At 39.1% G+C, this 60,948-nt stretch overlaps 3 protein-coding genes and 1 long non-coding RNA gene across 5 annotated transcripts; 2 read left to right on the top strand and 2 right to left on the bottom strand.

The window, feature by feature from the left end:
* The first annotated feature begins 4,867 nt into the window (after positions 1-4,867).
* On the top strand, positions 4,868-13,285 carry capn7 (calpain 7). Its single transcript, XM_027003022.3, has 21 exons — positions 4,868-5,220; positions 5,579-5,687; positions 6,398-6,555; positions 6,962-7,029; positions 7,140-7,337; positions 7,450-7,536; positions 7,711-7,837; positions 7,937-8,022; positions 8,324-8,417; positions 8,550-8,696; positions 8,803-8,909; positions 9,044-9,164; positions 9,351-9,495; positions 9,591-9,690; positions 9,888-10,023; positions 10,115-10,190; positions 10,417-10,562; positions 10,969-11,031; positions 11,114-11,244; positions 11,639-11,731; positions 12,371-13,285. Exons 1-21 carry the CDS (start codon positions 5,119-5,121, stop codon positions 12,513-12,515), a joined length of 2,439 nt encoding a protein of 812 aa, XP_026858823.2. The 5' UTR covers positions 4,868-5,118; the 3' UTR covers positions 12,516-13,285.
* Positions 13,286-13,922: 637 nt separating this feature from the next.
* sh3bp5b (SH3-domain binding protein 5b (BTK-associated)) lies at positions 13,923-27,835 on the bottom strand. The gene is made up of 9 exons (XM_035531109.2): positions 27,173-27,835; positions 26,620-26,682; positions 24,974-25,102; positions 19,228-19,392; positions 19,007-19,137; positions 18,265-18,307; positions 17,935-18,154; positions 15,947-16,273; positions 13,923-15,616 (listed from the first exon to the last, which is right to left on the bottom strand). Exons 1-9 carry the CDS (start codon positions 27,251-27,253, stop codon positions 15,459-15,461), a joined length of 1,317 nt encoding a protein of 438 aa, XP_035387002.1. The 5' UTR covers positions 27,254-27,835; the 3' UTR covers positions 13,923-15,458.
* Positions 27,836-30,582: 2,747 nt separating this feature from the next.
* Positions 30,583-34,368, bottom strand: mettl6 (methyltransferase 6, methylcytidine). The gene is made up of 5 exons (XM_027002567.3): positions 33,742-34,368; positions 33,528-33,662; positions 32,146-32,316; positions 31,681-31,822; positions 30,583-31,594 (listed from the first exon to the last, which is right to left on the bottom strand). Exons 1-5 carry the CDS (start codon positions 34,009-34,011, stop codon positions 31,440-31,442), a joined length of 873 nt encoding a protein of 290 aa, XP_026858368.1. The 5' UTR covers positions 34,012-34,368; the 3' UTR covers positions 30,583-31,439.
* Positions 34,369-35,557: 1,189 nt separating this feature from the next.
* LOC113573053 (uncharacterized) lies at positions 35,558-39,843 on the top strand. Of its 2 annotated transcripts, none has more exons than XR_003410176.3 (4): positions 35,558-35,648; positions 36,358-36,421; positions 38,412-38,480; positions 38,920-39,843. It is a non-coding gene; the product is annotated as an uncharacterized LOC113573053 (long non-coding RNA). The 2 variants fall into 2 exon arrangements; XR_014116945.1 differs by having other exon boundaries at positions 38,909-39,843.
* The last annotated feature ends 21,105 nt before the right edge of the window (positions 39,844-60,948 follow it).

Raw genomic sequence — 60,948 nt, 5'->3', positions numbered from 1 at the left:
TTCATGTTTTTTATTCGCTGTAATTCATATGGGCCCAGTTTGATCACTTTGTAGCACTGACTTTATATGAGGTTATAATATATGTCTGCCACGAAAGCTATAAAAACAAAAACAACAAAAGAACACTATTTTTCCAAAATTTCTGAAGTTAATGAACAACTATGCATATAGTTGTTCAATATAATTATACAATAAAGTTACTTGGGGTAGGTAATGTTGGTTAAAGAGGATGAGGTATTTCTAACATTTGTGTCTGCAACAACAGCGTATGCATGGTCACTTATAGCACTTGTCAATTATTAGAATATTTATTGCATAACATTTTAGTGGCAAAAATATACTTGTTGAATGTGTATAGTTCTAACTTAAATAATTTTGAAATTCTGTAAATAATTCCAAAATTTTGTTTTGAGTATTCACATAAAATATACTGAGCAAGCTTTATAGTTCATATATAGTTGGCAGCAATTTTAAAATAATGTGTTCGTTTGCTTCTTTACTGTTTCCCTCATAGGCCTAAATCTCTCACATGATTAATTATGATAAATGGGGTTAGATTATACATGTTTTGTACCTATTTTATAAATCCAACATCTCAAAGCTGCATTCTGCCAATAAATGCACATTTGGAGCTAAAACATGAACAGATTTGTGAAGACTATTCTTTATGATTAACCAGTTGTGCTCTTACTATTCACTGTATAGTTGCATGCTTGCAACTCACTGAATGTATAGGCAGTGGGTTGTTCAGAACAAATATTTACACATACCAAGAAGGAATGCTCTAGCAAATTGTAGCCAATAAAAGACTAATTTCCACTGCAGAGTCTGATATCTGGAATTGATCTAACTTGAACAAACTCAACTTTCTTTCCTCACTTATAAATACATGAGTAAACATGCATGCGCAGACACTTCAGACATCTGTAGTTGAAAATGTCTAACCTTGGAATGAGCATTATATGCAGGTCAGTGTGTGGAACTATTTTACAGTGGCCTCTCAAACTTAAAATGGCAGTAAGAGTTCTACTTTTTGGACTACTTTTTCATCCTCTTTGGACTAGTTCTTTCCATCCTGTGTTATGTAATACAGTATAGTTACTATTTTACACAACATTAATTATTCTTTGCACTCATACAACTGAATATGTCCTCAATTTTGTCATTGAAAGGTCTATTATTGCAGTCCTCATCATGTATAAGCTTACCCTAAGGCCTTCTTCAAATAAATAAATGCGTCTTGTGTATTAACTGCTTAAACTTCTCATGGAATAGAATTGACAGCTGAGTGAACATCACGGAGTGTGCCATCTATTTAGAGCATATATACAGCCCCATGAGACTCCACTATACTAAATGGTGCCACACTAAGCTTTTTCTCAAGTATAGAAAAGCACTTATTACTGCTTGAACATCTTATCTTTCAACCTTAAGAGAAAATACCAAAAATAATCCTAGATTTCTTTTTAGTACAATTGCACATCTAACTAGGAATAAAACTGACACCAATGTTCAAATTACAACATCACACAGTAATAATAAGTTCATGAATTTCTTTAATGAGAAAATTAAGCACATTAGAGATAACATTAAGAGTGTTAACATGACATTGGGTAGATACTTAGAGATCATAATAACCAAGCCAAAAATGACTCTAGAATCCTTTACACCTATCCATGAGCCAGAACTTACATCTCTGATCTCGCACTCAAAACCTCCACTTGCTTACTAGATTCACTGCCCACACACTTTCTTAAGGAAATACTACCTGAAGTAACCAAACTTTTACTAAATTTAATTAACACCTCCTTGAACCTTAGCTATGTTCCTAAATCATTTGCAGTAATCAGACTACTTATCAAAAAATCTAACCTCGACCCATGTCAGCTGGCAAACTACAGGCCTATCTCAAACCTTCCATTTATTTCCAAGATGTTAGAAAAAGCTGTAGCTCAACAGCTAAGCTCATATCTGAATCAGAACCAGATATATGAAGTCTTTCAGTCAGGATTTAGGCCTAATCATAGTATGGCAACAGCACTAATTAAAGTAGTTAATGACCGGTTGTTGGCTTATGATCAGGGTTATGTCTCTTTGCTTATATTGCTTGATCTGAGTGCAGCATTTGACACTATAGATCACAACATTTTACCAGATAAACTCGATTGATGGGATTAGGGGAATAGTCCTTTCCTGGTTTAAATCTTATCTAGCTATGGTGTCCCACAACGATCTGTTCATGGGCCTTTGCTTTTTTCTTTATATATGCTACCTCTAGATGACATTATACATAAAAACTGTGCTAGTTTACACTGCTACGCTGATGATACTCAGCTATATGTCTCAGCCAAACCAGACAACATAGTATCTTAGTATTATTCAGGTATGCATAAAGGACATCAGACACTGAATGTTGAGGAACGTTCTCTCACCTAATCCTGACAAAACAGAGGTGCTTCTATTATGCCCACAGACACCTAGGTCCTCACTCTCTAATTACTCAATGATCTACAATGGTCTCCCAATCACATCTTCTCTAACATTTAAAGATCTTGGAGTTATTATGGATCCCAATCTCCTGTTTGAAGCTCATGTAAATAATATTTCTAGGGAGGCCTTTCTCCACTTTAGGAACATGCTCTCCTCTCATGATGCAGAAAAGCTAGTTCAAGCATTTGTTACTTCAAGATTGGACTACTCTAATGCCTCACTATCTGACTGTATCATTAAGTGCCTAAACTAGCTCCAGCTAGTTCAAAATGCAGCAGCCAGAGTTCTTACTAGAACTAAAAATTTGATCACATCACTCCTATCTGAGCTACTTTACACTGGCTCCAAGTAAAATGTAGTATTGATTATAAAATAATTCCAATGACCTGCAAAGCACTGAAGGGTCTTGCCCCACAGTACCTTAGAGAACCTCTAGTGCATAACAATCCACCATGTCTGCTTAGATCAAAAGGTGCATGCTCTTTAGTAGTACCAAGAATAAGAAAATCAAGTACCAAGAATACTGCAGCGGGCAGAGCCTTTTCCTATAAAGCTCCCACACTATGGAATAACCTTCCTGTAAATGTTCGAGACTCAGACACAGTCTCAATATTTAAGGATAGGCTGAAAACATCTGTACAGTCAGGCATTTTATTAACTACTTTTATTAACTACTAAAAGTGTAGATCTGGGGGTCCATGGGCATTGAGAGTTATGGTAAACCTGGATATTATGATGCTGTTACTTCACCTCTCTGTTGTCACTCAAGTTTGTTGACTGAGAGCAGCGGAGTGCGATGTTTCAGGGTGCCCTCATGCTTGTGTTTCCTTCTAGCTCTATTCTTTTAGCTGTGCTGCCATAGCTAGATCTGCCGGAGTCCATCTTTGCACATTATAATTCCCTAACTTACACACCCTCATACCTGGACATGCCTAATAATTTAGTCTCTCTTTCTGCTAAGATACATCTACCCCTGATGTCATTATGTTACTGAGCCTCAACCCATTTCAGCTGCCATGGCTCCTCGCACCACCCCCTGATGTCTCCTGCTGTAGCCCACCACACCTCCACCCTAGCCAACTAGTTCTCTGTTGCGTTTAATGGACATTCTCTTGCAGGATGGGTTTCATACACATGCACACCATCAGGACAAGACTAGGACCTCTAGGACCTCTAGTCAGCTACATGCCATAAATTTAAATGTAGAAAATTAGATTAGACATTAATTGCTTATTTTTTCATTTTATTATTTTTTTCTTAAAATTGTTACTATTGTGGTGACTGTTATTGGCCAGAGAGGGATGCCCCCCCTTTGAGTCTTGGTTCCTCTCAAGGTTTCTTCCTTATGCTCTATGGAGTTTTTCCTTGCCACTGTTGCCCTTGGCTTGCCCACTGGGGGCTTGGACTTGGACATTTGTAAAGCTGCTTTGTAAAAAGCGCTATATAAATGCATTTTGATTTTTGATTTTGATAAATATTTACCCAAACGTCACTGAGTGTGGCATCTATTCAGAGCATACGTACAGCCCCATAATACTCAACTATGGGTGGGATATCTTGGAGAGTCTGGGGTGCCACAGCTTTGGGGCATATTTCATCACCAGCATCATAAATAAGATCACGAAATTTGGCAGTCTATTTGATCATAATATATTGGATCATAATCCTAATCTAGTGTGGCCCAAGGACATTTGACATAAAGGTTTGGAGCTCATTACTTTTCTGCAAGGCAACCAGACATTTCAGTTTTAGATGAAATTTAGTTGAAATATTTGATCTTTGATCCAAAACCACCTGTTAACGACATGAGGAGTTTTGTCAAATAGAATGAGTTTTTCCTACGAGAACTAGTCAAAATAGTCTATAGTTGGTTTAACTGAAAAGGGGACCTGTATGTAAAGTAGCCCAGTTGTAGTTCAGAGGCATTACCACCTGTTCCATCCAAAGAATAGTTAATTGAGGAATGGTTTCCTGAGCTATAGGGCCATCTACTGTCTATTACCCAGACAAAACAGAACCAACGAAAGCGACATATTATTTTAGTAAATCAAATAACCATCGATGTGACGAGGCAAGGTTACTCACTTTATGCTTTCATTCAAACCTTCTGTTTTAGTTCAGTATAATTACAATAAATTCACGTTTTTCAGAACATATTACATCTTGGTACCATCAGCGTCCTGAAATTATAATTGATGGTAGAACTACGACGTTTCTTCATCAGCTCTGCAAGAAAAGTGCTTCTGAAATTTCCCTTTCTATAGTATGGATTTCCAAACATTATGCAGTGTTGGTGACATAGAGAGTATAGAAGCCCAGTGTAAGTTCTTTGGCCGATATCTCTGATGACAACTCCGAGAAACGCCCACCTAACCGGAAGTGGAAATGTTTGTAGGCTTGAAGTAGGTAGCCTAGTTTGTTTTATTCCAGCCTGGTACGGTGTTTTTAACGGTGTAGATTTTCGAGATCTTTTCATCACTTAACATTTAATAAAGTGGAATCTTACGCCAACAGGCTTGTATTCAGTGTCTGGATTTGCTAGAATGGAAAACTTAGAGAGCTAGAAACTGGAAAGTTGCTTAGCTAGCTAGCCTGCCATAGAGGGCATTTGTGTTCGGAAATAGCAAAATGGATTGTAGCGCGCTGGAGCTTGATGCTGTCAAATTTGCCAAATCAGCGGTGTCTCACGATCAGAAAGGAAAATATAATGAAGCGATTTTCTTCTACAAGGTAAGTTCTGAAACTGTGTTTGATTAAACAACAGATTACGTAATTGGGTAGTTTGCAAGGCTAGGCGTTTGGTTGAGAATTCTGACACTTAAGCTAACGTAGCTAGCGATAGCTGTCTCGAATTAGGTTCCTCAACCAATCAGTCAACCAGCCATGTTGAACCCTGTCACATGTAACGGGGATGTGATTACGATTGTTGCCATTGGATTGGCATTTCATTGTTAGAAGTTTACAACAGACAACAACAGCAAATCATCTTTAAAAACATCTTTATAAATATCTGGTTATATACCACTATCAAAAGTCCAAACTTGAAATGGTCTTTATTTAGTAATAATTTTTTTTTTTTCCACGGTAGGAAGCAGCCCAGGCCCTGATCTATGCTGACATGGCAGGCTCCAAACTGGAGAACATTCAAGGAAAAGTAAACGAGTACCTGGAACGTGTACAAACTCTTCTCAACGCTGGTCAGTTCTCTGAAATATTGTAATGTAGTAACATTAGTTAGAAGGGTTTGCTGTGTCTGTCACTGTCATGACTGGTTTCACCTTCTTGGGAGGAAACTTTCCATGGCTCATGCTCCAGTAATGCATATGTCATCTATACTTGGTTTTGGTGTGGGTGCGACTTATGCGAGTGCGTGGAACTATCATCATGTTTTTAGACAAACCTTTTTGCAAGTTGTAGTATTGTTGTCTGGTTGTGTTGCTGTTGTGAAGAACACTTGACCTTCTCCCTGTTTCCTTTTGTTATATTTTTGTTATATGATAGCCCAGCCACAAAATAAACAACCATGACTCATTTTTATTAGGCAATAAACAGTGATCTTCATTTTGTAATTAGGCTAACCAAGAAGTGCTGCATACATCTCTTTTTAATGTGTGAATATGTGTACAGTGTAGAATGGATTGTTAATTATATTGCACTCTATGTGCGGTTGATGGCTTTATCTGGTGTAATAGGATAGTTACTTTACAGCTCAAAATTGTGTAGTTTTATCTACTCAGTGACTGATATTAACTGATATTAATTGGACATTAAAAAAGAGCCATAAAAACAAATAAGAAAAAAGGGAATTTAAGTGTTTTTTTCCCCCCTTACTATTTCAATATCTGATGTCCTCATTTGATCCTGCAATTCCATCAAAAATACTGAAACACTGATCTCCCTTTATCAGTTCAGGCCCAAAGCAGTGACCCACTGAAGAGCAAGCACCAGCTGGACCTTGAGCGGGCATACTTTTTGGTGACCCAGGCCTTTGAGGAGGATGAGCAGGGCAACAGTGATGAGGCCATTGAGCTTTACACTGAGGCTGTGGAGTTGTGCATACAAGCTGTGAGTCATTGTGTTCGAGGAAAAGTTCTGTAAAGGAGATGTAATGGAGATGCCTCTAGTATGAGGGTGAATTCATACCTTTTTTTGTTAAAAGTTCTACAATGTTAAAAAAAAACAAAAAACCAGGAACACCAGCACTGTTTATTTCTTTTGTTTGGCATGATGGATCTTAGGCTTAAAATAAACCTTAGCCTGGTACATGAAAATGGCTGCCCTGGGACTTGTGGCTGTGGACTCCTGAGCGTTGTGGCAGTGGAAACAGTATTTTATACAAGTTAGACACACCCAAAGGCTTTGTGTGTTAGGTCTCATTTGTGATTGAAATGGTTACTGAGTGCTTGCCTGCTGCTAAACAGATCTGTTGTCCTGGTGAACTTTGCACTCTCCTTGCCCCTCTGTCCCACAGTCCAATGAGACCTTAGATCAAGCACTGCAGGGCAAACTGAAGCAGCTGGCCCGCCAGGCACTAGACAGGTGTGTGCTCACAAAAATGCTGATATGCTGTACCTCGGTCTTGTGTTGGCTTGCTGTTCATATCTTACTGCTACCATGTTTTCATTCTTCTCCTTGTTTGTGTATTTTAGGGCAGAGGGGCTGAAAGACTCTCTTTCTAAACCCATAGCTCTGGACAAGCCCACTGTCAAAGCCACTGCTCCTGTGAGGCAGTACCTGCCCCTGGGTCCAGACTTCTCCCTCCAAGACAGGCCCCAGCCAGTGCGGGCAGTGCAGTCCAGTGAGCCGCAGGGCCAACGTTACACGGTCGAGGAGATAGAGGTGCTCAGGTGTGGTCGGCTGGCTCCTGATTTTTATATGCCCAAATGTCGTCTTTTTTTGTTTTTTGTTTTTTTTTGGACATGGCTTCTCATATCCACTCTTCTGCTTTGTGTATTGAAGGAAGACTTCCAAGATCAATAAGATTGAATATGTACCATTCATGAATGTTGACCTGAGGGAACGCTTTGCCTTCCCTGTTCCATTTTCGTGAGTTCTTTTTATTTTCTTCTTTTTAATTTTCAGAGAAGCAGTGACATGGTCTGATTTAAACTTACCTATCAGAACTATTATATTAATTTGATCTACTAAATCTACTTATTTATTGACAAAGAACTGTTTGAAAAGCTGTAGTCAAAAGGGCTATCATTTGTTGATCCGAAGGGACAAGTTTGGGAAATTGGCGCTGTCCCCTAAACAGACAGCTGTCTTCTCTCGCTGGGTCCGTCCAGATGACATCTGCAACAACCCCACCATGATTTTCACTGTGTCCAGCTTCAGCATCAAACAGGTGCCATGGTTTTCTGCTCTCCACAACATTGATGCTCTTTAGAAGTTTTGAAATAAACTGTAAATGGCTGAATAGTAATGTTATTTGTTAAAATTGCAGACGGTAGTGTCAGACTGCTCTTTTGTCGCCTCTTTGGCCATCAGCGCAGCATATGAGAGACGCTTCAACAAGAAATTAATCACCAGGTAGAGCCCCACTGCCAGTCACCTGGACTTCTTTTGCCTCATCACAGTTGAATGTCTTTGCTGTAGAGACTGCTATTCAGTGCCATGTGTCTTGGAATCAGTTCCTGTCCTCTTGTGTGCAGAACAGCACACCTGTGCCACTTTAGTCACTTAGAAAAAGACAACAAGTAATTTGTATGTGTGTGTGTTCTATGTTTGTGTTCATTTCTGCATGTGTGTGTTTTTTGTTTTTTTGTTTTTTTTTGTTTCTGTATTTGTGTGTGTGCTTGTTTGCACGTGTGCACGTGTGTATGTTCTACAGTATCATTTACCCACAGAATAGGAGGGGTGAGCCGGAGTATAATCCCTGTGGGAAATACATGGTGAAACTCCACGTTAATGGGGTGCCTAGGAAGGTACAGGCACTCAGCTCCATTGACAAGACCGTTTTACTCTTGAGAGTGTTGCAAATGATCTCTCATTGACCAGTTGTAGTGACCACTTACTCACCAGTGATTAAAAGTGTGTTGTAAATGTTGTTTCTTTAGGTGATCATTGATGATTTCCTCCCAGTGGACCGGAATGGTGAGCTGCTCTGCTCCTACTCAAGTAACCGAAATGAGCTGTGGGTTTCCCTCATAGAGAAGGCCTATATGAAAGTGATGGGTGGATATGATTTCCCTGGCTCCAACTCTGTATGTATGGACCAAGGAGCCTTTGTTTAAGTAAGATTATGGATTAAGGATTGTGAAGGAAGGCTTCGGCCTTGTGTCCATAAGTGTGAATTGTTTTCTTTTGTAGAATATTGATCTGCATGCACTGACTGGTTGGATCCCAGAACGCATTGCCATGCACTCGGACAATCAGTCCTTCAGCAAAGATGACACCTTCCGCATGCTTTTCCAAAGGTGAGCTCACAACCATGTAGAGAGTTACCAATACACTCCCCAGCACTGTATTGCACTACTCTTATCAGAGGCTGCCTTTTTTGATCTGGCCAAGGTTTTGAGATTCAGTGCCCATGTGGGCCCCACTCTCACAGGTTTCACAGAGGCGATGTCCTCATCACCGCGGCGACAGGTGTCATGACTGAGGAGGAAGGGGAAAGGTGGGGCTTGGTGCCCACACATGCCTATGCTGTGCTGGACATCAGGGAATATAAGGTGAGAGGTCATGTTTCCTCCCACTACGCTTTGACAAAATACTTTTCTATTCGGTCTTTCTTTGTTTAAGGGGTTGTGTTTCCTTGGGTGGAGTATTCCTCTGTTTAAATGTATTCCATGTTTTATCCAGAGGAGTCTGATTTCTCTTTTTGCTCTTAAGCATAATTTTATTGTCATGGGCTCCAGGGTAAGCGCTTCCTGCAGCTGAAGAACCCTTGGAGCCATCTTAGGTGGAAGGGCCGTTACAGTGAGCGCGACGAAAAGAACTGGAGCCCAGACCTACTGAAGTACCTCAAGTTTGACCCCAAAACTGCACAGAAGTTTGACAATGGTAAGTGAATGCTGTGTAGTGCTTATCACCAAGTGAAATGGGAAGACCAGATTCCAAAATCAAGAGTCCTGAACTGACCTTGGCCTGTGTTTAAGGTGTGTTCTGGATCATCTGGGAGGACTTGTGCCAGTACTATGATGTCATCTACCTGAGCTGGAATCCTGGACTGTTTAAAGAATCCTCCTGCATACACAGGTCAGCCTCATTAAGTGTCATATTATTACAGGTGAATCATCCTATATCAGGGTGTGTTTGTGGGCTTTTAGACAAACCTTATATCAGAATCAAATTATGGGACAAAGAATAGTTCCTCTGAGGTCAATAAATTGAAGTTGGGTTGAAGTTGCTGGGATGAAGGCTAAATTAACGTGTGGTTTAATGTGTGTTTGTAGTAGCTGGGATGTGAAACAGGGCCCAGTAAAGGATGCCTACAGCTTGGCCAATAACCCTCAGTACAAGCTGGAGTTGCAGTGTCCACAAGGGGGTGCTGCATTGTGGGTGCTGCTAACAAGACACATCACAGACAAGGTACATTCAATGATGAGTTCTACCTTTTGTGTATTGTATGCTGAGTATTTTATTTTAATGTTAACTGCATATTGTTCTATTCACTTTCAAGGATGACTTTGCTCAAAACCGGAAATTTATCACTTTAGTTGTTTACAAGACTGATGGAAAGAAGGTTTATTATCCAGGTAGATATCATAAAATAAATCAAGAAATAGAAGTGTATTAAGTGTATTTATTTTGTGTAAAAGACAAAAAAAAAAAGAGAAAGAAACCTAAGAGAGATGTTTAGTTTTTTGTTTGTTTTTCTTCTTAATTCCAGCTGTTGAGTAGTTTAGGTAGACGGGTTCTTTTGAGAGTGTGTGAGCTCTGGTGGTCCTTCCTTCATTTTCCACTGTGCCTTTGTCCTCGTAGCTGATCCTCCCCCGTATATTGATGGTATAAGGATCAACAGTCCACACTACCTGACGAAGATCAAGCTGACCAATGCAGGAATGCACACTTTCACACTGGTGGTATCTCAGTATGAAAAGCAAAAAACCATCAATTACACACTAAGGGTAACTCCCTCTGTCTCTCGGGCTTTTTCTTTCTGTGTTTCTGTCTCCATCTGTCTTTCTCTTTATGCAACTCTGTCTTTGTTTTTTTGAATAGGTTTATGTGCATGTAGGGATGTTATAAACCATTACATTCAGGTGCTATGTAAAAGAGAGGAGAGAGAACAGTGATGACCTAGAGCTAATTTATATTGGACTCCATAAACATGGTTTCTTTTGCATATAGGTCTATAGCCTGGTACACTCATGCCTCTTGTTTCATGTTTCCTCTGCACTCATGTCTCATTTTGACATGTTCATTTATCTAATGCCTTGAAGGCTCTTTGAGGTCATTTGAGCTAATAAGACCTCAGCTAACAAGCAATATGAACATTTGAGTTTCCAATTAATTTACTGTGTTCCCTCTCAGGTCTATTCGGCGTGCAAGTTTAATTTCTCCAAAATTCCGACACCATTTATCCATACCAAAAGGGTAAGCTTATGTTCTGTTTGAAACAGAATTTGCGAGTGCACTACACTGCTTGTTTTAATGATTCTTTTGTCTGTCTATGTAGTTAAATGGCCAGTGGAAGGGAATCAGTGCTGGAGGGTGTGGGAACTATAAGGACTCTTACAAGCACAACCCCATTTACCAGTTTAACCTGGACAAATCAGGACCTCTGCTGATTGAGCTTCGGGGCTCCAGGTAAGCCTGGCCACCATGTCTTAACCACATACTACTTGGGCATACGTGTGTGTACATTTTGTATACGTTACTATTCTGATGAAGATAAATTATTTGAATGGCCTCATTATATAGGTCATTGTATGATTGTGGGTTTGATCAGAGGCTCTATATCATGAGTCATGTCTTCACAGAAGACCTCATTGTTGATGTCAGAAAAGCAGTTAGCATTCTTAACAAACAAATACACACACACACACACACACACACACACACACACACACACACACACACACACACGCGCGCGCACATGCTCTCACTCACTCACTCCTACAGTGTTTGGGAGCGTAATCTCTGTAATGTGGCGTGGGTTGCCAGCATACGACAGTAAATGTTGTTGGCTTTCCCTGGGCAGGCAGTACAGTGTTGGCTTCGAGATTCTGACTGTCTCCACTGTAGGGGATCCAGGCCCCTCAGGGTTGCAGAAGAAAGGCAGTGGAGATTACAGGTAAAGTACTGCATTTCCCAGTATGGACACAGGAGGGCATGTAGAAGGCTGATTCAGTATTAACATCTTGCTTGTGGTAGGCCAGGACAGAGAATAAGTCTAATATTTACTGCTTAAAAAAGTCATTATGTTCATCAAATTTGCACCGTGTATTTGTTAGCTCAGTTGTACAGGTAAAATAAGTGGCAACCAAACTTAGTAAGCATGTTTTTATATAAAACAGCAGCACAAAGTAAGCACAGAATACCTAGGTCTCACGTGGGTATAATAACCAATTTGTGTTTTTTTACATTGTCACTTCATTTAATTGTTACTCCTTGAGTGTTGTCCTAATCTATTTGCATGACCACGGTACTGTTAATATTTCATGTTAGTGAATAAAAACAAACTTAACATTATGATTTTATTCAGGGTTGTTGTTTGTTTGTTTGTTTGTTTGTTTGTTTGTTTGTTTGTTTATGACTACTGCCTTAGCTAGCACCTTGGCAGTGCAAAGGTTGGACATCATTATCAGGACTCTAGTTAAATGGAATAAATTTCGGTGTGGGGGCTAAACAAACACATAGCCATTGAAAACAACTGATAAGAGTCCTAATACCAACTTGCATAGCTCTTCCTGTCCTCACCCTCTCTTGTCAGGTGTGGGTTCTGCTACATGGAGGTGGACCACATCCCTGCAGGCATCTATAACATCATCCCCACCACCTTCCTGCCCAACCAGGAAGGGCCCTTCTTCCTGGACTTCAGCAGTGCCACCCCTCTCCGGGTGTCACAGCTCCAATGAAGGCTGCCCCAGCAGGAGAGCGAGGAGAGAGAAGCGTTGCCTCATGCCTTCGCAGTGGGAACTCACTTCCTCTCTGCTCTGGACATGCCTACTCTCCCTCCGCCTCCGTCTCTATGACTGCTTCCTGTTGCCATAGTGGGTGGGCTGACCAGACTGTGGTTGCCGTTTGATTGCTCTGGCATGGTACAGTGCATGGAGCAAGTGTGTACATTCAGTAAGGATCAAGCATTGTTCCAAAGTCACACAGAACCACAGCAGTGGTGTTGGTGCATGACTGTTTATTCCTAGAAAGATGTTCTTTACTCAGGAGACTGCAATAAACAACTGGACTTTAACAGAGCTGTATATTACAAGAAGACATGGATGCCGCTGTACAATGGTACATAAATTCCTGTGTAACTCTTCTAAGGACTTTACTTTTTGGTGAGTTAAGTATAGATGACTTTGAGAACTATATGCTGACAATGTAATTATAGCACTCTCATCTAGAATGCATATTATAGTGCTATGAAGGCACTAGTTCACAGATTACATTTTTGTTTCTTGAAATCTAGAGATTTTTCTATTTTTATTAGGTGATCCTTTTCCTTGTGTCTTGCAAGGTGATGCCAAAGCCAAATTAATTTTGGTTTTGAAGTAAGGAGTTTAAATACATAGTACACCTCAGTTAATTGCCTTTTTATGTTTTTGTTTTTTTTCCACTCAGATGTATTTATTTTCAGTGCAATTAAAAGAATGAGGAAGAATCATTAAATTAGATTTTTGGACAACCCATATATGGAACTCTGTTTCTCAGAGCAGGTTATATATGCTCCAAAACCACCAAACAAACTCCAGTTTTGGAAGAATCACATTAGATTACAACAGCAGCCTGCAGCCTCCTCTTTAAAATGTCCATGTGATCCAGAAGTCTTAAGTTAAATACCCATTTTTATGATTCTCTTGCCTTAAGTTCTGAACAACGACACTATTTTAATGAACTAGTTTGGTGACGGAACTACAGTATTATAATTATCTATAATAAAAACTATTGTCACTATGAGAACCAAACACTACCCATTGGAATGACTGATCATCTTGTACCTTAAATACTTGAAAACACCTTGAAAAAGATGCATAGCTATTGGTCCATACAAGTACAGGATCTTGTGTGATGGATAGAAAGCACTGAATATTATTAAATAAACATTGAGTATGAAGAGTTATTACACTAAATAGGTTATATAGAATACCCTTTTGCCTGTGCCCTGGCAAGAGTTGTTTATCACTTTCATGGTCTTATCAGCAACATTTTGTAGCATGGCAGTTTTTCAGTCCAGAATATAGACCACTCTAAAGAGTTAGGAAACCCTCAGTTTTGGCCTTAACTAGAACTGGCTGATAGAAGAAAAGTGTGGAACAAAGATGTTGCAACAAGCAGGAAGTATTTATTTAAGTCCTGAAACAATGACAAGCAGAAAGTCAAGAAAAAATAAGACACATTGAAATGGTTTGTCTTCCCCCACTACATACACAGCACAACAAAAACACAAATACAAAGGGGGAAATCAATACAAAGTTTTACATAGACTGTACAGCCTAGTCTACTGAGTGGAACTGAAGTATTGTCTGGTGCCTCTATATCTAGTAGCTGCTACTGTAATGTTTGATCACTCTTTGTGCATTTTACTTTAAAAAATAGTCATATCCTAACATGTTAATTCCCTATTCTATACTACATAAGACAAGTCATAATAGTCAAAACTGTCTAATGTGACTGTTGCTTACTTTTGCTGCTGGACAGATAAGGCTGAGCTAGGTTACCCAGCTCCAAGAAGAATCATGCTTTGGGAAATGTGCCCTAGCTAAAGGGGTAATGGGGGTTGAGGCACAGTTCTTTCGCAAACGATTCACAACCTCTAGCTGATCTCAGCATAGCACAATTACAGTTAACAGACAGCATTAAACTAGGCTACATAATGTGATACACCATTATGATCCATTCTCCAAACATTCCTGTAAAGAGAGCTGGAAGGCACAAGGCATCTTCATCTATTGCTCCTTTTTCCTACGAAAAGTTACCAAAAATGTTGACAGTCCATTTTTCCAGAGACAAACGGCATCATGCATACTGTCCTGGTGTATTGTAAAGCCCATGATTAGCCCATGTGGTGTGGCAGGGAAGGGATGGAGGAAGGTCATGTATGACGAGGTGAAAGCAGTTACTGCATGTCTGTAGATGAGGTCCAACTCAGCTTGCTCTTTTCACCTGGCTATTGAAGTTGTAGTGCTTTTTGAATCCTCTTGAATATGGAAGTGTTGTTCTGAGACGGCTTCATTGTGTTGACTCATGGCGGCGAGGTCTCTGCAGTGCTACAGGCCCAAGCCAAAGCACAGTCTGCATTTATTTTACTGAAGGATTAATGGTCTGCTATTTACAGTACCATGACTTTGCTACATTGAAAATGAAAAACAGTGGGGAAAGTCTGTTAATGTCACGTGAATTTACCAGCCATCACTTCATTTTTTCCTCAGCTCTTTAACTCTTTCCATCAGGTATTTTTGCAAAAGATTCTCATTTAAACAAAACAAAAACACCTCCCCCAAACATTCATATCACTGCTCTGTCTAATATATAATCTTTAAATTTGCAAAGGCCTTTCATATCTCTTGGCTACTTGCAGAGGTCAGTATTACTCTATAGAAACAGGGATGATCTCAGCAAGTTTTCAGCAGGCCATTCCAAAGAATCCCTTTCTCTTAAAAGTCAGTATGATCTAGCGCGATTGCTTTCCCTGAACCACCAGAGCATGCTAAAGAGCCTTGGCAAAATTAACAGTGCAGAATTCATGGATGAGGGAGAGATGGGCAGCTGCCAATGCCAGCATGTCATAGCATGTGGGTGGAAAGACTGTGGGGTTGGGGTAACGGCTCCCCATTAAGCAAGCATGTGCTGGGAGGACTTTAGGCCATACTGAAGGCCTTGTGTCTGAGGTCTTTGGTGTTGTCCATCTGTCCGCGTTTTAGGGTCAGGAGACGGAAACGACTCTTCATGCTACTGATGCTACTGTTGTTATTGAGAGCGTTGTTGATCTCAGCCTCAGCACCCTCTGCTCGGTCACCTAGTCTCGCAAGTGCACACACAAACATGCATGTTAAATGTGTTCCAATTTGAGGCATTTAATGAGTTTCAGAGAAGGGCATAAAATCTAAAATGTGTGTTCTCTGTACAAAGTGTAAAGCCTTCAGCTCCAGTTCTGCTTAATCTGGTATTGTGCACCTGACGGTGTCAATTAGTTTTTTTCCATAAACAGTCCTTCCTCAGACACAGGTGCAAGCAGGACAGGAAACCAGGACAAATGACCAAATCCATTTTCAAAATACTGGACAGTATGGTGCACAAGAGTTGACACACACATACCCCCACTCACGCTTTGTTGAGTGCATCTCACCTCTCTCCAGGTCGCACTCTGGTGAGGAGGCTCCACTGCACTCACTCCGGGGTCCCAGAATGGGTGAAATCAGGGCGAAGTCCGAGAGGGATCCTGTGCTGAGCAGCTCCAGACTGCAGGGCCGCACCGTGCGGGGAGGGGAGCACGATGGTGGTGAGGGAACGGAGGAGGAAGAGGAGGAATAGGAGGAGGAGGAAGAAGAAGAAAAGGGGCAAAGCAGCTCCAGTGGGCTGCTGCCTACAGAGCCATGACTGCAGGTAGACTGGGTCTCAGAGTCCACCTCCGACATGGCGCTGCAGTTCTCATCTTCAAACAACTCCGACCCCACTGCAGCGAGACAGACCATAGCAGAGGGAGAACTTAACCTGCACTTTGTCTGGCACGAACAAAACAGGCACAAGCTTCTATTAAGTCTTTTCTAGTAGATAACTGACATTGTTGCCACATATATAGCAATGTCATTATACCATAAGGAAGTTGTTATTGAGCAACACAAACAGTGCAGTGCTCCTAAAAGCAGGCCCTTTGACTGCCCTCAGACTGCATGCCAAAGGCACTAATCAGCCTTTTCTTGCTGACACTGGTGAAGACCCTTCACTACCCCCACCATCCTTACTGTACACAAATGAACAGCCTCCTAATTAAAGCAAAACCAGTTACAAAATCTCCCATTACTTCTTAGCAATGAAAGGAACAATGCAAACTTGTCCAAACAAACTACTGAAAATCTAAAAAAATCAGCACCCATATGTTGATGTTCACAGATGTTCTAGTGCAACTAAAAATTAAAAAAAAGTCTCTTTGTTGCCATGGTGACCGGCATTCCCATAAACATCTCATTAAAGCAGAGCAGCAGTCCAGCCAAGGGTAACAGCACTTCAGCCACAACTTTGGTACTGGAGACGGATGTCCTCACTGGGTTATCCCCTGGGTTCTGTTCAGAGCCCAGGACTTGTCTGTCTCTCATCCACCAGCTCATATATACATTTTTAGAAGTATAACTTCATATAGAAGTTTTGCTGCATCCGGGCCAGCATCATTGATCCTAAAGGAAAATGTCAGTCCATCTGTCTGTGAGCTAAATCTCAAGAGAATGTGGGTCCTGCAACAAGAAAACTAATCATTCTTAGGTAGAATGAATTGTGTGCTTAAAGAAGAACAAAAGTTAAGGTTTTGGAATGGCCAAGTCAAAGTCCTGACCTTAATTCATGGAAGGACATGACATTAATGGGAGGAAACCAACCAATATAAGAGTTTAAACTATTTTGTATAGAGGAATGGGCTAAAATTCCTTCAAGACAATGTGCACTACTAATCAGCATGCCACATACTGGGACCATCACACCAGATAATGAAAACAAAGGTTCACATTTTTCCACACAAATATGTAATATTGGATCATTCTCCAAAATAAATAAGTCTAATATTTGTCTCATCTGTTCAAGCTGCTTCTCTATTTACATCTTGGTCTTGTGTGACAATCTGATTAAGTTTTAGGTAAAATTTATGCAGAAATATAGAAACATCTAATGGGTTCACAAACTTAAGCACCACTGTATTAGCAATAGCCACAAGTGAATGAGCACATACAGTATTATGGAGGTATTCAAACTATAGTCCTTGAAACCCAACTACTACAGATTGTTCAGCATCCATTTATGTAGGAGTCAGGTATGCAAAGTGGCCAATCAAAACTACTAAATTAGTTACAAGTTATTACCAATTCTGGTGATAAATTTAGTTAACATCCAGACTTGAGTATGACTTGAAAATAACTGCATCATTATATCCCCATAGCATCAATACTTGTCACTACTATCCAACACCACATCACTTCAGCTTATGATTTAAAAACAAGCAATCCAACCTACTAATTTTTGTTTCATGCATATTTAACCACAGGTTTATTGATGAGGGGAAAAAAGAAAACTATGACCTACTGTAAAGCTAATTTGAGGTTACACCTTCAGCTATTAGAGTATACTCACAGGAGATGCCATCTGATTCCATTTTGAAACTTGTGAGGTCATCTCCACCGAGGCAGTCACCCTCTGCCCCGACTCCCCTCTCCCTTGGCCCCATGGCCGAGGAGCGCCGTCGCTCATGGATCTCATCTGAGATCATCTCCAAATTTTTCAGAGCCGTCTTATACTCCCCTTTAGCTTGCGTCAGCTTGGTCTGCAGCTCATCCACATTCTTTTTTAGTTGCTGGGGGGGGGGGGGGCGCAAATGTAGATCAATCCAGTAAACACCACATATGTAGGTGTAGCAGGAGGTACCACTGAATGTGGGTTATTCCTTAATATTTACAAAGTTACCTCAAGCTGCAAGTAGTATTTTGCCTTCAGTTCAAAATAGGGCCTGAGAAAAAAAAAGTGAGAGAGAGGGGTGAGAGAAAGAAGTAACCATCAATAGAACCATACATTATTACCATAGCATCCACTTGCTGTTCCCTGCCAGGTTTGATGAGCGTTGGGGAGTAGGACTGCCCTCCTATCTCCCTGCCCTGCAGTGCCAGGCTGTAGCTGAAACAGACTGGTTCTGCACATGGCTGCTCCTTTTGTCCACACGGTTATGTTGTGGGTGAGGAGAGACTACATGCCATGCTCTGTCAGCAGACAGCTTGCATGTCATTCATGTGAGTCCAGGAAAATAGACTCCAAGCAGAAACCTTATGGTTATGATAAATGTAAGGCTGTTATTAGCAACCTTTAACCATCTCCCAAACACACACAAATGCATGTTTTGAATTACTACCTCAATTATTTATCTCTATACACCATGTGGTTCAGTAGAAAACAAAAAAAAAAACAAAAAAAAAGAAAAAGAATGATGACATCTCGCATGATGGAGGGCTGATTTCACAGTGCTAAATTTATGTACACAGACAATATTGTGCCGTCTGGATTTTGAGGTGAGGGCTGAAATCAAAGCCACAGCTCCAGGGTGGGAACCAAATAGCAGCTCACAGCACGAAAGCACGGTCAGCATCAAAGCCTCTGCTGGCTCACTGCTCTGGGAACTTTAAATATTTAAGCATGCCATGTGGACAACGCTCACTTGGACTTGCTGATGGTGCGCTTGAGCTTCTTCTCCAGCTGCTTCATGCGGTTCATGGCGGTGTTGTACCTGGCCGCAGTCTTCTTGTGTAGCAACTCGCTGCATGTCTTCGTATGCTCTGCCTCCATCACCTTCAAAATGCAGGGCACGTTTTACAATCAGTGAACCTCACCACCGCAATCCCCGAACTCCAACCAAAGGGGGAGGTCCACTTCACTCACCCTCTGGGTGGCGTGGTTGAGCATCTCCTGCCAGGCAGAGTCGAACTGACGCTTGTCCTCCTCCAGTAGCCTCTGTTCAGCCAGGGCGATGGTCTCCTTTGCAGCACGGAGCACCTCTGTGGCCCTCTGGAAGTCTTGTGTGGCCCTCTGTGCCTCCAGCTGAGCCTGGGGAGTAGGTAGAGTGCAGCTCCATCAGCTAGAAGTCAGCAGTGGTATGATGCCAGGAGATACTGCCAGACTCCCTCACAATCACTAACCTCTACCTGATTGGAGGAGTGAGGTATTCCTGCTGTGGGACCAGCTGGCTAGCCCACATTTCAGCCAGATTTCATTTAACCCAGGCAGAAACTGCCCCAACATAATTGGACAATTAATTTTTTTAAGCAAATCACCTGCAGAAAATTCTTACAGACCAAATAAGCATTATATTATATAAATGGCAGTGCAGTGATTTTGAAATACTCTTCCTTATGGAGCATGAAATTAGATTTTCTCTCCACTGCTATCAGCTTCTGGTATATCAACTTGAGCACTGTCCTGCTTCCCTTTCTTTTTGGATAAGTTCTATACATAAGTTTATATCCCTTTTTACATTTCTGAAAAACAGTTCAAACATTCATGTTTCTAAAGAATCATTAAGCTAGTAGGCTTCTTTAAACTTAAGATGATGGAGCAGGTTTTATCCCCGAGACCAGTTTGGATCAAAATAGAACAAAACACTGACAAGTTAAGTTCAGCTGGTCAAATCTTATCCATAGTGCCTATGCAAATCTCCTGTTAACAGCTCAGGTAGCTATGGTAGATATGCTCAGGTAGAACTGGTAGATATACTATAGATATAGTGAAGATTTGTATGTCATTAAATACAAAAAATACAGTAGGGTAGACCATTTACTCTCTTGTTCCTCATACAAAACCACTTCTCCAACATAACTCATAACTCACTTCTTCAATATACCCTAGATACCAATATGAATGGAGCACTGCAAAACTAAATGTGGACATGCTTTAACCAAACGAAGCTGGTAGTCTACAGTGCTAAAGACAACTTAGGCAGTGCCTGTGGGTTGGGATCATTTCACTATGCAATCAACAAAACTGCTTGAATAAATAAGACCTAATATAGACCTATTGTTTTGTGAGACCATGCATATACTGGATTTACTTTGAGATGTGGCGTAAATGGCCTTAGGGGGTTCCTCACTGACTAAAATATCAATTTCAAGGAATTCAAAAGACACCAATATTTCAGACCATTTATACATGGAACAAATTCAGAGCCTCAATTTTGCATTGTAGCTGACTGTATCTAGAATGGAAAAATTAACACATTTCCCTGAGGAATTATTTCTCAGATAAATATGAATATGCTATTTTCCAATCACTTTTCCTTCATCAGTCCTTTAGCCATTCTGACATCACATTTCTTGCACTTTCCCTCTGCCTCTGTTCATCTTCATCTCTGACCTGCTCTTGGTAGTTTTAGTTCACAGTTCAAAGTAGATGCTGTGATCGTACATTTCCGCAGATAGGTGACTGTGCTACATTTCATAGATGAATAGAATAAAATAATAGAAGAATTTTTTTAAAAATGTAATCAACTAGCAATACTTTTTAAAAATAATTTGAAGTACACTGATGCACTAAGGGCAGACGGCCATAAACACTACATCCATTTGTCTAGTGTACAGCCTGACTACACGCCATAATCAGTTTTTTTTTCCATGTTTCATGCTGGTTCAAGACAAATACACAAAAAAGGAAGAATCAGAGTTGCATTAAAGATTCACTGTGCTCATTAGCACTCATCAAAACAGGAATATTTGAGTTCTACTCTTTGAAAATAAGGAGGCAGTGTTTCATTATGATCAGAGATTATCTGAAAGAACTCAATTAATTGAGTACCAAATATTCAGACAATAGCTCTAATAAATTATTCCAACTCCATGCAAAGCAACCATATTTGAGGCCTTTTGCAGTAAAGCACATCTCTGAGGGTATGGAACAGCAATTTGACATCTGCTATTGGCCCAGCTCCAAGTGAAAGCTACATGACTTAAGATAGTGCATCATTAACTTTATTGGGCCTAGTGTGCCTGTTTTAAGGGAGTGAGAGATGAGGGAACTTTTTTATTAGATGACAGCACGCTGAATCGGTACATTCTGCTCTTTAGCGTGATTGGTACCGATTTGAGGTTTCATTACACACCGACAAAACAAGGGTGTTGCTACATTTGGCCTACGATTTCTCAAAAAAGCTGCTCACAATGAGATATCCTTCAGGATGCCTGGGACACAGCATGACCCAGTTGAAACAGTGGTTTGTGTTTCTCTATTGGCCCATATTCCAAGCACATGTTCCTCAACCTTCTCCCACATGAGGTAATTCACACTATCTGCTTTATCCCAAAGTTCACTTCTCAGAAGATTTTTTTCACCTCTCACATTCCAGCACCGCTGGGGCATTGTCTGATTGTGGACCATATTTGCTAATAGCACAAACCACACAAACTAATTAAAATAAAAACAGATCTCCAGTCATCGGGTTTTGACAGATGAATAATTTACAACATGTGAAGCTGTCCTCATCAAAACAAGGGCAATATTGGGCTACAACTGGCAAAAATGCAGTATAAGGGCCACTGAAGCTTGAAGGTTTAAGGGACAGATGAGATACAGACATAAGGGTAGATTTATTTTCATACTAGACTTGTTTGCCTTTAATGTGAACTGTTTGAGCATAGATCAAACGTAATTTGGACTTGCATTACAATCATATGGCATATTGTTTGGCACAAAGAAACGGAGCAAGGCAGAACAAAAATGCTGCATCTGCAATGCTTGGGTCTGCCGACAAAAGCTCCTTTTAGCTGGAATTAAGGTTTGAATTCCAGCGTTGTTATTTTATCATTCATTAGAAAAGGGGGATATGAGATCTAAAATCAGCTTGGTTCGAGCCCTACCAAGTCACTATTAAACATGATGAGGCTGCCTGGCCACAGAAGCACTTGCATAACGGCATCCAACAGAGCAAAAGAGCTGCCCAACTTCCCCAAGAGAAAGATGGAGGCTTTCAACAGACTGCCATCACCTTGGCTGTCTCCTTCACAGTAGCTTTGCCCTGTACAGCTCAGCCAGCCAACATTCATCTCATGAACACTGTACACACACTGAAGATTTATTGCGATCAGAGACTTTCCATATGGCTTTTACACACAGTTCAATAATATAGCACTATAGAAAATTATTATAAGGTCCTTGGGCATCCAACAAAGGGAACAGACCCATATAATAGGTTAGAAAGATGAGACAGGGAGTGAGATGCTCAAGATTTAATTATTCTGAAAATGCCGTTGCAAATTAATCTGAAAAATTAATACATTTATTAACCTCAGTGCCAAAATAAGCTTAGCAATCTTCTGCATCCTGCACTGTTGAAAGGACCATGAACAATCAATTGTGTGACTTTTACAGTAAACAATCTTGGGTGAATATCATTGTGAGGATGATGCTATAAAAAAGGTACATTACCACAGTATTCATTATACTGTTCTGGACAGCCCTGTATTGGTGTAATGAAAAAGTTGAACTGAAAAACATCCATCACCATCATTATGGACTGATTACATGCTGTGATATAATCCTTACAGGCCTGGCTAATGAACAAGCAGCACTAAACCATATTGACTAATGCACAAGTAGAGCTATAACCATATATACCTGAACACCTTTCTGTGGGAGGTCATAGAGATGGGCCAAAAAGAATACTGATGGGGAGAGCTTTTCAGAGCTTCTCCCACTGAGCCTCACGGGTCCCATCTGACACTGATCACTTGCAACATCCAAACTAAGCATCACAACCACCTCCATGATTGTGAATGACATTCTTTCCCTTAGGCTGCTCACACAAGCATTGGTGTTTAGTATTTCCCATGCAGTAAGTCAAAACTGAAGAAAAGTGAAACAGTGCCAATTCTGAAGCAGAAGTACAACCAATCTCAGTTATAATGAGTTCAAATAAGGAAGAACCTATAACTGTTCAGAGAAAAAAGGAAAGCTCAAGGAATAAAGCTGTACCAAAAGGTGTGCAGTCAACTGTTCCTCCCAATCCTCTCAATCTAGGGAGGAATGGTACAGAGAAAATGCAAGAAAGAAATACACTGCAAGAAGAGGGGGAAAGAGAGAGAACACTGTAAATGAAAGAAAGCAAGAGAATAACATAACCAGAAAGAGTCAGGAAGATATTACAGTATGGCTATAACAGATGTCATCTTGACTTCTCTCATTTTTTTTTTTAAAACCAACACCAGAATCAATTCATAAGGTCTAAACCCAATGGAGACCACCCTGCCAGAGCTATGAGTAATGTGTTTGGGTTTTCCACACGATTAAGGAGATTGGCCTCTGTCCAATCGCCTTACAAAGGCACCACCGCAATATCTGTACATCCTCCTGGTTTCCAATCAGCACATTCTCTATTGGACATAAGAACACTTCAATCACATCAGGTTACTATTAGGAGCTCTGCCCAAGCTATTGACACCAAGGGCTGGTTTTCCAGACATGGATAAAAATCTAGTCATGGACTAAATTGCAGTGTCAATGGTCTGTCAGTGATGATAACTGCAGAATTAAAAACAAAAGCCAAAATCAAAACAAACAAAATTCAGTGTTCTAAAGATCATTACTGTAATTAACTTGAAATGTGAAGCTCCAAACCAATGCCCTTCCAGAAACAGAAGAATTCTGATTTTCATTCTGTTATATATTGCATGCCTGGTAAACAGACTTTTTTCAGCTCAACAAAACATCTTTCCCCCCAATTCAAGGCAACTACATCATTAAACGTAAACCAAAGCAGTACAAGTAAAATAACTTGTCCAACAAGCTGGTGCTTGAGATTCCTAATAGCAGAACAGGTACACAACTGGTTAGTAAGTTCTCTTAAGACAGTACTACTTCTTCTCGTCTTCTTCTCTAATGAATGCCCAGATGGCACAGAACATGCCCATACGTTCTGTATATACAAATACTTTGATATATACAAATGTACCCAAGCATATCCTTCATTATACCAGATCCAAGCTACACTGGTTCCTACACCACTCTGTACTGAAAGAGAAATGGGCACATTACCTTGAATACAAAGTTTAGTCTACTATCTTTTTATAATGAAGTACCTTATTAATTTAATTGATTGTTCTTCTTTACAAATGCTGTTGGTTGCCCCTGATAAGCATGTTTACCTCTCTGTGCACTTTGCTCCTCTTTGCTGCTGAGGAAAAGCCCAAAAGAGTTGATGCTTTCTCAGTGAAATAGTTGGACCGGCAAAAAAGAAAAGCGTCCTTCAAGCATCCACGGAGACCATGGATTTAAACTACATTGGCCTGCATACATATTTTTTCAGTTAAAAGTTTGCTAAATACTACCAAACTGCACATTTTAAAAAGCCTGTGGCATTACAAACCTTTATTTGTAGAAATCAGCAGTGAAAGAGAAATTGCAGGTTTACTTTCCCCAATACAACCAGAAAACACATACATCGAAGAATCTTCTGTCCTGACCCAATATAAAATGTGAGTGAATGTACCTGTCAGCAAGTTAACAATGGTAGGAGACGACATGTGATAGAATGAAAACTGTTCAACAACTGAACTCATGTAACATGCAAGAAGGATCATGTTCTGGTCAGAGAACGTCCATTACTGCTGTGAGTCAAGCTGTAGTGGGGCTGAGGGGGCCTTACCTGTCGGGCCACCCGCCGTGCCTCCCAGTATGGTTTGGACTCTTCCACCGCCTTACCAATCTTTTTCACCAGGTCATCCAGTTTCACGGTGGCCTCAACCAGCACTGAGCGGAACCTCTGCCTCGCATCCTGAGAGTCACAGCACCACCCATTACACATGTACCTTATACAACCGCATATTAAAAATCAAGTTTGCTTGGAACAGTAAAACAGGACTTAAGATGCAGCCATTCAATTCATTCAAACCGCAGTTCTAAAATGAACACATGATGAAATGTAGTGAGTCAAACCTACATGTGCATTTCCCATTTAGATTAGTAATCTGACCTCACCTTTAAACAGCTCACTAAAAAAATGGCAAATGTTCTTCTGAGAATTGTACAAGGAGAAAAAAAAGGATAATTTTCACTATAAACAAACAGTGGGCCATTCATTTTGTTAACATCTAATGATTTTAAAAGTCCATCACTTTAAACCAAAATTCTTTACACTTATGACAGTGTCCAGACAAAGTTCTGAATGACAACAGTGGAGATGACTCCGTCTCATAGGTGAAGCCAGTACTGTGATCACATTCACCATCATCAGGACCATTCTTTTTAGTTATAGTAATGACATACCAAGAAAGATGTCTACATGCAGCCTGACCAGAGCAAGCAAAGCTGCAAACACAGGCAGGTTATGGCACGCATCATACAGGCAACAGCCAAGACCTAGTCTGGTGGACTGAGGCAGACAAGTGCCAGCACAACCAACTACATACAGCACTGTTTCTTTAGTTCTTTTCTCCCCAGCGTGCCCAGTGGGGACATTTGCACTGATTTACAGTCATGGCTGATACTGAGTTTTACCTACAGCTCTGCAGGGCTGAAACAGGTTTAAAGCAATTACTTTAGTTGGCATCAAATGGCAGTGGACTTTGACTGGGTACAGGACCGCTAATATTTTGATCTTAGTCTGCAGGCAGATTAAAAAATTAACCCAAGCAGCTTTATAGCTGGATATTAAATATTCAATGCATTTGGTGAAAAGTAAGATCCAAGTTGGGATTTTATTTTTAATAAGATGATCTTAAACACTGAGGGACTCTATACTTGACCTGGTAACAATGCCACAATTGTAGACCAATGAAAACTGGCATGACCAGTCACAGACCGAGATCTGAGGCAGTTAGTTATGAATGCCTGTGTGCCAAGTCAAACTGCACTGACAGAGTGCTGTGAGCACTTGAAGAGGATGTGAGACCTATGGTGGACTATTTCAGTCTGGCAGATCTGCACAAGGATGTGAAAACCACATGTAGAGAATCGCCTGATTTTATACCCCTGAACAAGGGAAATTCATCACATGGACTATACAATGGATCAAACTCGGCTCCCCACCATTACAGTTATTTATTTATTTTAGTTGTTTTTTTTTCTCCTCCCTGTAAGGTCTGGGCAAGGTACAGAAACTAAACATGCAGATTACTGTAGTCAAAGATTTATGGCAGCTCAATGTGGATGAACCGATTAGTGTCTTGAGAAGCATAAACTAAGAAACAAAATGGTTATAAAGACTGACTTCAAGAAAACAATATATAAAATGTATAAACACACCCGTCACTGTAAAAGTGTTTACCGGTGCATTAGAATATGTGAACATACCTCCAGCTCTGTCTCACATCTGTTGATATCATCTGTGGACTGATTCAATTTCTCAAGCTCCCCCTATTATCAAAGAATATAGAATTTATAGTAAGAACCAATAAATACACAGACAGACAACCGCTTTTAACATTCACTTAAAATGAATGGCCATTTCTGAGCGGGTATACATACTTGGAACAGGCCGGTAAAGCCTTCATAAAAATGACTGGAGTGCCTCTAGCTTTCAGGTTCAAGTGTTATAACCGTCAGTTCAGGTAGCATAGACTACAGTCACTGTTCTTTCATGAAACAAATAGCAGCCGCTTGCGAGCAAATAGTGGAATTTACAAAATTCTCATATCAGACATCGCGATTGCAATTTCCCAGCACATGTCCTCGATTTTTCTAGGGTCTTACAAATCAGTCAAACCTAATTAATTTCATATATTGCTTTTGTAGGCCCCCGCCCCATAATTTCTTTCTTTCTTTTTAAAAATAAAGATTCATAAACAAAAATAAGGAACAATATAGTTTAAAATAAAACGAAAGGACACCCAGTAGCTTGGCTTACCTGAATCCTTGGGTCAACCTCTTCCTCTTCGCCTGATTCGTATTCCTCGTCTGACCTATTTTCCTTATCTGTATTATCCATAGTGAGTAAACAATTTCCTGAGCCCCTTTGATGCGCGTAGTACCAAACAATGGGCTCTCCTGTGCCCTAAACAACAGATTGAGTCACGACAAATTGTTTACCTTATTCGCCTACGTCTTGTAATCTTTTCAGTCTGAATGATGAGACGAAGTCACGAACACAAAAACACTCCACGCGTTCTTCTTGTAACAATGCGGAACAATCTATACAAATATATTTAACTGAGCTCTGCATAATGCGTACGCTTTCTCGAAGAGCCGTGGCCGAACTGCGACTGCACTGTAGAACATGGCACCCGCCCCCTTCTCATGTCACACAAGGCTGGTTTACCCAGTAGTAAAATAAGCCACATGCACCAGACCTAGTCCTAATCTAAAATGTATTTTATGTGGAGAATCACCATCGGCGCTGTAATTTAGCTCTGTAAATGCCAACGGTTGACCGAGTTACACTGCGCTTTCATATTAATTAAATTATAAAAACAGTGTCTTTCAGAATAATAATTAAAAAAAAAAAAACTAGGAAAAAAAAGATCTTGGAAAAATCTTTAGTTGAGCTCTAAGCGATTTATTTCTAAGCGACCACACTGAGTGCTCAAATTGTGAAATTAGGCTGTATTTATCATAATTAATTAATGACGCAAAGCCCCCATTTCGCAACCACTTCTAGCATCTGTTGAAAGAAGGAAAACATGAAGGACACTTACTAATGACAGAACTGTTATACAACAGTCCACGCTCTTTTCAGAAATGACAGGAAACCATGTTTCCCTGACACACCTAAAATGCTGGCTTTTTCCATAAACTGTGGAAGACTACTTTGTATGGAAGTATAGGTGCAGTAATTCTCTTTAAACAATATAAATGCATTTTAATCATGCATCTGTATTGCATTCCATATCTAAATCATTTAATAATAATGTTCAATTTATATAGCGCCTCTCGTACTCAAGGTCGCTTTAAAACAATACATGGAAGAAGATAAAAAGCACAACTGTTTACCGAAGGAAGGTGATCAAAAATATGGAGAAAAAGGTTTATGTTTTATGAATTTATGTTTTAAATTCAGCTTTAAAAGAGAAAAGTGAAGAGCAGAGAAGGAGAGATTGTGGTAGTGTGTTCTGTAGTTTTGGGGCCATAACACTGAAAGATCCGCCCCCCGCAGAGACCGATATGAATTTAGGGATGGAGAGAAGATAAACATCAGAGGACCTAAGTGTACAGTCGTAGCCAAAAGTTGAGACTGACACAAATTTTGGTTTTCAAAAACTTTACTGCCTCAGTTTTGTCAGATGTTTATATGGTATAGTGAAGTACAGTTACAAGCATTTCATAGGTTTAAAAACAACAAAACTTTTTATTGACAAAAAAACCATCCAGTTTAAGCAAAGACTTAATATTTACAGTGTTGACCCTTCTTTTTAAAGACTTGTACAATTCACCTTGGCATGCTGGATATCAGCTTCTGTGCAAAATCTTGACTGATGGCAACTCAGTCCTTGGAGTTGTTCAGTTCTGTGTTGTTTGTCCACCCTCTTTTTGAGGATTGACCACAGGCTCTCGCTGGGATTGAGATCTTTGGCCATGGACCCAAAATTTCACAAATTTTGTTCACCGAGCCACTTGGTTATCACTTTAGCCTTGTGACATGGTGATCTGTCATGCTGGAAAAAGCATTGTTCATCACCAAATTGCTCCTGGATCATTGGGAGAAGTTGCTCTTGGGGGATGTTTTGAGTGTTCTTAGGCAAAATTTTGAGCAAACCCACTCCCTTGGATTAGATGCAACCCCACACATGAATGGTCACAGGACCCATGGTAGCGCTCACCTTTTCTTCTCCAATCATTTGTCCAGATGTCCCAAACAGTCTGAAGGTGTCTTCATCAGAGAAAGTAACTTTACCCAGTCCTCTGTAGTCAAATTCCTACACTTCCTGCAAAATATCAGTCTGTTCTAGATGTCTTGATGTTTTTCTTGGAGAGAGGTGGCTTCTTTGCTGCCCTTCTTGACACCAACCCATCCTCCAAAAGTAATCGCCTCACTGTGCGCTCACATCTGCCTACTGCCATTCATGAGCAAGCTCTGCACTGGTGGTGACACGATCCTATAGCTGCATCCTCTTTAGGAGACGGTCCTGGTGCTTTCTTGACTTTCTTTGATACGCTGAAGCCTTCTTAACTGCAACTGAACCCCTCTCCTTCTTGATGACCGATAAATGGTTGATCAGCTATCTTGTCCTCGTTAACACTTTTTCCTGAGCTAACGAGATGATCACTGAAATGATGTTAGCAGGTCATTTTGTGACAGGGTTGAAATGCAGTGTGCAGTGGCTGGAATGCAGTAATTTTTGTGATTGTTAATTTTCATGGCAAGGAATGACTTTGCATTTGATTGCAATTCATCTGATCACTCTTCACAATCTAGAGTTAATGCAAAGGCCACCATAAAAACTGAAGCAGCAAACTTTGTGCTAGTCTCAAAATTTTTGGCCACAACTGTAAAGGCAGGACAGTAAGTTCAGCTAAATAAGGGGGTGCAAGACCATGCAAAGATTTGTATGTGAACAGAAGATTAAACTGAATGTATTGTGGGACAGGTAGCCACTGTAACTCATGCAGAATTGGAGTGATGTGGGCTGATTTTCTAGCATAAGAGAATTCTTGCAGGTGAATATGTACAGTGCAATCTTTCACTAACTGGAGGGTGACTAATGTGTTTTCCTGTGGTGTACTGTAATTTTCAGATAGCACTCTGGCAGATAGTGCTTATAAGAATTATATAAAACCAACAATGAAGTGAAATCTGATAGGTCTGGCTGAACTTTAAAATCTTTCAAGCTAAAAATGCTCACACTGCGCATTTCACATCATTTCATTATGTGGCTGGTTGTAAGATAGGCTCTGAGAATTCAAGGACACATAACGAGGTTTGTAGAACACCTGAGATAACATAGTAGACTCAAAGAGCATGTGTAAGTTTAGGAAAATTTAGGCAGTTGGCAAAGCACCACATTACAGGTGGTGAACAGAGCAGATAGGAAGTATGCTTTAGAATGTGGCTCTGTTCTCAGGATAAAATCAGAAACCAGGGGTATCTGCATATCTCACTGTATTACTTCAACTCCAGAGTGCAGGGACCCACAAGATATCCAATCCAAATCCAGAAGGGCCAAATCAACAAGGAATGTGTCACCCTCCAGTTACTGATGGACTTCACTCTACATACTCAAAAATGTCCATACATTTCAAGTATTAACGTTTCAGTATTATTTACAGTATTCAATGCACTCATTTCACTGGTTTCATGAAACAAACTATAGCTAGCCAAGACAAATTTGATCACACTTTAAACACTTCTGTTACACAATTTTTTACAGGGTGAATACAGATAATTATGTTAACCTCAGATTACTTTTGCTGTGCCCAGAGTAGCATTTAAATCATCTTAAAAAAACAATAAAAGACAATCACGATGGGAACAACTATTTAAGGGAATTTCCTCACTTAAGATCTCAAACAGGACCTAGCATCTTAATGTAATGGCATTTACATTTAGAAAAGCACAAGATGTTCTAGTATTCAAACTCTTGACTACTAACCTAAAAAGAAAGAGCAGCAAAAATAATTGACCCTTGAGCAAGTGCACAAACTATACACAGGCTGTCTCCACAGGAAGCAGAAAACATGACATGTATTGATTAGTTGGATGTTCACTGGGAGGAAAACCTATGGTGCTGTAGAACATTACCTAAATCTAATTATCAACAAAATATAATTTCCTTTATTGGCCTGGTATCGTGACTTCAGCTAATAGCGCATCCATTTCACACACACCAGTGTTTTACCATTTTATATCACCCTGACACACTATATCTGTACATACTAGTCTCTCTATAATCTCAGTTCAGAGAGAGAGAGACCCCGCACGCTGGGGGGGGGGGGGGGGGGGGGCAAAGCATTTGCTGCCCTCATGTGTTCAAAGATGATACAGGTATGGCTAATTCTTATTTCTAACCATATAACTTGATATGCTAGTATCTCATTACCAGTACCAGTGAAAGGTTATTTAATAACATCATACAAAAACTTTAACTGTTTTGAAAGTTGATCCATCCAATTAATAGAGTAAAATGCATACATCAAAAATAAACAGGTTCAAACATATAGATAAAAAATATGATTGTGGATCACTGACAGGCATTTCTGGTACATTTTTGGAATTTACCCTGGAGAAATACTCGGGGAACACAAAGTCCTTCCCTTTTGTTCACAGTTTCCCTCAGAACATACTCATTTACAAGTGTGTGAAATCCCGCCTGGTGAAAGAGGTTGGCAAGATACTCTGAAAAAGAGCCAAGGAGTTAATGAGTTCAACAGGATGGTACAGAAGGAACATGTGATTCAAAACACATCCTGACCACTACTGACCTCTGGAGAAGAAAAAGGAGCGAGTGCCGTCCTGTCTTACATAGAAATTCTCCCCAAGTTTGCTGGCTGACTTAAACCTCAACATGGCATGGTCATAGAGGCCATAGTCCCTGAACAAGACTATACCTCCGACTTTTAGGACCTGCGAAATGAAAACAAAATCAGTATGACTCAATGCACTTCACTTTATGCCATCAAGGGAATAAATTACATATACATGAGCTATAATGTGAAGGGATGTTTAAATGTTAAACATAGCTTGAGGCAGCTATGTAATGATTTCATGCCAACAGTTTGTATTTTGCTAATACGGCAGAGTGTTCACTGCTTGTTAATGCCAACCTCACTGTTACAGTGCAACACTAAATAAGTATAGTAAACAGGAAAGAAACTTTATCCTGGCTAAAAATGCCCTAATCGCACATTTACTACCTGCATCTAATCAGACTTAACAGGTCACATTACCTTATGAATGTTTTCAAGGGCGTGTCGCATTTTGTCAGGATGAATGGCTGATAAAACAAATACCAGGGTGACCACATGCAGACTTTCTTCTGGGATGGTGGCTTTCAGGTCATCTTTAGTCAAGTCACACTGAAATGCCAGACATTGCTCTGAGCAGTACAGGTGATTTTCCTGGAAACAAATATGAATGCTAAATTTGTGAACACAAAAGCTGGTGTGCTTTTCTGCTGCATATGTAGCATCTGCTTGCTGTGTCACCAGGCACAGCTGCTGTTTGCCAACAGGAAAAGAACAGAAACTTAACCACTTCACACTTCACAACCATAGAGATCAGTGAGCAGTATGGAGTATAGGTGTGACAGTATGGATTTTTTTACTCCAACTTTTTACACGTGTCTTTTATTCTGTGTAATGTGGGTATATATTGAATCGAACAATGTCAGTAGATATACTAAAACCTAGAATTAATTAATAATAGACACAAAAGAAATCCCATATGTTTAATGGACTGTCTCTTCCAGTCACACGCAATGCTGAAATGAACAGCAATTCAAGTTTTGTTTCTCCAGAAACCCTTGAACATAAGATGGAAGATAGTCAAAGAAAAAAAAGATTTGTGGTGATGATTGCAATGAGATGAACCCTGTGGTAGGTATCACGTGAAAACTCATCAAAGCCCGAGTGAGAAGAAAAGCATTTCAGAATGTACAACAAATCAAGCATAGAGGCAGATGGACTATAACAGCAGACCACCACATAGGGTTGCCACCTATTCAACAAGCTCAAAGTGGACACTCCTATTCCATTAGACTCCCCACTAATGTGTCTTCCAAATGTAGCCTACATTGTATTTGTGGCAAAGAAACTGACCAACAATTCAGGCTGCGTCTTCTGATATAATGCTGTGTGGGACGGTTTTATAGCACACAGTGGGCACCTTATGCCATGTGTATCTCTTTACGACTACAACTTCTAGCATGATGATGCACAATGTTACAAAGCAAAGGTAATCATAAATATATGACAGCAAGGAGTTTACTGTACTTCAGTGGTCTGTCCCATTCACCACATCTGAAGCAAACACACTGGGATGTGGGAGAACAGGATATTCACAGCATGAATGCACAGTAATTACATAATGGAATTTTTCAAATAACTTGAGGATTCCAAACCACAAGGAATTAAATCTGAAAGCAAATGGGAGTCCAACTGAGCATTAATATGGTGTTCCTAATAAAGTTGACTAATAAAGTTCCTAATAAAGTGAGTGTAGCTTTTCTTCAAGGAAACTCAGGGAGGTTGGTATAACTTCAACCAAAACGATCCTTAAATATAATAGGTTTTGGTAGCATCTGTAAGGAGGAAACTCCTGTAGCACTTACCTTCACAAACTGTACAGCTCGAGGTGAGAAATCACAGGCATAGATGAATATATTGAGATCCTCTTCCAACAAAGGGAAGATGCAATTTCCCACTCCACATCCAGCCTCCAGCATGATCAGCTTCTGGGCATCAAACTGAAAACATAACCAACCAGTTAATTCATTTTTACATGATAGGAAGTGGAAAAACTCTCACACATTACCAACAACTCACCTTTCTGCATGCTTTAAGCTCCTCAAATTCTCTTGTCGTCCAATGCCTGTCCTTAAAAAAATTTGTGGTATTCCTTTTGTAAAATAAGTCCCAATTTTTCTGAGCCTCCATCTCGATTTTTTTCTGCTTAAAATCGGACACCAATATCCGGTCATTTTTCAGTTTCTCTAGTTCTCTTTCTGACACTGTCCTTTCACTTGACTCTGTAGACTTGAAAGGGAACGTCGGGCCAGGTCCTACTGCTCTATCAGAATCGTTTGCTTGTGCCATCCTATTGAGGAACTGGTGGCTTTAAATAAATAGAAATGCTGTAATATAACATGTGATAGAGCAAAATTATATACGCGGCGAATCAAAACGTCTGGTGTTCAGTGTGTTATCTTAGCTAGCTAGATGTGTAGCTCGCTAACAGACATACACACACAATTGTTATTAATAGTTGACTAGGAAGTTTAAGGTTTATAGCTAGTTAGCTAGTTTTTTACTCAAAAAGAAACAAAGTTAGAAATTGGCCAGATTATCATATATGAGCTAATACGTAGTTAACTACTTGAGCCAACGTCGGGTTATAGTAGTTTTCAATGTAGCTAGCTAGCACATTCAGTATCGTACTCTCATATGGGTAATTGCTTCCTGGTTCTCTTGTTCTACAAAAAGTCGTTGCTAGGGTAAAAATTATTTTGCATAGCGACACCCGCTGGACATGAATGGAACATTATTTACCCAGGCTAACTAGGATAAACTAGGAGAAGCAGAAGAAAACAAAAATATCTCGTGCACCTCAGGACGAAATAAAATAGAAAATCTCATGGTTTCCAAACATTATTTACATAATAATCGCTTAAGGAATTATTTTTGCCTGCTTAGTCTAAAATGAAAGTTTCTTATGGAGCTACAAGAACATATTTCAAAAGCAAAAAATAGGAAACCATATACAAATGTATTTTGCTTACTAGTGGCTGTTTCCGAAACTTTAAACCAATACATCCACTGGCAATGCATCTTGGATCATAGGCTACTTTTACAACTAATATAACTGAAATCCAGGACCAGAAATCAAAAGATCCATTTTTTTCATCACATAGCCCAGTAAGCCAGTATTCTCCATCTTAACAGGGCAGGTATGGGGTGAAATCATCAGAATGCTTTAGCTGTGGTGTCACAGCGTATTTCATATTCTCTACCTTAACGCCATAGTATTTTCCAATCTAAACTAAGCAACCAAACCAGCCTTACACCTAAGTATAACAAGCTCTGTAGTGACTTGCTCTTTCATGACTACAAAAATAGTTACTTCCCATATATTGCCAACAGTCACAAATCTAACATGTATAAAACATCCCCCAGAAAATGTAAAGAAGATAAAATATTTTGCCCAGTGTAAGCCCACCCAAAAACACGACACGAAAATTATGGCAGTAACATATTGCATTGTGATTTCTAAAGTAGTCAGTAAAGAGTGATTATTGGTTAAAGATTACCTTAAGTTTAAAAGAAAAAGGTTTTTAATAGTTTGATCTGTATGCTGTTTGTGGAATTGGAACAAGCGAAGGTAACCCTACTACTGCTACACAGATTTAACAGACCTACAACACTTTTAACAGGTCGAACACATGCCCCTCTTTCTTCTTTCGAGGTTGTTAGTCTATATGAAGTTCACAATGTAAAAATTATTCACATGGAACATAGATATCTAATTTTGTACTTAAAGTACATGGTTTTATACAAAAAGGGTAATCATTTAGTTACACAATTACGCATGTCCTTTTTACTCAGATAATTTAAGCACTGCTTCTCACTCAATGCACGTCGACCACTTTACGCTCTGATACGATAAACACGTGCATTAGGGACACAGTTCATTTACCCCCCACCCCCTCCGCGGGATTTACGGCTGTAAGGTCCAGGTCAGAATGTTTTTAGACCGATATTTATAGTTGCTATATACTGTATCTACATGCTATATAAGATAAACTATAATGTTAATATTAAAGTTAGATGTCAGTACTAATTGTACTGGCAAATATCATCTACTATCTGTCGTTAACTAGCCAGCAAACGTCTATAGCAGTTTTAACACATGGAAAGCCAAAGTGGTCAAAATTCTAAACGCGCTTTATTTATAAAAAAAGCGGCGTTGTGGACGTTTTTACGCCGCAGAAACGTGGTTGTATGTCAGTTGAAAACGCTGCTCTAAGTGTTCCAAAATGGCGTTTTTTACGCCGCTTTGGAATCCCCACAACGCCGTTTAAAGTGCTGCGTTATAGTAAGATAACGAGCTCCTCCTACTGGTTTTGACACTCAATAGACTTGAACTTTCTTCACCCAAATGCTCACGAACAAGGTCAGCTCTTAATTGGCTGATAAACCAGTGCTCAATGTGTTTATTTGTGGGATTCACATGTGTTAATCCACTCAACAATTTATTTGTTCATACACTTATTAGCTAGCTAGAGGTTTAGTATGCCTAGCAGTAGTGACCATGGTTAGGTAATTCAAACATCGTACTTTAAATGGGCAAGTACTTTAAGTAGGCAATTGGCTAACTAGTTAGTTAACTAGTAACATTTCCTACAGCTGGAAGATGTTGAGGAGTAACTTCATTTTGCCTCGTAGATGGATACAGAATGACAGCACTCTACAATCCAGGACCCGATGTAATTCAATCAAAATTAGCAAGGTAAGTGCTATTTTAAACGAGTTAATCGCCGAGTCCAGAAACAGCTAGCTAACTGATAATTGGCTGCAAAACAAAGCTTACCCAAAGGTGAGCTCACCCATAGTTGGCCAGTCATGAATTGTTTCTAGCGCTAGACTGAAAGCAATTTTTGTTATCTTGCATGAACAAATACATGTTTGTGTTGAACTTAATGGCTAGCTAGCTATCAGAGGTGCGGTTTGATATCATTATAGCAATTGCTGACTTCAGACTTTTGTTATGGTTAAAACTGAATGAAAGGGGAAAGGGGTTATTACAACAAACTCAATAGGGATGCCAAACAGTGAATATAGATAACGGCGCTGTTGGTCTTGGAGTATCTCTGTTTTGCACAGACCTGGTCCTGGGACAGTCACATAATCAGCAAATCCAGACTGGACAACTACCTATTTTTATCTATTATTACATGGCCCGGCTCTACTATCTCACACCATATTAACCATTCTCTTTTTATGTTCTGTGCTCTGAGTACTACCTTAATCATACCACACACAAATGTTGATGTCAAGTTAATTCCCCTGCTTTTGTCCCATCCTTCTAATGTTTCTCTGTTTGTTTTTGTGGCTTATTGATTATTTATGTTCATACTGTGCATATCCTTATGCTGTCATATGTTCATATCATTGTGTCCATCAGTGGAGGATGGGTTCCCCTTTTGAGGAAGGGTTTCCTTTAGTTCCTCTTGATGTTTCTTCCTCACAGTCTCAGGGAGATGTTCCTCACAACTGTCGCCTTTGGCTTACTCACAGGAGGCTTGGACCTGTGTTTTCAAAAAGATGCTTTGTGACAGATGTTGTAACAGATGTTGTAAAAGGATGGATGGGGAGATTATATATATATATATATATATATATATATATAATAACCTTGATTGATTTATATTTACACAGGGGAAATCTTGCAGGTTTATATTTTTCCCCATTGTGTTTTTGGGGCTTATAGTTTTGACATTAACGTCACACATGGTTTCTAGCGCTAGTTTCAGATGATTGCAAAACTAGGATACCGTTTTAAATTGTGCAAATATGCATTCCCCTACATAGGCATATAAAGCTTAGCCATCCATTCAGGTTTAATTTCTGAGAAGTGAACAGCTGCAGAAGGAAAGAGAAAATGAGTTACTGCAGAAAGCAAGCAGCTGAATTTAAAAACATGAGATTTAAGGGGTTCACATTCTACAGAGATTAAACAGGGTTTATTTGTATTTAAAATGCCTTATGTTATGTGATAATGAAATGTTTTAACATCTGGTGTTGCTGATGAGTAATTAATAATATTTGGTATTCTCTGAATTAGATGTTAGAGACTGAACTGTAAAGTACGAGTACATTATGTAAGAATGAACCCAATAGTCACTCTAAAAGAGCTCCATAGGTGTAAATCTATAAATTAGTGGTTCATGGAAAAGTGGAAAGATGGAAGCTACTGTTGAGAAAAGGCCTATGACACCATGCTGTCATAAAGGATTCTATCAACATGTAGAAAAAAGATTCTCTGGTCTAATAAGATGAAAACTAAACTCTTGGGCAGAACAGCAGGCACTGTCAGGTGAAAAATAAGCACTGCACATTACCTGGCTAATACCATCCCTACAATGAAACATGATGGCAGCTTCATGCTATAGGGGTGCTTCTAGGTGAGAAATACAGGGAGGCTGATAATAACTGTGAAATGGAAGAATGCAGCCAAATAAGAACCATCCTTAACAAAACCTCCTCCAGAGTGCATGCAAACTCAGAGTGGGTGAACAGTTCCCCTGTCAACATAACATTGACCTGAAGCATTCAGCCAAAACAACACTAAAGTGGCTTTGGGACAAGTCTTTTAATGTTTGAATCTTTGAATGATTTGCCCGTTTTGTGATTGGTGCTTCTGAGATGCATCTCTGCCACCATTTTCTAACGTGATTGTGAAATGCCTTTCAGGTTGATGGTCTAATGTGACTGTGTAGTGCCTTTCAGATTGATGAAATCTACAGTGTACCAGATGCGGGAACGGTGGTTTGAGGGACGCTCTACAGGCAAGTCCACCACCTCCTACTCTTCCCAAACCAAAGGCACCTCCAGCAGACTGCCACCTCACTGCACTAGCTTTCTAAGTGATTGCAAACTGAAATAAAAATGGACCTTTTAAAAATACTTCCCTCTTGTGTTGTATTATCAAATTGTTAAAACATCTGGTGGCTGCTTAATCATGCCCCCAGTATGAAACAGTGGTACTTCTCAAAGTCCAATCTCAAAAACATGTAGCCATAGCAACCAAGGCAAACGCCTGCCATCTACCTACCTCTAGAACTCCCCTGGCCAGTTAAACTAAATATGTATGTGACTTTGAAAAATCTAAATTTTAAAAATGTTTAAATGTCCTCTTCCTTTCTCTACTACTTCTACTACTGATATGCTGGCAACACCCAACTAATCCTTTCCTTCCTACCTTCTAACATTTCAGTTGTATTTCAGCATGCTCAACTGACATTGCTTCATGGATGACAACCCACCACTTGAACCTCAAGCCCAGTAAGACTGAACTTCTGTACATCCCAGGAACTCCTAATCCTCACCATGACCTCACCGTTTCATCAGAGAAATCCCCGGTCATCGTTTTTCTCCAGACAGGGTGCAGTGAAGCATGTGTTACACCTTCATTCTTGTGATGGTAAGGTCAGAAATCATGTTGTTTAGGCTGTAAACAGTACCCTCAGAATGAAAATAAAAATCACACTTCTTAAGCCTCGTGTTCACTAATTTTGACTTTACCATAGTTGCTAAAAAGGTTTCCTGGAAAAGGGAGAGGAGAAATCAATGACTAAAATGTCCATATTCACCATTTAAAAAAAAAAAAAAAAAAAAAAAAAAAAAAAGTCAACAATTGGTTCCATTTACTTTGGAGAATATTTCGTTGGCATTTAGGCAGGAGCACATTGATTATTTAAACACCTTTCATATTTCACTGGCTTGAAATGTGAACTTCAGTTTAATAACACAGACTATGACAATTCACTAACCAATATGTAATGTGTAAAATTGTCTCTCTCTGGCTTTCTCCATCTCTGTGTACATGGCTTTTTAATGAAGGTTTTTAAGTCACTATTAAAATGTTAGTTGTTACACAATTCAGATGATATGGAAAAAAAAAATCTAATAGAATTCTATTCATTTATGGTTTTTGTTCTTTACAGTATTAACAAAGCAGACAGAACAGCGGCTTAAACAGTGATTTATATATAACTGTAATGAGCTGCAAAGACGCATGGAACCGAAAAAAATTTGGGTTCATTACGAAAGTGCGGTGGTATAACCACCAGAGGGCAGTGTAGATCTAGTATGTTAGAATGTGCTGTTGATGGTGTTAGATCAAAATAAATGACCCGTTTTTTGGCCTTACATCGCTGTTGCATTTGACTTCTTAACTGAAGCTGAAAATATTTATTCAATGAATGAAATGAAAGTCAGTTTAGCAATTCAAATTCATTAATATTTCTATATTTTTTAAGTTGTCAAATAAATGTACCATATGAAGGCAGTGTCAAGTGGCATATTTTTATTCAAATACAAACAGACGTTTGACAGAACAGTTCTTTCTCTTGGTCTTATTACAGATTATAACAATGGGCTATTTATTGAATCCAGCCACTTGTCTCTATATGCATCTGCTGTAATTAAGGCATGGCCAAATCTTTTTACATTTTTTTTTAAAATAACTGCTTCCTCGAAGGTTGAGAACTATTCTAATTACATCTACTTTATAAAGACGTTCTGTATCTGGTGTGGGCGTGCTAGACTAATGCCATGTTAACAACCAATGATGGTGCTATCCTATCTTTAGAGCTCCCACCTGTGGAGACAGAGAAAGTAAGAAATACACTCCCTAGGAGAATGCCTTACAACATCTGCATCACCAATTGCACACACATTCAACAGAGAAAAAAGATCACTGATATACAGATATGAGCAGATGGAAACAATTATGGATTGCAAATGAAAACAGATTCCAATATGAATAAGTTTGATAAAATTATTGAATCTCTGATACACTACCATTTCCAAAGGTTTTTTTTCTGCTACACTATCATTTCCAAATGTAATTTTTTGAAAGTGGTCTTTTGCTATGGTATAATTAAAATGCTGTGTAATTACCTAACAGATGCTGGCTGTCTTTACTTATATTGTTGGATAATTTGTGTACTTTCCCCTCAAACGTGACCACCACCAACAACAACAAAGGTGGGGGATGGGGGTGGTGCGTAATCTTTGTTTAAACTGTGTTTTAATTATTGTCTCATAAGATATCATATAGACTATATACCTACTTTGTCAAGATTTGAACAATCCTCCCCCTTTGTAGAATGTGATATGATACTTTTTACTCCACAGATCCCAAAAATTATTATACAATTGATAGAAGGTATTTTTGTCATCTCTGATTCAAAATATAAACAAGAAAAAGAGAACACCGTCCATTTTTGAATGATTTAACATTTTTTTCCGGAAAAGTATCACCTCTGACACGTGAATATAGGTCTGGTAGTCTGGCCTGTTCCTCTTTAATGACATACAGTGTTAATATCACACAGATGTCTGCCCTCTATCACATACAGTGTAATGCTAAATTACTAGCAATGACTGCACAACAAAATGCTTAAAATGCTGAATTTGTGATATGATTGTTCTATTCTTTGACTTTTTAGCTACGACCCTTAAGTTCTTCATTTTTGTTTCCTTAGCAACACCTTTGATAACCCTTTATCCAAAAGCAATCACGTTTGTCAGGAAAAGGCAAAGCAATTTTCTCAGTCCAGACATTGTAGACAGACATCAGTGGATTGCAGTGGCTGAAGCAGAAAATATTTGTGGTAATAAAGCTATGCCCCACTCCAAACCCCTTACACCTCACTTGATTCCCTCTTTCACACTTAACCATTATTTCTCACACCTTCTACTGCCCCCTCACTGTCACTCAGTGGATTTGGACAATGAATGCAATTCTTTATGGGCAACATTTATTGCATAGGTGAAGTGAATTTCTTCTACATTAGTTAATTCATGTAAATCCATCTGCTGCATTTGGTGGTAATGGTCATTAAATAATCTTGTGCTTGTGATGCATTTTGACATTGGTTTACTCTGGAATGCACTGAGGTGTGCTCAGTGAGACAAGCACTTGTATGGCGTTCATACTCTGGTGTTCAGCTAGATTAATGTTCCCCGCTGCTGGAAACAAATGTGAACCTCCTAGCATACCAAACACTGTCGCTATTAGTGTGCAGTCCACGTGGGCCACTGCTCGCTCAAACACACTCTCTCTTCCTTGCTTTCTGCTCTCTCCTCCCTATCTCCCTCTTTTTCTCTCCTCCCTCTCTTCGTCTCTTTGCAGCTTCTTCTATCCTCTCCCCCTGTCTGTGTCTCCTCTGGCTCAGTGGTGTGTTTCTAAGAGATAAGACCCTTGCTCATTTCACACATGAGCAGACTGGGGAAGGGAGGGGGTGGTAGGGGTTGGGGGTTGGGGGTGAACAGGACTCTGATGGCAGAGGAGCAGCCTTGCCCAGTCTCCCATCCTCTCCTTGTGCTCTCCCTCTGGCTAAAGGGAATGATTTTTCCCTGCTTCAGGTGGGTGTATCCACTGAGCCCAAGTGCACTGATGGTCCACTGAGAAGATAAAAAAGAGCTTGTAAATATCCAGAGAATCTCGAATGCTACCCACAACATGTGTTGATTCGAATTTTTTCATCACTTATTGTACATAGACAAAATACTTGTTTATTGCGCATTTAATATTTTCTTCTAGATATAGTCAATTTGATATGTGATTTATGATAAGGCTGTGTAAACAGCACCCTGTGAATAGAATCTCTCTGCTTTTTGAAGGCTTGTGGGAGGTAATTGTGAAGTAAGAGCTACACTACAGACCACTGGCCCTGTTGAAATTGAATGGCACATAAAAGTGGTTAGTCATACATAGCCAAGCTAATGAAGTGTGGTTTACTTGTGTAAGAAAGACATTTTGAGTTTCTTTGTCTCTCTTACACTCCTTATACCTAACAGTGGCTGCCAAGAGCAACGGAGGAGGAACAGAACTCAATTTGTGCAGCATGTGTGCATGCATTTAAACGTTCCTTCTGAAAGAACTGCTGAGACTTTGCTTTTTGATCAGAAGATAGGAAAGCCAATAAAAGGCTTGAACTCAGTTAACACCCCAAACTCTGGGGAGATATCTACCATATGGAAATGTGAAGTCAAAGGAACCTGCTAGCATTGCTTGATGTGCAATGTGTAATGCTGATTAACCAAACATAGTTTCAATTGGAAATATTATTACACATGTAAGGAAATGTCAATGCAAAGTTATTCTTAGCTTTTTCATTCACTCTGGGGGTTAATGTATTCTACCTAATGAACTGTCACTAATCACAGCAAGAGTGGTAATCTTCTGTAAACTTACACTGTTTACAAGGAACCGGTTTGTTGAGCAGAGCTTCAGAGTCCGGAGCTGTTTTTGTTCAGGATGTAAATCTGTTCTCCTCTCTGGTCCCTAGTGTTACATTACAGAGTGTAGGTTGATACACTGGCAGCACATTATTGGACCAGGTATGAAATTGCACTGCTGCTATTCTCTCAATGGGGCAATGAATGAACCCATTGTGGATCTGTCCATGCAGCAAACATCAGTGTATCAGTTCCTGCTTCAAATACATTTAATCCAGAATAAAAGGTATTTTACACACTGGATTTTGAGATTGGATTCATTTATTCAAAGTTCTAAAATTGGATAATTCAGACGTGAACACACATGGGGTAGACTATCTGAAAAACTTATCATGATGGAACATTTCTTCAGAGGCCTCACTAGCTAAAGCCATAGCTCAAACATATGCAGTAAACATATGCATAGTAGACTGGAAATGCCACTGAAGCTGTGCAGCAGGATTCTCTAGATTTTGCCAAATTGTAGGAACTGCAGAGCTATCCCCCTTATAGCATGTCATGTACAATCATGTGTTTGTGCATATCTGTCATTATGATTCACACTCATGAAAAATACTGTAGTTATGCTGGGGTATTCCATACGCATGGACATCCTAATCATACAATTTAAACGCATGAACTGTAATGGCCAAAATGAAAAACAACTCATGTACCAAATGTAGTGGACCCTATGCAAACCACTGGATTCTAGCACTGTTTCCTCTCCTCATTGATGCTTCCACTGGCCAGATGAGCAAGGCTACATTTTTTTCATTCAAATTTTAATTGAATTTTTCCCCACGATTTCCTTGCTTAGTTAATCCTCGTGCTATCCTCAGGGTGGATGATTGGCATGTAATTACTGTATTTTGGCACTGACAAGACCCAATATGTGCTTTTCTCTCTCTCTCACCCTTACTCTCTCCCCCTTTCTCCTCTCTTCCCTTCCCTATTGTGGTTTCTTTTTCATTTCTTTGACTTCTATCTATCTCCTTCCATTTCTCAGTGTCTTCCTTCCAATCTACTTCCCTACAGTCTTAGATCGGCATTCTCTGTCTCTTGCTCTCTGTTTCTCTTGTTTTCCATCAATTAGTCTTATTCTTAATCTTCTTGTAGTGTTTAATAGCTTTCCATCCTTCCATTAGTCAAACTGTGTTACACATTGGGAAAGTCTATATGGGTGGCTCCTCTTTATATGACATAAGAGTTTTCCCCACAATAATTATTTTTTCTTGCAGACCTATCAACCTGGGCATCAGCCTGTGTTGCAGAAGAGCTATTCTTTGTGGACACATGTTAATAAAACAAGTTGTAGATAACGGTAATTACCACTCACTGGCTCTTGCTCTCCAGCCAAAGAGAGAGTAGGTCTGTCTGTAGTTAGACCTCGATGTCAAAGGGATTAATTTTGCTTTTAATTAGTGAGGACCCTCAGCAATACTGACCCTGCATACAGCACACCTTCTCTCTCCACACTCACACTATGCATCGCCACTGTATTAGCATAAGTAATTACAAATTCCTGTGTGCCTGCATGGGTTTCTAATTTAAAATAAATGTGCCGATCACTTTGATTCATTTTAGGTTGGAGCAGCCTGTCTTGTACAATTAAGATAACAGGGGTTTGTGATGGATGGTTGTGGGGGGTAATTGGACCCCTCTTCCACATCTTCACTGTTATCTCTTTTTTTGTTTCAAGAGTGTTCAGAAGACTCAAGATACAGTGTTCTGGTGCACATTCAAGTCTGAGGAGAATAAGGTTTTTTGAACTCTCTGCTTGTTCAATTCCACTGATTTAACTTCAAAATGGAAATGCGTGTGAAACACTTAAACTGACGAATATCATTTGCCATGAATGAAAAAGACACCAAAATATAAGGTTTAGCAGTTATCTAAAATAGATTTTGCCCTCTCACATCATGAAAACCTAAACTTTTACTTTACTGAATCTGCAATCTGGGAATAATTTTTTCCCCAAATAAATATTTTCTGACTATTTACACAGTGCTGCATATATTATGGTGCAGTGGTGTCAAGTGTGTTTTAATGTATTCTTTGGAGACATTTACTGTTGGCATTATTATTTATTATAAGCCAGCTTCATTTGAGATGGAAATCTTCTTGTAAAGCATGCTAACATGCTCTAATTAAAGGTTTGTCAAAACCATGGATTCCCCTGCCTACCACAAACCATACAAAGAAATGATATACTGGGTGTTCTTATTCTTGAAGAAATGCTTTAAAGGGTTCTTAGTAAGGAATTTAAGAGAGAGAGAGAGAGAGAAAGAGAGAGAGGGAGAGAGTGAGTTTATTTTAACAAATTTAAGAAAACCCAAGAGAAGATGTTCAACACCTACTAAGAGGATATTCCTGTGCCCATGGCATCCTATGCAGCTTCTTATTTTGTATGAATTAGGCTGTCAAGGCTTGGAGGAGGTGAGACCATTCTGTTCATCATTCAGAGATTATTTCCAGCTCTCTCTGAAAGCCACTGGCAGGGCTGTTTGAAAGAGATGATTATTAAACCTGCACCAAGGGGAGGAGCAGGAAGGCAGGGGAAACTCTTTTTTGAATGGCTCTTCTGACAACATAATTTGCATTCTGTAATTAACTGTCTCTCTTTTTATTTCCCCCCCCCCCCCATTTTTCCCCCCTGCCAGTTGCACCCTGAACCCCCCTTTTTTGCAGGGGTTAGTGGCTGACAATTCCAAGCCTATGAAATAGGTCTGTGTTGCCCCGGTAACAACTCTTTATCACAGACCAGCACACTGAGGCAGGAGAAAAGCTGACGTTTAAGGGGGGAAGGGTTGTGTGTTGCTGTGTGTGTGTGTGTGTGTGTGTGGGTGGGGGGGCATAAGTGTGTATGTGAACTGCTGCTTAACTTTTTGAAGTGGAGTTGCAGACTCTTATTGGTGAGAATAATTGGGTGGGGTTCACACCATCAATATTCTGAATATTTAAAGTTCATAAGTTTTTGTAGTTCTGAATAATTCCAGTATATAAATAATTGATCTGGTTAAGGTTATTTGTTATGTCAGTGGTTAGTTCCAGTCAGCTGGTGCATACTGCTCTGGTGATTCTGATTCTACCCATAGTTCAGGTACAGTTCACCTTAGAGACGACAATAAGGCACCAAAAAAAAAAAAAAAATCCCCACCACGTCACCACTTAAACAACAACCCAAAATTTGGTCTACTAAGAATGCTTGCAACATCAAAATTGAATTTAATGATGTTTACCAAATTTATGATCTGCTGTCAAAGTCCTCTTAACCTAGTAGGTCTAACCATTTCTCCAAGATGATGGAGTCAGAGGAGACAAAGACGTCAGAGGAATCAGAGTCAGAAGAGAATGGAGGAAACTTACACATCCCATGGCAGGTGTCCCAACTCAGGGTCATGAAAAGAGGAGACAGCTTTTAGTCTTCCACAATTAACATTTTTTTTTGTTTTGATCAGTCTGGTTCAAACAACAAATGTTTGGCATATGCTTCATCTTAAATATTTGCATGAAATGCTTACTTATCCAAAGTAGTTTTGGTTAAATTATGGACACACTTAAACATCTTCATCTATCACATCTACTGCACATTTTAATATGCAGTAGATGTGATACATTTTTTTCATGAGATCATGTTCAAATCTTCTAAATAGTAATGCTGTGTGTAGCAGTCACCCATTTCATAAAAGTGTTAGTGCCACTCCAGGGAACAAGAAGAGAACATGAAGAAAGCACCCACATGTCAAAGTTAGAGCTGCACTTAAGGCACATTCTAACATTCTTAAAAAGCAAAAAGGTTCTAGGAACAAAACTTTGTTAGCAGGGCCCATTCTCTGCTGCTAGAATCAATCGATTTTAAAGTAGGCAGCAGACAGAGAAAACTGTGGCTATTGTCCTCTTTAACCTCTTCCCTTCACTGTGAATGGAGCTGGAGCCATCATGAAAGTGTTCAGAGTAATAGATATTGAACCGACAGCCCGAATTCTCAAAATGAAAGGTAATCAAAGCAGTTGGTAATTACAGTGTCTTTTCAAGTCACCCAAAACCAAGGCCATTATGTTCTTAGCACACTTATAATGAAACCAGAAGCAGACGATGGGAGTTGAGGTGGGCTGAGGGTGCTGGGGAGATGCTGTTAAGTCAAAGCACATAATTATGTGGCCATTGTGATGGAACACATACAATTTGCCTTTACTAAGAGTGTGGCATAATGAATAAAAGCATTTCAGCATTTGCTGGAAGAAAAGAAAGCTGTTTAGGCAGAAAAGGTTCTATTCTGTAAAGTGACTGTGTCCATTATAAACTAAGAAAATGCATTAAAAACAAGTGATAGACATCATAATCAAAGCAATCACAACAGTGATTGAAAGAGTTTATGCAAGACTTTAAATATGCGATCATTTTCAGTTGAAAAGGATTTTAAGTGCTCTGTCAACTGAATAGTGGTATGTTTCATTCAGCAAATTATTTAAATTCTTTTTTTCCCTGTGCTGTGTATTGGACTTTGTATTTGACTAACCATGGTTCTCTTTGTACCCATACTCAAATTTGTACCCATGTTCAAATTTGCATCAGATTATGCATATGTGCCTAAACTATTTGTTGTTGTTGTTTTTAATAGTTTGTTTCCTCTTAAACCAAATATGTGATGGTATACAGATATACAAACTAGAATTCTAAACTTGAGTTGGAAGATTGCCTTTTAGGACTAAATGTTAATTTATCCTAATAGCTCAGCTATTGTGGTGTGCTAAACACCAAATTAGCATTCTGCTCATGGCCAGACTTGTGTCTGAATGTCATCTATAATATAAATTTCTCCAATTAGAGCACAGTGTAGAGCCATCCAATGTCTAGCAGGCATCCCCTGAAAGCTCCTCTTTCACCATACTGTTGTTAGCACCTGTCACGTGAGGGCACAATAAGCAGGAAGTCTAGAGTAAACACGTTTGTGTCCCCTATACTCTACATGCATGTCTTTCTCACTGTTTACATGGCCAATGTGTGTGATAAATGCATAAGTAACTTCATTCATTCAGTTCTTTTAGTTCTCATCCAATCATTTGCATATTCAGTTAATCATAAACCAACCATTCACAGAATTCTAGAATGTTTTAAAGCTTTACCATAGGACTGCCTTATAATTTCAACTATAACCCATGCAGCCTGACAAACAAAATAATGTTACAGTAACACACAGAGTTGAATTAACTCTTAAAATGTTCCTTTCTGTCCAGCTGGTCTTTCATTTGGTGTGTGATGACTGATAGGAAAATAATGTCTTCCTAAAATAAAAGCAGAAAGTATGCCCTGTATGAATTTAAAATGGCAAAAAAACAAAACAAAACAAAAAAAAAACCTATGAAAAAGGTAATTCTTATTACAATTTGGTAATGGTTCTAAAAATAAACAAACAGGACATATATAACCATGCATACAGCTGACTAGATTTCATCAAGGACAGAGTGGGAGTCACTTGTAAGTTTAAAGCAGGGGCTTTATTGCAACAGTGACAAGAATATCCAAAGTTGATGTTGATAAACTTAGCAGGGTTGATAACATAAAAGCAAACAAATCCGAACATGAAACAACCGACGGATATAGTAAGTTTAAAGCAATTGCAATCTGTATGTTACTTTATTTATTCGTCTAGTGGTCTTAAAGGGTCCTAGATATTGAGGTTTCATTCAAATTGAGGTTTGCCCATTGCTTTACAGATGATAGCCAGAAGTAAGGCTAATGTTAACTCCTAGCTTCTCCATAAGGGCTTGCCATACCTGTGATGTAAATTGTGGACACCTGTCTGATAGGACATCCTTGTGTATGCCAAAAGTATGAAATACATGTTGAAATAAAGCCTCAGTGGTAGTAAAGCTAGGGGGAAAACCTTGTAGAGGAATAAACCTTATTGCCTTTGAGAACTAGGTCAACTAATGATAACATGGTAGTATAACTTTCTGATTTAGGTAGATCAGTGAAGCCAATAGCAATATACAACCATGGCCACTCTGGTACTGGTAATGGGACTAATATTCCTGCCAGTAGTGTGTGAGAGACCTTAGACTGAGCACAGTCTGTACAAGAGGCTACAAAGGTATGTGTGTCTCATTGTATAGCCTCCCACCAGTATCTTTTTGACAACAACTGCAGTGTCCTTGTTTCGCAAGGATGACCAGATGTGTGTGAGGAATGAGCCCAGGTAATGAGTTTCTCCCTGTAACTGGACAATATGTACAATTTTCCCTGTGGGCAATGTTGTGGGATGGAGGCATCTTATAGATCTCCTTTAAGAGACTCGTTGAAACCCCACTGCATCACCCCTACTAAGCACCTTAAAGGGAGTATAGGCAAAGGATCAGTCTCAGCTTCAGGATAGGCAGTTTCATAGATTTGTAATAATGTGTCTGCCTTGCCTTTCCTGGACGAAGGCCTGTAAGTGATACAAAAAGTGAAGCCTCTTAAAAAACAGGGACCACCAAGACTGTCAGAAGGTGAGGCATTTTGCATTCTATGGGAAACAGTTGAGGGTGATTCCCCATTTTCTGTAAAATAATTGCTCCTACTCAAATCTCAGAAGCATGCATCTCAACTGCAAACGGTTCTTCTGGGTTAGGATGCTTCAATTTAGGTGCACTAGTGAAAGCCTTCTTAAGTGCAGTGAATGTCTGATCAGCCTGGAATTTCCATGATAATGTTGGGGGTTTGCCTTTAAACAAAGTAGTAAGGGAAGCCTGCCATGGTCAATCTAATTGCACTGAATGTAATCCAAGAATGATGTTTGTGCATTCCATTTGCAACATCTCTCCCTTTTACATAAAGGTTGTATAAACCTGCTAAATGTGCTCAGAATAAGAGGTGAAATAAATGAGGATGTCAATATAGCTCACCACATACTTTCCAATCATGTCTCTTAAAACATTACTGATGAAGGCCTGAAAGACTGAAGGGGCATTGGCAAGGCCATACGACAACCTGGTATTCATAGTGCTCCGAATTGGAGATAAATGCTGTCTTCCACTCATCCCCTTCCTTGATTCTAATCAGATTATATGCACTTCTAAGGTCCAATTTAGTGAAATAACACCCCCCCTCCCCCAATCAGCTCCAAGGCTGATGGGACTAGTGGTAAGGGATATGGACATTTTATTGTGATGCTCTTTAACCGTCTATAATCAATACAGGGAAGTAAACCACTGCCCCTTTTGGCTATAAAGAAAAAGCTCACCACAGCAGGTGACTTAGGAGATCTTATGTACCCCTGAACTAACACCTCTGCAACAAAGTCTTCCATGGCTTGATTCTCCTCAATGGAGAGAGGATAGGGATCAGTGCGAAGTGGTACACCCCCTTCTATCAAGTCAATCACACAATCATACAATAGTCAGACCAAGCCACAATCTCTGGGAAGTCCCATGAAATATTAGGATTATGCTTACTTAACTAAGGACAGCCTAAAATAGGATGATGTGAATGGGAGACAAAAAGAAATTATTTCTGCAAGAGTAGTGCTACTGCATAGTTTTATAGATACAGTTATTTTATTCACCCCACCAGATCCAATGGGACTCCTGTCAAGGAAGCTGACTTTAAAACTTGGGGAGACTTCCTCCAGATGTATGTTTAGACTCCAAGTCCTCAACAATTCACCAGCAGCTCCCAATTTGATTATAACTGGAGCAACAGTAACCAGACCTTGGGGGAAGATTTCATCATGTAATATCAATGGATGAAAAAACGTTGAGGGAGATGGGTTACTCACTGCCTTGGCTTGCGAGGGAAGAACCTCTGCGTGCTTTTGGGATTCCTCCCTGTCACATCTCTAGGGACGGGTTGGGCAGGAGTGCGGTATGTGGCCCTTTCCTCTACAGTAAACACATAGGTGCAGCTGGAATCTCCTTCTCCTCTCTGATTCACTAATAAGAATACTATGCACTTGCATCTCTACCATTTCCCCCATAAGGGTGGGTAGGACATGAAAATGACCTTGTTGTTGATGCTATTCTCTTTCATTCAGTAAATGTTCCAAACATATAGGTGATGTTCTTCTAAAGACTTTAGAATCATCTCTACATGCCATTTCAGTGACTAATCATTATTAAGTCCTTAGCAATATGCAACAAGTAATGCTGCTGTTAAAGTATGGAATTTAAGAGCATATTCTGCAGCTGAATGAGCACCCTTTTTCTGGGAAAACAATAATTCTGTTTGCTCTGCCTTCACGGGGATGGTCAAACATAGTCCAGAGTTGTGAGAAGAACAAGTCAATTTCCTGTAACTTCCCTACCCTGATTCCTAATCTAACGCTGTACTGCACAGTAGTGATATGACCAAAGCTATACAGACTGAATCTGGACACAGAGGCTGATGATCAAAAAGCCTTGACAAAGCTGGATGACCATTGTACTTATCAGGTAATTCAAGATGAAACAGAATTAAACTTGGTGTCAGTTGTGGCATAGTGGGAGTTACCATTACTTTAGATGTCTTCAAACAATTATTTAAATCCAATGTAGCTGGAAGTTGAGCAACAATCCCCTCGGTTTATCTTGATAATTCTTCTGCCATATTAGTTTCCAGTCATAGATGATACTGAAAAGGATATCCAGAGCCGATGCCGATAAACATAGCAGTGTCAAGAACAGAGAGAATCAGCAAAATCAGGGCAGGCAAAGAGATGTTTACAAGCAAGACGTGCACAGAGTAAATAATATTCAAAGTAAACATAAGGAGACATGTAATGTAAAACAAAACAAAACAACACATCACAAAGTCAATCTAACACAGTAGACTTTATATAGGGACCTAGATTATATCTTAATTAGGAACAGGTACATTAGAATTGCCCCGGAGGATTCTGGGGAACGTAGTCCACTACAGACTGGGCAGGAGTGAAGTGCATGACAACAGCACATTGGTATGCAACTTTTTACATTACAGAACTGAGTTTCTATCTAGCCATGCTCCCCTAAAACAATGTGAAATATTTAGTTAAAATAATCACAATCTGTGTTTCTTTCTGAGTGATATGGTGCACACATCTTACATAATTCAGCACTCACCTCACTTTCAAAATTCCTACCCAGACTGCAACCTCTCTGGTACTCTGTACTTCATAAGTCACTTGTTAAAAAATATGTTGTAGGTGTTGTATTGCCCATGGGCCTTTACTAGGATTGTGTGAAAATATTGTTTTACACCAATATATTCTTATGTACATCTGGTGTTGGGCTAAGAATGGTCAAATCAGCTGATATTACATCAAGAGGTCCTAAATCTAGGCAGGATTTCAAGGAGGTTGTTGCTTAGCACTGAGCATCTTAGTTTAAATACGACACTGGCATTGCTTAATCTACTGCTTGCGGCTCTCAGTCATAAATGGTACTTTCCAGCACTCGTGCAATTTTTGCAGTTTGCACCCTCTCTGGTGCCCAGCTTCCTCCCAGTATGGCAGCTTCACTTCTACCAGCTCCCTAGAGAAAGCCACAGTAGTGCTGTGCTGCTGTGTTGTCCTGGGTGATATTTCATCTCAAAATGAAAGACAGCTAATTGATTCCTCCATCTCCTCTTGATGGCTTCAAGTTTTAAAATGGCACAGGGGATTATTTCCATCTATAGATAACCTTTGATCCTAAATGATATCTAAAAGTTTCAGAAACATGTGATTTAAAGGCAAACATTTATATGTGATTTAAAGGCAAACATTTATACTTCTGTAATTTCTGTAATTTTCCTCAAATGTTTTAATGCATTGTACAACTGCAGATTTTTCATTTTAATTTTTGTCATAGAGCATCCACAACAGTTTATTTTTAGGCTTTTTTTTTTTTTTTGCGTGTAATATTTCTTTATGAACCTGTGCAAAATTGTGGTGATTGGAAACCATCAGGTTTTTAACAGAGTTTGTAGCAACATCAGATCAAGATACTCCTGGAATTGCAGTCCCAACTATAGAAAAAACAAATCTTACTTGCAAACCCATGTGTTGTCTCTCTGGCTGACTTGACCTGTGGATTACAATGTGGAAGTTTCAAGGCAACAGGTGTTTGATGGTTTTGCTCATGTATGGAGGCCATGATGTAGAATGCCTGTGCTGAGAAGGCAGCTAACAGTGTTCTCCAGCAGCCACAGCTGAGCTGAGCATCAGGAACACATCAAGAAAGCTTCTTGCAATGCATGGAGCACTCCAGCCAAGATCCAACATCTAAAGGCTGTGCTCCAGCTACAAGGAGGGGGAAGGGGCCTTCAAAGTGTGTGATCCACTGTCTAAGGTGAGGAACGAAATATCCATGAGTATATCCAAGCAACATCCCTCAAGGATGAGCTGATAAGGGAGTTCCTCAGACAGATGGGTGATGTGGTTACCATGGAAGCAGAGGAGGTACCATGGAAGGATATGCCCCACAATAGAATGTACTGCCCACCGCAGAGGTGGCTGACATAAGACAATCCTACCAATGGCTAGAAAAAAAGCAGGACTGAAGGACATCTCAGAATCGCCAATCATGGCAGCACAAGATCAAGCAGTAAGCAGCAGGTCAATCGAAGCAGAGATATGTTCTTTTCAAGTGAAGCATTGAAGTCCCTTTAAGTGTCTGATGATTTTCGAGTGTGCTTGCGCCCCTCCCTCACTACTGGGAGTATTTCCTTAACTGGCCTTAGAGGAAAGGCTTACCATCTAGAAATAGATTAAATAAGTAAAACAAACAGTACCTCTCTTAATCATACGCATTCCAGTGTCATATGTCAAGATGTCACATACTGAACATGCTTGACAACCAAGATTATTTTCCAAAGATATATTTAAGGGACTATAGGAACACGCTACCCATGGGATAGTTGGCAGTAAGTGAGCATAATGCACAAAATACTTATTCTGACAAGAGCCAACTGAGACCACATACTGATTGAAAACAGTGGCTTTAATGTGCAGAAGCCTCTGTCTTTCAACATGTCTACCTTTACTGAGACTTGGGCTGGATTTTGTAAGATTGAAATGTAACAATCTGCTCCAAAAACCATTTACATCTTTAGTCTTGCAATTTATTTTTTAAAATTGTATATGGATAATATAAATGCAGATTCAGGTCTTAAACTCTAGCAGATTTCAGTAGATCTGCAGAGGTTGTGGGTGTTGCTTGTGATTGAGTAAACATGTCTGAGAGGTTGTTCCAAAATAAGGCATGGGGCTGCAAACCAACTTGGCATCAAAGAGAAATACACTGAATGCCCCATGCAAAGTCTGTTTACTTAACACAGCTGTAGTTTTCATATGAAAGGAGACACCCAGCATGCTTTTTATGGAGCACATGGGCTTTATTCCAAATACTCTACCTGTTAATACTTCACATATTGCATCAGACTTACAGACAGCCTGGACCTCCCCCATGCCACATTCTCCTTAGCACTGCATTCACCTTCAAAGGTATGCTCTGAGCAGTTGGTTGATAGTAAAATAACTTGAAAGTAGCAAAAATCCAACAATAAAAAGTAATTTCCCAAATGGTGTGTTTCTCAGAAATATGTTTTCCAGCAGAGAACTTATCTGTAGGTGTCTGAGTGGAAGCAAAAGGAGGAACATATCTAATCCTATACTGAATATCTCTGCTAATCTGAAAAAGAGATGAAAATTTAAGTGATTCAGAAAATCAAAGCATAAGATGCTCTAGCGAAAATATATCCTGAAGGAAAACAACAATTTTTGTATTGTGGTTGTGTTGAGTTATTCTTCACATAGGCAAGTCCCTTGAGGTCACAATTCCAAGCAAAAGGGCAGGATCAGAATAACAGTTATAATGTGTATCAGCAAGACTCACCAATTAAATAACAAGTAAAACTCATCAGCAAAAACACTGATGTTTCAAACAATCTGAAAATGTATACACAGGTAGCTGATGGAATGACAATTAATTTAAATTCATAAGGTGTGTTAACTTTCATTGCAATGTTTACCATGAGTGAAGACAGCTGAAATAAAGAGCACTCACCCATATCACTGCTTTTCACGGGAAATGATAAAAGCCAATTATAAAACGGAGTCCACATTTTAAAATATGAGCAGAAATCTAATGATAAAAGTCCAGCAATAGCTTTGTAAATAAAAAAACATATCAGAATATCTATTGCCACGTTATTTTTGCTGCAAAGATCTGTACAATTATTTTATTTATTTTTGGTGTTGTTTTTGTTGTTGTTTTTTTTTTTTGTTTGCAAATTGCTGTGAAGTCCTTTATGAAAAACTGTACTTACAGATTTCCATAAGGCTTGTGAGGTATGTTTGCTGATAACATCAGTATAGTCTAACCTAGATAAAAACCTATACCTAGATAAAAACCTATACACCTTTTCTACATTTGGAAAACATGCTTTCTTTAGAAATAATGCTGGAGTTTACCAATAATATTTAATACTTCTATATATGATGTTTTAAAGTATTTTTTATTTAGCCAAATTCTTAAATAGTTATAACATATCTTTCCTATATTCTCACCGTCAAGCATTAAAATCTGTATTTCGTTGTATTTACAATAAAATGTGAAACAACTATGAGCCTTATTTTCATGTGTGCTTAAGGACTGTTGCTGCATCTTAAGATTAGCACTGTAACATACCAGTATTGTCATGGTAGTACATATATATATATATATATATATATATATATATATATATATATATATATATATATATACATGGTAGTATATATATATATATATATATATAACCTGCTTCTTTAGATAAATCTGTGGGCATAGACAATAAAGTCTAATAAAGTCACTCTTGTTTTTTAGTTTTATATTATTCTTTGATTTTTTTACTTGATTTTCACAATGATTCTATTTTATATCTCTATGTTTATAGGAGTTTCCTAATTCCTTATTTTATTTTAATTATTTTTGTTTATTTGCTCTTAAGGTGTTGTTAAAAATACACCCTGTGGCACACCTACATTCTTCATTCTCATATTACTCTGTGGACTGTGTCTTCATGACATAATTATTCTGTTTTTATATCTCTGTTTATTTTACAACATAATTATACTGACTGTTTATTTGTATATTATATACCATCTGTTTATTATATACTCTTAAGTATTTCCATTTTCAAACAATTTTTGGTGTAGTTGTAATGTGTAAAAATTCCTCTTGGAATAATAAATTGATCTATCTACCTGTCTGTCTCTTTCTGTCTTTCTAGAAATAAAGCTCAAGATTGTAAACAATACCTTCAAGATATAGTGCTCTTTGTCAATTGCATAATTGGTAAACCATTTCAGTATATCAGCACTAAGACTATTTATGTAGTCTACTCAACAAAAGGTTGTGGTTAATAGAACTGAGCACCTTTGAGATGTCAATGAACAGTGACATGCCAAGAACCTTGTTATCTTGGTCTTTGAATATATAGTTAATAACTTTAGTAATATTGCCTTTTTTTGAAAATTGATTTTAGTATAAATGAATTTAAAGTTCTGTAGTATGGCTGCAGTAATTTCTGCAATAATTGTTTTTTTTTGTTTTGTTTTTTTCCAAGAGAAATGTAGTTGCATGTAGTTCTTCTGAACAAGATGCTTTTCAAGTATGTATTGATTTTAGTGCTCCTTGGACTTCACAGAAATTTCACTAAACTGAAACTTGTACCTAAAATAGCTCTTCGGATCCTTGGCTCAATAACTGAACCTACATTTGGAGTTTAATTACGCATATTTAAAAAAAATGCATTGCCTGTTTTAATTAAATGTATTTATTATTAATGACTATACTATATATTCATTTGAGCTGGGTATATTGGAAACAAAATGTATTGACTTTCAGAATTTAATCAAATCATTCAAGTTTGCTTTTTTTGCAGTAAAATTTAAAAATTATTTCCATTTCCTTTTTAATTACTACATTACAGAATGTTCTAAGTGCTTTTGGTGAAATTGAGAATGAAAATTTTTAAAGTAGCATGTTTGTCTTACACTGCAGAGACGAAAGACAGAAATTATGACTATATATTTTCAGCATCTGAAATGAGGGCTATTTTTGCTGCCAGTAGACGAACCGTTACTGACAGTAGATGATCTGATACTTCCATCTCAGAAACAGCCCACCCACCTTAAGCCCACTGCAGTAACTGAGGCTCCACATCTACACGAAAGTGGCTACTTGGACTAAAATAGCATAGTAATTCTTAGACTGGTTACTAGCTGGGCCATCCAATGGAGGATGGATTCCCTCTTGAGTTTTGGTCCTCCTAAGGTTTTTTCCTTAATTCTGCCCAGGGAGTTTTTCCTTGCCACTGTCACCTTCAGATTGCTCATTAGGAATCTGGACTCATACATTTGTAAAGCTGCTTTGTGAAAACATGTGTTGTAAAAAGTGCTATATAAATAATTTTGACTTTGACTTTTGTCCATTTACATAGTGAGTGTTGACTAGGACAGGCTGGATTGCTGGTAAATAATGAGAGACTGGGTTACATAATCCATTTAAATTCACCAGTCACATTTTAGAAACATATGAATTTGTGGCCACTAATAACCTAGCTGAACCTATGAATCGGTACAAAAGTATACAATTGCAGATTGCAGCTCATCTGGTGATACACACAATGATAAAAATCTCCAGCCAGCAGGGGCTAGAGAATGCCTAAAATGAACTGTGCAATGCAACACAAACTCCAACTCTACACTAAAAAGTAGGTATTTCTAATAAAGGGGCTGGTGAGGGTATTCACTTCTAGTTCACATCTCTTAATAGTATAGTTTCATTATATGACTGCAAAAAAGTTCATTGATCAAGTCAGTGGCGAAAGGGGGATTATAATATTCACCAACACCCAAATTTATCTTAAATTCTAAATTAAGTCTCAGTAACAAATATTGCTCTGATTTTGATTAAATTCAAGGGGCAATTGATTGGCTCCTTTTTACCTCTGTAACACTAATCAACATTGTAACCAACCTCTGTAGCCCTAATAAAAACTTAAAACCAATCACGGTAACACTAATAAATATTGTAACCAATACTTATTCTGGTCAGATTCAGATTTATTTAACCACATGAGATTTCACTATATAACTTGGCCATATTTGAGCTTTAAAATGACTTGGTATAAATCACTGAGCTGTCAAAGACCAGGGGTTCGGATGTATATTTCCTGACATCAATAAAACAGTCCATCATAATGTACCAACTTTAATGAAGTACCAATGGTTTAGCCATTGATATTTATTTGAGGGAATTCGATACCTTAGACAAGGAATATAAGGAAACATGGATTTGTATAAAATGGACCCTTGTGGATGTCCAAATTTATACAGAAAATCATGGTGTAGAATATACAGCCTGCTGTGCTAGTAAAGTAACAAACTAGGTTTCAGTTAATGCAGAGTTGTTATGAATTTTTAGCAAAGGAGAAGGTATAATGTCACTGGACTCTGTACAACACACTAAACAAATTATGACAAAACAAATCTTCAAAAGAACACTAATCTGTCCTTCAGTTAGGCTATGTATGGAGGTATTAAGTCAGTAAGAGACTTCAAAGAGCGAATGGAAATCTAACTAACATGATTTAAAGCATCTAGGTAAACACAAAATCTGAAAATCCCAGTACAAGCTGTAATGGCAAGTTTGAAACAGTGAGATGTTTGGTCATAGATAGACAGGAAATTGTGCTCAGAACCTGAAAAATAATAAGGTGGAAGCTGGCACTCAAACAGTATTCTACAGTATAGATATGACATCACAACACAGAAGTCAAACTCTCATAGATAGCTTATTTTTCTCATGCAAGTGAAATTTAAGCAGTGTGTAATTTAGTGCTCTGAAAATTCCATTAGTGCAGGTGGCATTTGGCTTACCTGGTCCCTCTTAAAACTGGTGGCAGATTACTGATGTTGAGTAGAGGATGTCAGAAGTGACCAATAATCCAAAATGGTGGAAAAGGAAAGGGTGATGTTGGTTTACAAAACCTGAGCAGCAATAGGTTGGTTTCAATGCATAATAATGTAACTACCCTAACAAAGCAATTTTTAGTCTTTGTAAAATATTGAAACCACAAAATAAACAACCTAAGATAAAAAAAGAATTACTATTCACTTGCACATTGTTTGCCTTACTACCCTCTTGGTATACCATCACCAATAACCACAACACTAAATTAATTGTTAGAAAAGAAAGAGCTAAAACTGTTCAAGTGGTGTCCAGTACTTGACTAAATGTTTTTTTTTTTTAAAACATGAACCACTAGAGGCCAACAATGTCTGCTGAACAGTCACATATATAAGCAGCAATTATATACTATATGTTTATATTATACATGCATACTATATAATCTGAATAATTATAATAATTATTTATAAGATCTTTGACTTTCAGTGGTTTGCCTAATTATTAATAGGACTCTTTAGATTATGCTTAGTATCAGAAGCCATCTTAGAGTCAGAAAATACACAAGTGGAGGGCACCTTTTAATTTCTATGGAAATCGTGGGGGAAAAAAGCTTCCATTTTATACTTTAATTATTCATCTAATTATGTGACATAGGCTCACCTGGACTAGGAAGGAGCTTCTGGGGAAGGCGTGGCCATATGGATGCACTCATGCCACTATTCATCATTCATGAGTAGCCAAAGAACACCTCCTTCCCACTAATGGCATTATTTGTTATTCCATGCTAGGCAGATGCATTTTAATTTGCCCACCCTTTCCCTTTCCTTCCTCGCACAGTAATGAAATGCCTGTCGGCGGGGGAGACATTGCCATGAAGCATACCGATTCTCCATATGCTGAGCGAGATCTCTGGATCGCATGTTGCCGTCCCTGCACATCACTTTCAGGCCCAGTGAGACAGTGTATGAATGAAAAGCTTGCATGCTCCCAGCTTGGCAGAGGATCAGTGGGGAAGGCAAAAGGCAGAATCACCAAGGGAAAGGAAGAAGGGAGGAAGAGGGGAGAGGAGGGGTGCACTCAGCCAGCTTTTCACATGCCTGATCAAAGACTGAGTTTCCACTGGGTGCGCTGACTTTGACAAAGACAGCAGGTTACATGCTTAATCAGCCCTGAGGAGGACAAGGGCAAAAAGTTGCCATGTTTTTCAGCTCGCAGCACTCTTGGGAGGACAGGTGGAGCAGGGACAGTAAAACCCCCCTGAGCAGCAGGGGTGGGTCTGAATCACAAGCTAATTAGATGGGCATAGAAAAATGCGAAACCATTATCACAGCTCTTAATTTGACAAAATAAAAAATATTGATACTAAAGGCATAAAGAGATGGCTTGGTTTGTGTATCAGGGACAAAAGTCTGAGTCATGGCATACGCTTGAGCAGTGTTCTTCTGGAAGGGCTTGATTTTATTTCAGATTTTGTCCCTTCTTTTCAAACCACTTCTGTTTCAACCCACCGACTGATGTCTGAATAAGGACAAAAGTGTGAATGGCTGGTAGCAAGCTATATTGGGAAGCTGCTACTACTACTCTGGATGTACCTGATATATACCAGTAACACATGGCATGGATGTGTAGTAAATTTCACTGTAGTCAAGGGGGGAGGGGTGGGGGGATAAAAGTGGGTCATACATTGAGATAATCTTAAATACAGGTCATCACTTTACTGCTTTGATCATGGCTCACTGAGAGTATTCCAGAAGAAAGCTATATGTATACCTACCTCTCAGGACACAAATTCTCAACTTTGCCTTGGACATCTAAGGTGGCTTCAAAGGAAAGGAATTTAATTTTAGATTATGTTATGCAGGCACTAAAGATTAGGAAATGGAATTCTAGTCGCATCACAATGTACCTACTGCTCACATCATTCTATTCACAAATTATAGGCTAAGATTAGACAATATTAAACAATAAATGTCTATATTTTCAGGGTAAATCACTAGACCTTGAGGATAACCCCTTCCTATTTGACAAATGTATTCCTATTGTTTTAAAATCTACATCCCTATGAATAAGTAAACTCTAGACAATCTTCCTGAAAGAAGCTCTTTACAGTCACTATATCATCTTCCATATGGCAACAGGGAATGTTGCACGA

This window comes from Electrophorus electricus, chromosome 14 (assembly GCF_041902795.1).
Source record: "Electrophorus electricus isolate QZ-2024a chromosome 14, ASM4190279v1, whole genome shotgun sequence".
Taxonomy (NCBI): domain Eukaryota; kingdom Metazoa; phylum Chordata; class Actinopteri; order Gymnotiformes; family Gymnotidae; genus Electrophorus; species Electrophorus electricus.
This window is presented reverse-complemented; position numbering and strand designations above follow the sequence as displayed.

Coding starts and splice junctions, on each gene's coding strand:
- mettl6 (XM_027002567.3), bottom strand. CDS start 34,011: ATGGCACAAGCAAACGATTCTGATAGAGCAGTAGGACCTGGCCCGACG. Junction 33,663..33,741: donor AGCTTAAAGCATGCAGAAAG/GTGAGTTGTTGG, acceptor TTATGTTTTCAG/TTTGATGCCCAGAAGCTGAT. Junction 31,823..32,145: donor CCCTTGAAAACATTCATAAG/GTAATGTGACCT, acceptor TTCATTTCGCAG/GTCCTAAAAGTCGGAGGTAT.
- capn7 (XM_027003022.3), top strand. CDS start 5,119: ATGGATTGTAGCGCGCTGGAGCTTGATGCTGTCAAATTTGCCAAATCA. Junction 5,221..5,578: donor AAGCGATTTTCTTCTACAAG/GTAAGTTCTGAA, acceptor TTTCCACGGTAG/GAAGCAGCCCAGGCCCTGAT. Junction 6,556..6,961: donor TGGAGTTGTGCATACAAGCT/GTGAGTCATTGT, acceptor TCTGTCCCACAG/TCCAATGAGACCTTAGATCA.
- sh3bp5b (XM_035531109.2), bottom strand. CDS start 27,253: ATGGATAATACAGATAAGGAAAATAGGTCAGACGAGGAATACGAATCA. Junction 19,138..19,227: donor TCAACCACGCCACCCAGAGG/GTGAGTGAAGTG, acceptor TGCATTTTGAAG/GTGATGGAGGCAGAGCATAC. Junction 18,155..18,264: donor AATACTACTTGCAGCTTGAG/GTAACTTTGTAA, acceptor CCCCCCCCCCAG/CAACTAAAAAAGAATGTGGA.